Raw genomic sequence first — 72089 nt, 5'->3', positions numbered from 1 at the left:
CCCATGTACTAAAAACACTTTATTGGTTAAGAAGACTTTAATGATGTTTTAGAAGCACTTTAATAATCATATCTTTGTCTATATATATATAGATGTCTAACAAATCATGGTAAATTCTATGTAATTTTGGATAGTGATATAAAAATATTTATTAAAAATTATTTTATTCTTTGACATGTATCAAAGTGTTTATTTTCTGGTCTCTACCACACTTAGAATACAGTAAGTGATGTGATAAACTATATTAGAAAAGTTTATTCAATATTTTTTGTTCTTCTAATAGTAAGCTCAATAGATTTATTTTAACCATAAGGGGCTTTTTTTCTTTTTCTTTTCTTTTTTTTCCTTTTTGGATACTGGGTCTCCCAGTTTTATACAGGCTAAAAGAACAGAGACCACACACGATTCTGACTCCACTGCTAATAAATATCAAAGCTTTCATTTACTCCATTTCCAACCCGAGCTTTAGGCAGCCTAGTGGCCCCTTGCTCCTAGGGACTAACCATATCAGCACCAGATTTAGTGAGGATATCTGATTGATTTTAATCCTACTGTGGTTCAGAACTCCTGAACTCAAGCAATCCACCAATCTCAGCCTACCCATTAGCAAGAACTATAAGTATGCTACACCAGGTCTGAATGTAAGGGACTTTTAAAAGATGTGGACTATACAGACTGTAAGGAACTTTACAGTACAGAAAATACTATACCCACATAATTTACATGTGAAAATGTAATTCAATAACCATATAGTTGTATACATATTTGATCTTCATATCCTAATAAAAGAGGATCCTAGAGCTAAGATAATATCATATGGAACTGAAAAAGAACTTTGAAAACCTTTGATCCAACTCTTTCATTTTATAGAGGAAATACCTGAGATGATAGAGCACAAGTGACTTGTTAACATCGGTAGCATGAACATACTGGGATTTGAAACTGGGTCCTTTGACTGAAAATCGAGAACACATTTTGCCAGAGCACACTGTTTCTCAAGTTGAACATCAGCATCTTATATGACTATAATGTAATGAGACAAAAAACAAAAACATTCAGAACTAAATGCACCAAAACATATTCATCTTAGTGAGTTTTTTCAATATAGCTACTTTGAAAGGCTATGCAAAAATTGCAATCCTCGTTGGTCATTGCTCTAAATAGTTTTGGAACTCCAGAGACTTGTCTTCAGAGCAAGTTATTAAGCCACACAAGGAAATAATCTTCATTAATTTGCGGTCACACTTGTTTTATTTTTTTTAATTCGAGTCATTATTGTGAGCAAGAATCACCCACTTTATTTATGAGATGTAACTTTAAATGACTTTTGACTCTTTCTCAGAATCAAGTCTACCTTCAAAGAATGAAAAATTGCCTCCTATTGAGGACTGAAAACCAAAGAATCTGAAGGTAATTCTAAAAGAATAGTCTCAAAATGATAGGAGAAAAGGGCACTAGCAGGCAAATTTAGGACAGAATTCACTTGAGTGACTTACGGCAACATTAGTTAGAATGATTTATATATATATAGATATATATACATATATATATATCTTTATATCTATCTATCTATCTATATCTATCTATCTATCTATCTATCTATATATATATCTATATATATATATCTATTTATATATATATATCTATATATATAGTTAAGCATAGTATAGGAGAGTATGGACAGATGGATAGCAAATAAGTTAGGAATGAGCAGAAAGTTTCATGGTGATCCAGAGGAACAATAGAATATGCACTGGTGGCCTGAATTTACATAGGATTTTGTGACAAAGAGTCCACCTTAGTAGTTATCATGTTGCTAGTGATATGGTCAAAGAACAAGGACCAGAAGCAAAAAGGAGGATCTCTAAAATTAACCAGGATGGCCCACTGAAGATGAGGAAAATGAATTTTTAACTGTCTCATCAGAAAGCTTCCCAGAGAGTTTTAGCAATCAGTTCTAACTAGAACTGGGTGAAATCTAAACCTCAAATGCACCACACTTGTGCAATGGGGACAAGTTTAGAAGAGGGGGTTCATAACTCCTCAAGCCATTCAGAAAAAGTTGCTTTATCATGAAATGTTGCTTGTTTGTATACTTTAAAAAAATAAGTGTTAATAACCTTTTTAAAAACATTACCTATCTTTTCTTCTATCTTTTCTAGAGAGCTATTCCTCATAATAAAGAATATAATAATAATAATAATAATAAAAGAAAAAGAAAAAAATTCAGTGAAACACACCAAAGTATCAAAAAAAAAAAAAAAGTCCAATGTTACATGCAGTGTAATGTCAGGTACCATACCTGTTTTTCTTCATCTCTGCAAGATTGTGCCATCTTAGCTTTACAGATCCATCTGATGGATCCAAATGAAGATAAGAGAGGTCAAATACATTTTACAAGGTAATATAACTGGTCAGTGCTGGAGATAGAATTCTGCTAACTCCAAGGTTTTTTTTATGCCATGATATTAGTCACTATGACTCAAACCAATAAAGGCGAAGTTGAAATTTAAGAAATGGATTTTACAGAAGGTTTTTACAAAAAGTGGGCTGTTAATATTGTCTTTAGTTTCTTTTCTCCTTTTATACAAACAATATAATTAGGATACACATGAGTCATTGATGTCACTATGTAAGCAGATAAAGGTACAATGACTAACTAGGTTGGTATTAATGACATGGGCCGTCAAATAGGTCAAGCAGTCTTTGGTACCAGATACTGTGGCTTTCAGAATCTTTCCTATCCTTCTCATCTAGAAATTCTGTATGCTCATGCTATTCCTGTCTTTCCAACAGGAAAAAAATAGGTTTGGCCAATTAAAGGAGAGTATTAGTAAATAAATGTGTCATTGTTCCTCTTTGAAAATTCCCAAGAGTTCTTGCATTTAAAACAAATTTTTATTTATAAATTTAATAGCCATTAATAACAATCAACAATTATTTATCAAGTACTTTCTTTGTTCCAGATATTGTAAATACAATCAAATAGGCAAAAAAAGGATTATAATGCTGTAGAAAATCATGCATTCTAAACTATTTACAATTTATGAAAATGTATGTATATGTATTTATATTTCTTTGTAGTCTTCATATTTGTAATTTGTGATACAGTAATATTCCATTGAATTGATTTGTATTTGCAGGAAAATTCTCATTATAGAATGTCAGTTATCAAATATTTTGATGGGACTTATGGATCATCCTAAAGAGCTCCCAGAGTAGGGCAAGATAGAGACAAGAAAAGTGGCCAAAACTACTAAAATAAAGACATCTTCTGTAAACTTTTAACATCTCTAGTAGATCTTGCTCATTCTTGAGTTTGACATCTTTTTCTTAAGTACCAAAAAATCTAGAATAATATCTTATTTAAGAATATATTATTTGGGGCAACTAGGTGGCAAGTGAATAGAGCCCCAACCGTGAAGTCAGGAGGACCTGAGTTCAAATCTGAACTCAGATACTTAACACTTCCTAGCTGTGTGACCATGGGAAAATCACTTAACCACAATTGCCTCAGCAAAAAGAAGAACAAGAAGAACAAGAAGAACAAGAAGAAGAAAAAGAAGAAAAAGAAGAAGAAGAAGAAGAAGAAGAAGAAGAAGAAGAAGAAGAAGAAGAAAAAGAAGAAGAAGAAGAAGAAGAAGAAGAAGAAGAAGAAGAAGAAGAAGAAGAAGAAGAAGAAGAAGAAGAAGAAGAAGAAGAAGAAGAAGAAGAAAAAGAATATATTATTTACCAAAATGGCTACTAGAAGTGGCACTTGTTACAGGTTAGAATACTCTGACCCTGGAGAGATAGAACTGTGTATCTGCGTATCTAAGGCTATGAGACACACAGTTGCCACTTTTTCACCATATAGAAGGGCATCAAAAAGTAGTCTTGCAATAGTTTCCATCACTAGTTGGTAGACAGTTCTTGGGGTATAGTCAAGAAAGAAGTAGGAATGGAAGACAGTGTTTCTGGGAAGGGAGTCTGTAAGCATTTGTTTGAAGTAATTCAAATTGATTGAACTGCTATTGTGTTCAGAATGTGAAGAGAAAAACTGAATGAGGAAAAGTTTTGTGAGAAGCAAGGAAGGAAGAGTAAACTGGTTTATCTTTCCAAGCCTAATCTCACTACAAAGAGTATGACAAGAAGATTGGTATTCACATCTGATCTCGTTTCCTTTATCTAAATTGGGCATTTTGGAATTCTATTTTGGGAAGAGATGTTCAGGGGGGATAGAGAGGGAGAATGGAGTTCATGACTTGGGATGTGTTTGAATGACTCGGTCTTATCATAAACCTTGAGATACACAAACATGTCCTCTTCACAGTTTCTTAATTCGCTGGGCAGCTATCAAATATCAGTCCATTCTTACATAGCCTACATACATATCTTGTTACTGATTTATATGTTAAAACCACAGTGTCAGGTGGGAAGCTCCTGGTATTACATAATTTCATGGCAATAGACCCAAGCTTCTATTTAAGAGGAATAATCTTGACACTTTAAAGACTAGCCTCCTTATTTTATTCAGTATCATCTCTCTATTAAGTATTTTCCTTATTGGAATATTTTAGGATTATAGCACAGCTATAACTCAAATTTATTTGGTACTGTAAGATTTATAAAACACTCCCAATTGCCCTATGAGCTATATAGTATAAAAATTATCATTTCAATTTTATAGATGAGGAAAGTGAAACTCAGAAAAGTTATACCAATGTGCCCAGAATTTGTTGTTAGTATGAGATCTTCCTTCACCAATGCAGAGAGAAACCTATTTGTATATTAGTAAATAAGTCTTAGAGAGTATAAGTGATTTGCCTAGAATGACACAGTTAGTAAACAATAGAGCTGAGATTTGAACCCAACTATTTCTGATTTAAGATCCAATGTTCTTTCAATTACACCACGATTTCTTTTAAACAACATTCACTTTACCCACAATTCAATAAAACAAAATACAAATCACTAAACCAAAAAAAAAAAAAAAAACCCACTTTCAATTATTCGATTAATATACATTTATTAAGCACCTACTATTTGCCAGGCACTGTGGTGAACAGTCATGTATGGTGAAATGTATGATTTCTTGCATGCAAAAAGTTGCTTAAGAGATTTTATAAAAGACATATATGATGAGGAAAAGAAGTAGTGGAATAGGGTAATGAGCAGAATGGCTCAATCACTCTTGTTCAGTCCTGCCCTACTCTTGACTCTGCTTAGATAGGTTTTCCACTAAGACTTTCTCTTCTCTGCTCCAGGAAGATATAACAAAAAGAATTCTGTCTTTTTGCTCTGAGTTCCCAGTTAGAGACATTCCTTTGGCAAAACACCTCAGAATAAATCTACTTCTGCTCTTCTCCTGGGATCTCCCCCTCTTTTGTGTACTTCCAACTACAGTACATTTTCAGTTGTGTTTGTCTTAATGACCCCATTTGGGATTTTCATGGCAAAGATACTGAAGTGATTTTCCATTCTCTTTTCAAGTTGAAGTAAACAGGGTTAAGTGACTTGGTTAGGATCAAACAACTACTAAGTGTCTGAGGCCAGATTTAAATAAAGGAATATGAGGGTTTGTTTGTTTGTTTGTTTTGGAGTATATGGACAAAATGAGTGGTGGTCTGCAAAGATAGAGGGTTACCTGTACCAGTGAAAACATAACTCCATCTAAATATGGATGCCTATTTTAGGCATAGTGGAAAATGAAAGATAAGAATTCCAGTATTCTAAGAGTTTACAATCCAATTAGAAAGACAAAGCACAAAGATGTAAAAGCAGCTAGATGGCACAGTAGCTAGAGTAGTGGACCTAGAGTGAGGAAGACCTGAATTTAAATCTGGTCTCAAATACCATCTCTGGGACTCCAAACAAGCTACTTAACTTTAGCTTCCTCATTTGTAAATGGGGGTAACAATAGCATCCTAGTTCCCAGGGCTGTTTGTGAGGATAAAATAAGATAATATTAGTAAAGTGCTTTACAAACATTAAAACTAATAATAATGCTAGCTCTTATTATTATATGAATAGATAAGCAACATGAAAGTCAAATATCACAAGTACATGGTTAATTGCCAAGTGAATATAAGTAAATGGTCTATGTTCAGAAGAAGTACAGAATCCTGTAATCCGGATCTAAAGTGGGCTGGGAAGACTTCATTTAGTAGATGACACTTATATTAGGTCTTGAAAGATAGGTACAATTAATATTTCTCTTTTATCCATAAAGGGCAAACTTAACAAATAATAAAATTTCCCCAAAAAATTACTGGCCCATTCAGGACCTCCACAGATTTTTGAGGAAATGATAATTCTCATCCTCTTTTTTAGGCCACAAACAAAGACTAAATCTAAAGTCCAAAGATATAAAAATCATGGTAATAGAATGTTGAGCTGGAAAAATTCAACATCCTTAATTTAAAAAAAAAAGGAAATGTAACTAGAGAAGCTAGGAACTTGCCTAAGGTCACAGAACTAGTAATTTGCAGAGACAGAGTCCTGTTCACATTACAGGACAGATTGGTTGGCTTTGAAATATTTCAGAAATTGAAGGGAATTCACTATTAGAATTTAACTTTTACTCAAAATGGACCTGAATGGAGTTGAATGGAGTTTTGTTTTGCAGTTCATTTTGTATTTTCCTCTTAAGATGACTAGCAATTCAACTGCTTTTGCTTCTCTTTTTTTTTTTTAACCTCTTCTACTTCTCTCGCTTTCCTCCTCCCAGTCCCTAAATATGGGTACCCCGCAAGGGTCTGTCTTCAGCATTATCTTCTTTTTTCCATACTACATATCTGAGGATCACATATGATCTCTTATTTGGATTTGGAAGGGGTCATAGAAATCTACATATCTAAGCCTTCATTTTACAGATGAGGAAACTGAGGCCCAGAGAGATAAAGTTATTTACCCAAAGTCATAAGGCAATATGTAAAAGAATCAGAGCTTATTAATGTAGATCTGATTCCATATCTTTGTGAAAACAAGTTACTAATCCAGCATTTTATATTTTATTTCATTCTGTAATTGATTCTATTCTGTAAGCATGTTCTATATTTTATATAAGAAACCTAAGCCTCTTCTCTGTGTCTGAGTATAGAAGTTCATGAGTTCAAAAGCTTAGTCTCAAGTTAGATGGAAAAGCTTAAACTTTTCCCCAATTAATGTTGGTTAAAGAAAAATTCAGAGCTCATATGAATAATAAGAGAGGTTAGATATCATCTGGGATGCAACACTCTCATAAAACATTTTATCTCTAAGAGAGCTGTTATCCTAGTACCATCTGCCAATCACTTTGTGCCAAGGAAGCTTGTTATCCCTCATAACTCTAGCTTCTGAGAACTCTATGACATCTGTGTGTTATCCCTGAGAGGGAACAAGCTGACCTTATTCCATCCTAGCTTCATCCTTACCAATTGGCTTTATCTCAATCCCAGGTGTCTGTCAATCTGCTGCTTCTATTCATTATCAATGTGATATAGGGGGATGTAGGTGGGTCCCTTAAAAGCATTCCTTCAAGACAGAGAAGAGTGACCCTGAACTCATGTTTCCACTTTCCTTATTGATCCTTGATCAAGATCAAGGGATCTTGATCCCTCACTCCCATGATCTGCTAATCTCATAGCTTATTGTATGATTTCCTTACCTATCCTGTTCTGTTCTTTGTTCTATACTTATAACAAGAGAGTGGGCTCTTTGCTCTTCAATTCTTTGTTTTTTGGCATAAAAAAAAAGGCAGTCCTTAGACCTGCTTTATTGGCAGGTACTACCCCCTGCAATAAACTATTACCTGCTCAAAGAAATATGCCTCATTTTACCTTTTTGTTAGATTTTACTCTTGACATCTAGAAATTTTTCTGCCATAACATGAATTCCCTTGACAACTTTATTCCTTCACATATTCTCAATTATCAAATATCACATGTATGTAGATAACTCCCAAACTATAGCTCTAATGCTGAACCTTCTTCAGAGTTTCACTTTTATATTTCTAATTGCCTCTTGGATACTTCTGTTTGGATAAGGTGCTGTCACCTCAGATTTGACATAGTTAGATTAGATGACCTCTAAAGTCCCTGACAGCTCAAAAATCCCATGCCACTTATCTTATTTAAATCTAGAAAGGATTTCCATGTCAACTTCCCTAGCTACACATATCAAGAAAAAGCAAATTAGGTCATTCAAGCATGACTTACCCTCTCAAATGCTCACAAACTTTTCCTGTAATATTGTTTTGTAGAGTATTACCAGGTATTGAAATCAAGTTAATGAATCAGAAAGGCAGCATTGCCTTCAGTATACATATGATTTTCTTGTAATAAATATTAGTTCAATGATGGCAATTGATCAAGAATGTCTTTTCCTAGACTTGTACAAACTGACCTTAACTGAAACAAGCAGAACCAGAAAAACATTGTAAACAGTATCAGCAACATTGTATGATACTCAACTATGATCAACTCAGTTCTTCTCAATGATTTAAGACAAATACAAATACAAATACAAAAAAAAAGTAAAGTATTGACCCATAAGGGAATGAAAGGCCATTAAGGGCTCTATGAATTTAAAAAAAAAAGGGGGGGGCGGGTAACAATCTGCATGATTAGAGGGAATGCCCACATTGATGAGATCTTAGATGTATTGAAGGAAAATTCTATCTGTTTACTAAATAAAGAACTGATGGACTCGGAAAGTAAATCGAAGTTTTTTTTTTTTTTTCACTTACCTTATTTTTTCTCATAGGTCTTTTTTTCCTTTTTGATATGTTTCTTCTTTCACAACTATGATTAATATGGAGAGATGTTTTTATGTGATAGCACATGTATATATTATATCAAATTAACTACCAGTATCAGAAAAGAGGAGAGAAAGAAGGGAAGGAGAAAAATTTAGAACTCAGGATCTTGTCAAAATGAATGCTAAAAATCTTCTTGAAAGGACAGCTAGTTGGTGTAGTGGATAGAGTACCAGCCCTGAAGTTAGGAGGACCTGAGTTCAAGTCTGGCCTCAGACACTTAACACTTCCTAGCTGTGTGACCCTGGCCAAGTCACTTAACCCCAATTGTCTCAGCGGGGGAAAGAAAAATCTTCTTGATAGATAATTGAGAAAAAACAAAATACTACTTTTAACAATAGGAGAAAAAAAAATAGTGTTTTCTTGTAATCCTATATCATAAACTCTATTTCCAAAGCTTTTTCCCATAATCCTATAGCTATCACAAACTCTTCAGTGAGAAGATAGGATTACTTGTTATCTATCAATGAGTGTTTTGCATTCAGAACAATTTTAGACTCAAATTTACCTTATACAGAACTTGTGAGATGATTTTCATTTCCCCTGTTCTCACATAGACCAGTGGGGGAGGGGGTTGCTTCAATTCGCTACAGATTACCCTTAAATTTCTAGATTTAGGAAGTTTTATTTGGGCTTTCTCAGATCAGCTGAGTTAAAAAGCCTTTCAAGAAATTTGTTTGTCTTGAGAGCATTGAAAGGAAGTCAGTAATTTCATAGAAGATTGCTGTGGGAACAGACAGATGACAGTTCTGATGAAAGATGTTTAATACTTTTTATATTTCTCCAGGAAGTAGAATGAATAATAATGCCTGTCATGGGTGATTATTTTTTTTTTTAAGATTTTTTTTACCTCAATACATCTAAGATCTCATCAATGTGGGCATTCCTTCTAGTCATACAGATTGTAACTCTTCCTTTTTTTAAAAAAAGTTATAGAGCCCTTAATAGCCTTTTTTCCCCTCATAGGTTAATAACTTTTACTTTTATTTTTTTTTAAGAATCCCTTTCTTATTCTGAGATTTAATGGATATTTTGGACTCTGGTGAAAATATTATTTTATTCTGGTATTCCAATCATTATGAATTGTGGCTTTAAAATATATTACACACATTTCAGCTTGCCTGGGTAAAAATATTGGACATATAATATGTAAGTGAGATAGACCTGATGATTAATATTGGTGCTTTCCATTCTTTATATCTCAATCATTTCCTGATGTATAGCCTCTTCCAGAATTTATTATGACAGAATCTGCTGTTCTGATAAAAGATAGCTCAGTAAAGTCACTGAAGCAATAACCATATCCAGCATAGGCTACGTTTAGCTTCCACTGCTGCCTCCACTCCAGGAGGGAAGTTTTTGGGTTTTTTGTTCTTATCACCAGTTGGTCTTTTGCCTTTAAAGTTCAATTGCCCTTTAGTGTTGCCTTCATTGACATTATTATAAACCTCACAGCCATTATTCTCCTGGTTCTGCTTTTTTTTTTCCCCTTCTATGAATTGCATAGAAATCATCCCATATTTCTCTGAATTCCTAATATTCTTATGGCACAGTTATATTCCACTATATTCATATGCTATGTCATGATCAGTCATTCCCCAACTAGGGGGAGCCCATTTTGTTCCCATTTTTTTTGTTGTTGTTGCTGCAAGAAATGTTGCTATGAAAAGTCTTTTTAACTCATCTTTCATGCTGGTAGTAAGAGCCTTTTGAAGCAGTATTTAAATTTACAGTTTGCCTATTGTGCATAGGATGTTGAGGGGGAAACAACTGGTTGATTTATTCTTAGATACAGATTTGCCAGAAGCAGAGAGAGTGAAGGTCTTATTTATTTCCCTCTTTCTGTTATTGAGAACATAACAGTCATTCAGCCCTGAACTCTCCCCCATCACCCTCCCTCACTTTCTAGTTTCACTTTATGTGTTGTCTTTCCTTATTGCAGTGTAAGCTCCTGGAAAGTAGGGATTGTTTAACTTACTCCTCTATTCATAACCTTTGAATTTAACCAGTTCTGACAGCTAATAAGTGTTTAAATCTTCCTTCCTGCCTTCTCTTCCTTCCTCCTCCCTCCACCTCCTCCTCCTTCTCTTCTCCTCCTGCTCCTTTCTTCTTCCTTCTCATCCTTCTGCTCCTTTTCTGTATCCTTCTGTGTATATGTAATGATGCCCACTATACTGAGTAACTTCATTGTAAGGGCTCTAAGTAAATTACATGATGAAATATAGGTACAAATATAATTGACTATTAAAGCAAAAATTTATGATGCATGTATCCCCATAGCAAGGGATAGGTCAATTTACTAACCATAACCTCAGACAATTTCATTTCATTTGTCTGGTTCTTAATTTTCTGAACTATAAAAAATAACAGGCTTCGATATGATAACTTCTGAAATCCCTCATATTTTGAAATCTGATCTTCTGTTCTCATTGGGAAGTACTGATGCTTTACAGAATGACTGAAAGTGATAAGAAAACTATATGTTAGTTTCCTTATTGGCATGAGAAATAAGGAACCATATATAAGGAACAATATATGGGTAAACCATAGGTCCAAACCACAGTTGTGTTTTTACGTAATTTAGATTCAATATTGTGAATATCTTACAAACTATACTCTTTGGGTTGTGGCCCTGACTGGGATTTCTCATGAGAACATCAAGAAAAGAAAGAAAAGGATGAAGGGACCCTCAATATTTATGAAAACACTCAAACAAACAATACATGTAATTTAGGACAGGTTTCATTTACCTTGACAAAAAAACAAAACCAAAAACAAGACAAAGACAACTCATATCACAGATTATAAATCAAGTCAAGAATATTCTCCTAATAATTTTTTTACCTTTCCCAGTGACCTCTATAGTCCTCTGAACCCATAACACTTCCCTAAGGGTTGAGTGCCCCTATGAGAGATAATACTCAGAATCACTAGAGAGTTGACCATTTTCACTATAGTGATCGTCATCTTCCAAAAAACATATACAAGGAAAGGAATGGAATAAGCATTTATGTAGTGTCTACTATGTGCTAAACTCTGAACTAAACACTTACAAATATTTTCCCTTTTGATTCTCATAACAACTCTGAGAAATAAGTGTTGTTATGAACTCTATTTTACAGTTGAGAAAACTGAAGTTCCAAAGAAGTGAGCTCAAGTCTTTGTCCCAAATCCCTCTCCCATGGGCATTTCTCTTTATTAATTCACCTTTTGTCCCCATGTTTGTTTGCCTTTTAAAAGATCAAATCCAAGAGCTCAGGTGTTTAGGTAGTCATGACTCAATCAACCATCCCTAAGTAGGCATTAATGAGGGTGCTTTTATATAGCATAGAGAAACATTTTAAAAGGTTTATCAATTAGTGGCAATGAAGACTTATGACAATAACTGAGTGCATACTCTATAAGGTTAATTTCTTCCATTTCTTTTTTAAATCACTTAATTTTTTTCCAATTGCATGTGGTGATAGTTTTTAACATCCATTTTTATAAGATTTTGAGCTCCAAATTTTTTCTCTCTCCCTTACCTCCTCTTTCCCCAAGAAAACAAGTAATCTGTTATAAGTTAAACACATTTCCACATTAATCATGTCATGAAAGAAAAATAAGAATAAAAGGGAAAAACCACAAGAAAGAAAAAAACACCAAAGGGAAACTACTATGTTTCAATCTACAGTAAGACTCTATCATTCTTTCTCTGAATGTGGATAGCATTTTTCATCATGAGTCTTTTGGAATTGTCTTTGATCACCGTATTGATGTGAAAAGTTAAGTTTATCAAATATGATCATCACACAATGTTGCTGTTATTATGTACAATGTTCTTCTGTTTCTTCTCATTTCGCTTAGCATCAGTTTATATAAGTCTTTCCAGGTTTTTCTGAAATCTGCCTGCTCATCATCTTGTATAGCGTGATAGTATTCCATTATGTTCATATTCCACAACTTGTTCAACCATTCCCCAACTGAGGGGAATTCCCTAAATTTCTAATTCTTTGCTACTAAAATCTTATTTCTAACATGTTTGTTGGTTTTTAAAGGTTTATACAGTGATTTTCTTATAACAAAATTAGGAGATGGGTAGTGCCAATATTACTATGTCCCTTTTACAGAAGTGGAAACTGAGGCTCAGTAGGAACAAATTTTTTTTTTACAAAGTTTTTCATACTATGCTTATGGGAAGATGGAGAGATGATAGCAAAGTTAGGTAAATTTAGAACTGATTGAATGACTAGACCCAAAGAGTACCCATTAATAGGTTGATGTCACCAAAGAGGCAGATCTAGTGATCTGTCATTGACCCTGTACTACTCAACTTTTAAACCTAAGATTTGGATGATGGAATAGATGGCTTAATTGCTGAATTTGCAAATGACATGAATCTGGAAGGAATAGCCAGAATGTTTGATGACAGAGACAAATCCAAAAAGATCCAAACAGGTTGGAATGATAGGCCAAATTAAATAACAAAATGTAACTGACATAAATGTAAGGATGTGGGAGATATGAATAAATAATAGGTCATGTGAAAAAGATCTGTGGTCTTAATGAGCTGCAAGCTCAATCTTCTCCGAGAGGTCTCTTTTCTATCCTCCTTCTCATCTCACACTACTCATATTTCTTCCCAAGCTATTTCCTCCTTCACTTCTTACTTACCTGAGGAGGTAGTCCATTTTCCTCACCAACATCAATCTCCTATGTGCAATCTTGATCTAAATCCTTCCCATTTTCTCTAGCTATTTATCCCCACCACTCAGTAGTTAACATGATTTCGCCAAAAGTTAGGTCCACCCATATCTCTTCCCCTTCTCCTACATAAACACACACACACAAAGAAAACAAAATGCAAGGATTCTTACGTATGGTTTAGCATTTATCTTATTTCTCTTTGAGTTTGACATTAACTAGTCTAGAGAACTCCTGAAAATACAGATGAATTCTGAGAAGCCAGCAAATGCTGGGCTGCCTACTCTTTTTCCTTCCTTCTCCAGTTTGAATAACTCAGAAAACTTAAGTTTGTTGACTCAAATGATTATAAATTTTGGTGAGAAACCAGATAAGACAGGAAAAGCAGAAAGGTCCTCTGTAGCAGGACAATAGTGAAAAACAATGAGAAGAGAACTCTGGAACTGTTGATTCCTGTCCCCTTCCCCCAATACGGAATTTGAGGAGAGTACAGGATGATAGGAGTGTGTTAAAAGATTAATTTCCAACCTGGCTTGAGAAATGGATGGATTGGCCATACTTTGAAGCCATAGAAATTGGCAGGGCTGGGTAAGGGTGTCTATGTGTGTCTGTGTGCCATCAAATGGGCACATCAAATAGAGAAATGTTATCCAAAGGAGCACCAGGGTGTTGCCAAGTCTAAAAAAAGGACTTATTGAGAAAGAAATCTCCACTAAAAGCAGACTCAATTTTCTAGACTACTATAAACTCAGGGGATTCACTGCATCCTTGAACTCTTCCTTTTTGTTCTCCTTAGTCTATAACATTCCTTATGTGTACTTAAGAGTAGAAAAACGTGTACCAAGAGAGATGGGATGTATGGGATATTTATTGCACCTCTGGTGGGAGGGTTTACTGAGCACTTTTCAGGGTTGTTTATCCACCTGTGGTATTACCTATTTTCTAACTCTTATTCATAGCTCCAAGAAGCTAAAGCATGCTCAGCAGCGATATGCCAGTAAAAATGATTTTAGTAGATGGACTAAACAAGATTAAGAGTAACTGACTGGTCACAAACATATCAATGAATTAGGAACTTCCTCCAGCATAATGGATAGAAGAGAACAATTTGTTCTAAAGGCCATAAAGGCAACTGATGCAGGCACTGTGGAGGATTTAGAGGTTGGTTAAACATTGAAAATGTGGAGGTCATCCACAGTACCTTGAATCATCACCAGTTTGTCTTAACTTTTGTCTTATTACTGGACTTTGATGACTTTGGAAGAAAAAAATAAGGCTGATGATTTTGTGCAACTCTGTCTTATTTAAATACTATTCATGCACAACCCATTTCATGTCAATGATCTTCATTAATGAGGTCAAAAAACAATACCAAGAAAGATATTATACACAGAGTAATGACTCAGAATTTCTGGGTGGATGTTATGAGACAAGAGAGGAAGAAAAACTTCCAGAAATGTACCTCAATCGTGATATCATATCACAATTTACATACGAGAAAACTGTGGAGAGAAATGAAGTGACTTAGCTATTGTCACTCAGGTTATAAATAGCATATCAGAGAATCAAACACAGGTCTTCTCTCTGTATCTCTGTTTCTGTATACTGTGTTTCTGTTTGTCAATCTCTGTCTATGTCTGTCTCTATCTTTCTGTTTCTATCTCTGTTTGTTTCTCTTTCTCTGTCTTTGTCTCTGTCTCTCTACCTCTGTCTGTCTCTCTCTACATCTAGGCATCTTTCTGTCTTCAATGAATGCACCACTTCTCAGGAAGAGGAGGAGTGAGGTAAATACGGGAGCAGGATGAAAAAGCACAGAGGACTAGGGGCAGCTAGCTAAATGGTGCAGTGGAGAGAGCATCCATCCTGAAGTCAGGAGGACCCAAGTTTAAATTTGCCCTCATACACTTAGAAATTACTAGCTATGTGACCTTGGGCAAATCACTTAACCCCAATTGCCTCAGGGGAAAAAGAAAAAACAGAGGACTGAGAAAAGATAAAGGGATTAGGTACATAAATAAAAGTAGGGGAAGGGAGAATTTGCAAAGAAGAAACTGAAGAGCAGAGACAAGCATGAGTCCCAGAGACAAGGTCATAAAAGAGTAATATGTAAGATGAAAGGCAATGTCATGAAATGAAGCCTCCTATCTCTATATTATATCCCATCAAGGAGAGGAGTATATAATCTACAATATGAGAAACAATATGGTATATTGAAAAGGGTACTGGATTGGAAATCAGAAGATTTGAGTTCAAATTCTGAGTTCAATACTTACTGCTTGTATGGTCTGTAACTGATGCAAGAAGCTTTTTTTCAATTCCCCTTAATATCAATGCCTTCTCTCTGATGATTACTACAATTTATTTTGTATATATCTTATTTGTATTGTCTTTGTGTCATCTTCTGCATTTGACTGTGAGCTTCTTTTTTGTCTTAGTGGTATTTTATTTTTTCCAGTTACATGTAAATATAATTTTCAACATTCATTTTATAAGATTTTGAGATTCAATTTTTTCTCCTTCTTTCCCTTCCCTCCCTCATCCTCAAGATAGCAAGTAATCTGATATAGGTTATACATGTCTAAACATTTTAACATATTTCTATATTAGTCACATTATAAAAAAAAATCAGAATAAAAGGGAAAAACCATAAGAAACAAAAAACAAACAAAAAAAAAAGTGAAAGTAGTATGCTTTGGTCAGTATCCAGTCTCGGTAATTCTCTTTCTGGATGTGAATGGCACTTTCCATCAAAATGTATTGGAATTGCCTTGAATCACCTGAAAAGATCCAAGTCTATCATGGTTGATCATCACATAATCTTGTTGTTGCTATGTACAATGTTCTCTTGGTTCTGCTCACCTCCCTTAGCATCAATTCATACTTTCTTTTTCCAGGCTTTTCTGAAATCAGCCTGAAAAGTATGATAGAACAATAAAATTCCATTAAGTTCATATACCATAATTTATACAGCCATCTCTCAATTGAGTTTCTTGCTACTACAAAAAGGGCTGCTACAAACATTTTTGCACATATGGGTTCTTTTCCCTTTTTTTATGACCTCTTTGAAATACAGACCCAGTTAGAGACATTTCAGGAACAAAGGGTATAGATGGTTGTATAGCCTTTGGGCATAGTTACAAGTTGTTTTCCAGAATGGTTGTATCAGTTCACATCTCCACCAATAGAGCATTAGTGTCCCAGTTTTACTGCATCTCCTCCAACATTTATCATTATCTTTTCTTGTCATCTTAGCCAAAGATGTAAAGCTTTTGATAGGATGAACTTTTAACCTGCTACAAGGACCTTGAGTCATTTACTTTCTGCTGCTTTGGTTGATGTTAGATCTTCCTAGTGGTTAGTTTGTGATCTGGATAAAGAAATTCCCCCTCCAGGAGCTTCACTCACACCTAGTATCAAGAAGGGACCCCAAGAAATTTCCTACCATATTTGCATCTGATTAGTAATGTCCTCTCCTCATCTGGCACTGACTGACTACTTGTTCTTAAGCAAGTCCATTCTTAGGGTATATAATTTTACTACCTAACTACCCAACTTTGAATGTCTTCCCTCCCCAGCATATCTCTCCTATATAAGTAAATTTTCTTGGACAAACCTTGGTTTATATTGCTATAGAATATATATGCTTTTTTTCTGTATTCACTGTGTTGCGTAAAAATAAAGTTCACAGTTGTATCATTTTCCTGAGTACTAATTCTGTAGAAGTCTCAAACCCAGCTTTTTCTTTTACCCATGAGCTAAATAAAATAAAAACCATATTTTACCTTTCTTTGTATCCTCAGCACTTAACACAATGCCTGGCAAACAGTAGGTACTTGATAAGAGTTTATTAACCAACTAAAAATAAATAAACTCTCTGAGCTTCAATTTCTTCATCTGCTGACAGGTATCAGAGAAAAGTAAAAAGAATATTCATACAATCAGAGAACTTGAATTCAAATCCCAGCACTGTCACTTACTTCTTGACCTCAAGAAAACCAATTAGCCTTCCAGAGTCTCAGTTTCTTCAACTGTTAATTGAGAAGGTTGGGTCTAGATAACTTCTGAGGTTCCTCCCAGCTTGTAATCTATGATTCTATATGTCATTGGCAAGGAGGAAGATCACCTCTAAAGGGTCCGTTCATCTTTAAATCTCATGATCCACAGTCCTACTTTTCTTACCACCTGACTGCAGTCAGACATAGCCATCAAGGGAGAAACAGAGACCTCATTCCCACTCCCTAGAAATTGATAAGCACACACAGGGTCATTCTTGATCAAATTCCCCCAGCTGTTAGTTCTTCATATACTTTATATCCCTCCAGTGAAATATATGCTCCTTTGAGAGCAGGGATTGTTGATTTCTTCTTTCTCTGCTTCTTTGTTGTTTGTTTGTTTTTTCCTTCTTTCTTGCTAGTCTTTGCAGTCTTAGCACAATTGTTGTCAATATGAAAATGAAATTACAACAAAGTAGGTTGAGTCTGGTGGTAAAAGGGCAGTTTAATTTTTTTTGTGGTCATTTCTTATCTAAAACCTCCTGCTTGCTATGCTAGAGACCTTAAGCTTCAAACTTTCCCTTCTTTCCTTCTTCAGTTATGAGTCTTTGAAGAAACTGAATGGTAGCCAGAGAAGAATCTGATGAGTAGAACTGGGTGGTGCTTTTCTTTTCAGAGGGGGCTTGCTGGACTCTGATGTGAGTATTATGTTGCATGTAGAATTTGATCTTTGAAACCGCGCAAATAACAAGAAGTTGAGATTATGGAAAAGAGCATGCTCTGAAGTTGCATCCTAAGGGGAGCTCTTGGGAAATAAAATAAGTTTCAGTCATTTGGAATAATTTAAATGGAATTTGGGTGATAATACAAACTGTATAAGATAGTTTCTTCTTGCCTTGAGATTTTAGGATTTTTTTTTCTTAAGATCATTGTTTTCTTTGGGAGGTTATAAAGCAATTTAACTGCAACAAAAAATGTATTCAGGAAATATTTGTTCAGGAAACTTGAACCACTTACTAAAGTTCCTGTCAGAGACCTTTCTGAAGTCTAACAGACACATTTGTGTCCCAGCGGTACCTGCTTTGAATTACTTTCTCTTTGGCATGCAGTATTTATTGCTACTCTGGATTAACTCCTATTTTTAAAAAAAATTGTATCTTTTGATCTGGCGTTACCTGTCCCCCCTTTTTCACTTTCCCAGAAATTCTCTATAGCAAAGAAGTCAGAAAAACTAACCAACACATCAGTTAAGACCATCAGTATATACAGGGTTTCATATCCATAATCCCCTACCTCTACAAAGAAAGGGGGAGGTACATTTGACTATTTCTTCTTCAGGGTCAACTTTGATTTGTAATTAGATGGCAACTAGTTTCTAGATTTTGGGTTTTGCTTTTTCTTTCATTTATGTTGTTATTGTCATTATGTAGGTTGTTTATCTGGTTCTGGGATCAGCTCCTCTTTTTCTCTTCACAGAGTATTTGAACAGTTTTTAGTTTTAAGTATTTTTTTAGTTTTTTTGTTTAGATTAAAGTGTTATTTTACAGGAGTGTTCACAAGGTTATTAGATGATAATAGCATTAACTGAAAGGAGAAAGGAACCTTTTTCTTCTAGTTTAAATGTGCAAAGAAAAGTTACCAAGATTAAAAGAAAGCTAAAAAAGGAGTAATAAATGGACATTTGTTGAGCAATTGCTCTGGGCCCAGCAATTCCCTAGATACTATGATGGGAAAAGAATGGGACAATATACAATCTACTTAGAAAAGTATAAAATATACTTCACCTCCTCCCACCCTGCTTTATTTTAAAGATAATTACAAAGCAACATACTTCAGTGAGTAGTGTAGTATAGTGGATAGAAAGATGGCCTTGGAGTCAGAATGATTACTTTGAGCCTTATTGGCTGTATGACCTTGGGCAAGTCACTTAATCTCTTGTTGTTTCCAGGTACCCAAGATTCTAGGTCACAGAGGTGATATTGATCTGCATTGGTAGAGACAGCTCCTCACTAGAAATTTCCTACATCAATAAAATCACAAGTCTAGTTTGAGAAAGAAAAAAGGAAAGGAAGGAAATTAAAGGAAAGGGAATGAATGAATGAAAAAAGAGAAAGAAAGAAAAAGGAAGAAAGAGAAAAAAGGAAGAAAAGAAGGAAAGGGAAAAGAAAGAAAGAAAGAAAGAGAAAAAAAACAAACAAGAAAAGACTTTTAAAAATCTTTGACTTTGCCAGGTTAACCACTATACATTAGGGGACAGTTTCAGCAGTTTCCATAGTCAAAATATTTTATAACCTGGTAGGCTGGTTGATAATGAACTTCTGTCATCTTATCCAAGTTGACCTTCAAAAACTAGAAACAGTGTTATGCATTGGCCTAGACCCAAAGTCTTTCCAGCTTGTTAAAACCTTCCTTGGATAGAAGATTTGAAAAGCCAGTCACTTCCTCTCCATGCCAAGTTTTCCAAATACAAAATAATAGGATTAACAGTAAATAGGAACCAACATATTTTGCTGAAAAGAGCATTAGCTTTAGAATGCGAAGACCTGATCTCAGTTTGCCACTTCTGAGTAAGTCATTTCTCTCTGAGAGATCAGTATCTTCATTTTTAATCTTAAAGAAGTAAAATTCCCTTATTTTAAAGGAAAGAAAAATATTGGAAACTGGACTAAATGACTTCTAATTTTCCTTCTTGCTCTAAAGCCTGTTATCCATGAGAATTAAATGTAGAGTAGAGAAAAGGCCTGGGTTTAAATCCTGATTGCAATACTTACTAGCCAAATGATGTACAAAACTAGTCATTAACTCTTTAAAACTTAATTTCCTCATTTATAAAATGAGAACATTGTTTTTGTTCAATCATATTTGACTCTTTATGACCCCATTTGGAGTAGTTTTGCCATTTCTTCCTCCAGACTATTTTACAAATGAGGAAACCAAGGCAAACAAAATTAAAGAATTTGCCCTGAGCCACACAGCTAGTAAGAGTCTGAGGCCAGATTTAAATTCAGGAAGATGAGTCTTCCTGACTCCATATCCTCTAGCTGCCTTATGTATCAAATTAGATGATCTCTAAATTGTCTCCCCACTCTAAATTCCATGAATATATAAATGTTGAAATAATACAGAATAAAAGGGAGATCAATCAGAGCTCAGCAAGGTTAATTTGAAAACACTTCCTGGAGAAGAGGAATCTTGAGAAACTGATGGACATAGATTGTAAAAGAACATTTGAGGAATAAGGACAGAGGAATGAGGAATTAGAAAGGTACATATTGGGGGAAAACAGTGATTTTTCTAGTGTATTTTGATGAACTGATAGTGTCATATTAAAAATAAAATGTTTTGTATGGAGCTTCTATGTCGATTTTAGGAAAGAAGGGCATTGAAAGTATCTCAAGAATACCTTTAATATTAGTGGTCTGCAGTTCTAAAAATCTTGTGATGAAGAAAGCCAGAGAGAGGACTGTAGGACTGTGGGAACTGAGTATGATTCACAACACAGTATTTTCACTCTTTTTATTGTTGTTTGCTTGCATTTTATTTTCTTTCCCATTTTTTCTGGTTTGATTTGATTTTTTTTTTGGTACAACAAGATAATTATATAAATATGTATGCATATATTGGATTTAAAAGCTATTTCTACCATGTTTAACATATATTAGACTACTTGCCATCTAGGGGAAGGGTGGAAAAACTAACACAAGTTTTGCAAGGATTAATGTCAAAGAATTATCCATGAATATGTTTTGAAAATAAAAAACTTTAACCAAAAAATATATATATCTATATATGTCCTTCCAAAGGACCTAGAATGGGGCAAAGGATGGTATGTCTTACACTGGTCTTCCATTTAACAGAGAGCAAAATAAAGGATGCTAGATTTAGATACAGAAGACTGGGGTTTCAATGTCCCCTTGACTTTTTGTATGACAATGGGTTATCCCCTATGAAATTCAATTTCCTTATCTGCAAAATGGAAATAATTCTTGTACTGCCTTTTCCTCAGAATCAGTCAAGAAAAACTCTTTGCCAAACTTTACATAAAGGTGGACCATTATCAGCATTGTCATCATTGTTATTCTTGTTATTTCTCTTCTTATCATCACAAGTACCTGATGCCCCAACCTAGTTCAAGTGATTCTTAACTAGGTTGGTCATGCTTCTCAAACCATTTTTTATCCTCTCACTAGACTCATCTTTCTGAAATACCATTTTCATCCAAGGGGAAAGTTAATGCAGTGGAATGTGTCTTGGATCTAGGCCTCAGTTCCCTTATTTATAAAATTAGATAGTTTAACTAGATAATCTCAAAATTCTCCATTTCTAAATCTGTGATCATGTCACTATCCCACTAAAGAGTCTTCAATAGCTACATTTCCTATGGAATAAAATCTAAACTTTCTGTCATTCAAAAGAAACAATATGAAATTTTATAAAGGGTGTTGACATTAGAACCTAAATTCCAGTCTCAGTCTCAACACTTACTAGTTATATGAGTGGGCAAATCTCCTGAACTTAATTTTTCCACATCTAAAATGAGCATGAGAATACTTACATTACTGACTTTGCATTATTTCACAAAGCATCTTACAAATTTCAAAGTGCTAGATTAATATAAATAATAATAATAATTATTATTATTCAAAACCTCCATGAGTCCCAATTTAGTTTGATTTCTACTATTATCTGTGGATAATTCTCCATTCTAGCCAAACTGTGCTTGATCTCAACCAAACATTTCAGTACCTTTACTTATACTAGATCAACTGATCAATCATCACGGTGCTTTGTAAATATATACTGATTGATTGGTTGCTCCAAAAGACTTAGGGAAGATATACAAAAAGATGCAAGAGGCAAGGTTTGCCCTCAAGGAACAGAGCATTTTGTATTTGATCTTAGAGGCAATAAGGAAGCACTAAGCACTGGAGTTTATTGAGTGGTAGGGTTATTTAGGTATTACAAAGTAGTTTGGGCTGAATCAGCAGCAAGGGCTTCATATAGAAGGCAGTATATAAATTAAGTCTTAGCCCACCTGCATTTTTGATTTCCTTCACAAGCTAATTGTACAATAATTCAGAGTCTGATTCTTTTTGTACAGCAAAATAATGTTTTGGTCATGTATACTTATTGTGTATCTAAGTTATATTTTAATATATTTAACATCTACTGGTCATCCTGCCATTTAGGGGAGGGGGTGGGGGGTAAGAGGTGAAAAATTGGAACAAGAGGTTTGGCAATTGTTAATGCTGTAAAGTTACCCATGTATATATCCTGTAAATAAAAGGCTATTAAATTTAAAAAAAACAAAAAAAAATAATAATAAATTAAGTCTTAAAAGAAAAGAGAGATTATATGGGGGAGAGTCAGCTGAGAGCATATTTCAAGCTTGTGGTGTGGCCAATACAAAGCATGGAGATAAGATATAGAATGTTCTGTGGAAGGAACAAAAGAAAAGATAAATTTGAGAGTGGAGAGGGAAGTAATTTACAATGGAGCTGGAAAGATAAGTTGAAGTCAGGCTGTAAAACAGTTTCTACAAGCCAGAGCTTATCGCTTTGCTACATGATTCTGGGATCTCAACATCCTGCTGCTTCATTCCACACTCCTACACTAACTCAGCACCCTAGGCCTTTTTGGTCCTAATTAGTGAGAGTTCACCTAATCCAGGCTCCCTCCTACCCCATCTACAGTTGTACTCAGGCCATATTTATTTATTTATTTATTTAAGCTTTTTATTTACAAGTTATATGCGTGGGTAACTTTACAGCATTGACAATTGTCAAACCTTTTGTTCCAATTTTTCCCCTCCTTCCCCTCATCCCCTCCCCCAGATGGCAGGTTGACCAATACATGTTAAGTATGTTAAAGTATAAATTAAATACAATATAAGCACACATGTCCTAACAGTTATTTTGCTGTACAAAAAGAATTGGACTTTGAAATAGTGTACAATTAGCCTGTGAAGGAAATCAAAAATGCAGGCGGACAAAAATAGAGGGATTGGGAATTCTATGCAATGGTTCATAGTCATTTCCCAGAGTTCTTTTGCAGAGTTCTCTGCTTTCCAGAGTGTAGTTGGTTCAATTCATTATTGCTCTATTGGGGCTGCTTTGGTTCCTCTCATTATTGAAGATGGCCAGGTCCATCAGAATTGAACATCATATAGTCTTGTTGTTGAAGTATATAATGATCTCCTGGTCCTGCTCATTTCACTCAGCATCACTTCATGTAAGTCTCTCCAGGCCTTTCTGAAATCATCCTGCTGGTCATTTCTTACCGAACAATAAAATTCCATAATATTGATATACCACAATTTATTCAGTCAGGTCATATTTATAAACACAAACTCCTCCCTCTCCTTTTCACCTCTTATTCTGGGAACATTAAACAAATTAAAACTGTCATTCCTAGAGTTGCTTGTTATTCAATCATGACCAACTCTTCATGGCTCCATTTAAGAGTTTTCTTGGCAGATATTAGAGTGATTTGCTATTTTCTTCTCAAATTCATTTTACACATGAGGAAACTGAGACCCATGGGGTTAAGTGACCTGCCCAGGGCCACACAGCTAATAAGTGTCTGAGATCAGATTTGAACTCAGGAAGAAGAGTCTTCCTGACTCTAGGCCCAGCACTTTATCTACTGTGTCACCTAGTTGCTCCAGAAAGATTTGTCAATTCATTGCCTAGGAATTCATTCACCATCCTTGTGGTTACCCAGACATAGGTCTGTAAGGCATTATTCCCCTACATCTTGTCTTCCCCTTCATATTTATAAGGTAAATGCCTTTACAATAGGGATTTATCTTATTTTTGTGTGTGTTTTTATCCCCAAAGGCAAAGTATTTGCCACATAGTAAGTGCATAATGACCATTTAAAAAATTTATTCATTATTCATTCATGAGAACATTTTAAATGGAAAATTTTGCATTTGGGTTAAAAAATCAGCTATAGAAATGATGGACAAATTTCAGAAGAACAAGAAAAGACTTACATGAACTGATGCTGAGTGAAGTGATCAGAATCAAGAGAGCAATGTACACAGTAAAAGCATATATGATGATTAATTTTAATAGACTTAGCTCTTTTCAGTAGTACAATAATCCAAGATAATTCCAAAAGAATCATTATGAAAAATGCTATGCATATCCAGAAAAAGAACTATCTGAGTGCATATTGAAGTATACATTTTTTTTAATCTTTTGTTTTTATGACTCTTCTCTTTTGTCCTGTTTTTTCTTCCACAACATGAGTAATGTAGATATATGTTCACATGATTATACATGTGAAACCTACATCAAATTGCTTGACATCTTGAAGAGGAAGGAAAGGATAGAAGGTGAAAAAAATTTGAAGTGCAAAATTGTATAAAAAGTAAATGTTGATATATAAACAATAATTGCTTTTCTTCTCAATGCTGGGGGAGGGAAGAAGAAGGAAGGGAGAGAATTTAAAACTCAAAAATTTTAAAAAACAAATGTTAAAAATTGTTTTTGCGTATAACAAGGGGAAAATAAAATATTAATTTTTTAAAAGAGTGAAAAAAATAACCTTGAAAACTATTTTTACATATAATCAGGAAAAATACTATATAGCATGTATGTATGTATATATATATATGTGTATATATATATATATATATGTATGTATGTATGTATGTAACTTGGTAACAGTTCCTTTAACAGAAGAGACTAGAAGACAGGGGTGATCTTGGCAGAGAAGAAGAGAAATGGCAAAGGCAGTAGTGATTTGGAGCAGCTAGTTATTACAATGAATATAGTTGGGACCTGGAGTCAGGAAGACATCTTCCTGAGTTCAAATCTAGCCTCAGATACTTACTCACTGTGTCATCTTGGTCAAATCACTTAACCCAATTTGCCTCAGTTTCCTCAAGTAGAAGATGAGATAGAGGAGGAAATGGCAAACCACTCCAATGTCTTTGCCAAGAAAATTCCAAATGGGGTCACGGAGAGACAGATACTACAAATGACTAAATAACAACAAAAGTAGTGGCTTACTCAACCCAAACAGCCAGCTTATCTGGCTAAAATATTTGTCTCCCTTGGACTGAAAATGCTACACTGTATCACTAGCTGAGACAGGAGCCAATTTGAATTTCTAATAATGTTTTTTCTCTTGTTGGTCAGACCTTTTTGTATTTGTGTAATCTATTCATCAAAACAATTTATGGAGCAAAAATGCAGAATATATTCTCTATCAGGCAAAGTACTTTTTATTAAGGTGGAAGTAGTGTAGTATCAGAATTTGCTCTAATAGTTCAACTAATATAAAGGCCATTCTCTTATTATTGGGATAAGTAAAGTCCAAAAGGTAGAAATGAAAGCCAAATGGAATCAGTCAATAATATGTTATTGAGAACATAGTTGTTTTTACAGTGATGTAACGAAACTGATACGGGGAGAACATTTATTCTAGATATGAGTTGCCTTATTTTTGTAGTTTGAAAAATGTTTTGACCTACCAAAAACATTGTAAGTCAAACACAAGATGAAAGCTATTAATGGAAGTAATAAGACTTTTTGAATTTGAAAGAAAAATTCTACCTATTAAATAATTTTAATTTTATAATTGTAACAGCATCAGAATTTTAGAAAAGGAACAAAAGTTTTAGTAGTCTCTGACAGTATAAAAACTAGATGGTCCAGCGGATAGAACACAAGACCTAAAATCAAAAAGATTAGGGGTTCAAATCTGGCCTTAAACACTTATAAGTGTCCTGGGCAAGACACTTAACTCTGTTTTCCTCAGTTTTCTGATCTGTAAAATGAATAGGAAAAGAAATGTCAAACTGATCCACTATTTTTGCCAAGAAAACTCCAAATGAAGTCACGAAGAGTAGGATAAGACTGAAAAAATGGCTAAACAACAATAGGAACAAAAATAATCATGTTAGGTCAATGAATTAGCAGATTTTTGAGGTCCTTTGCAGTTCTAGATCTATGCACAATCCTGTGATTTTTCCCTATTAAGATTTATAATTCAAAGCATCTTTTAATTTGATACAGTTCAATCATTTCATTTTATAGATCAGGACTTGTGGGTGACTTGTCCAATATCACAGAGGCAGGATCAGAATGAATATTTAAAGATGGACCCAAGTTTCCTCTGATATGAGAGAAAGAGGTTGGATCTCTATGATTTCTTAGAGTTCTGGCAACTTACAAGTTGAAGAGTTATAACAAAATTCAAAAATGGCTATCTCTCAGTTAATCAGAGCCAGAGTGTCCAAACTATGGGTTGTGACCTCTCATCCTACCTCTTTTTTTATGTGGAAAAGGGATTAGACTTCTGTTGGGGAACAGAAATGGGACCAATAAGTGGAAGTTACAGGGAGACAAATTTTATTTCACCACTAGGGGGAAACTTCCAAGTAATTCAATCTGTCCTAAACTGATTGTGTCAAAAAGTAGTGAATTCATCAGTGGGAGGTCTCCAAGCAAAAGAGGTTTTATTTTGAGGGCAAGTGTGAAAAGAAGGTTGGGTTAGAAAACTTCTGAAATCTCTTCTGATTCTAAGATTTTGTATTCTCAATCCCATGGGCCAGATAACACTAAACCAAAAACAAAGCACAACAGTTAGAGAGCTACATTTAGCTAATTTGTAGGCTAGAGTCATGAAGTAAGCATGAAGGAAACAGACTCAGTATCACAGACTTTCCGAATCTCAGAGTTGGAATTAATAATAGAGATGAGCTATTCCTAATCACATCTGCCATAGCTGTGTCTAGTATGAATTCTGAAAGGAGGATTTATTGTTCATCATTCATCCTCAAAGAGGACCAATAATACCAGGAAGGTGATGTCTTTACTTGCAAGTCAATTGGATTTAAATGAAGTAGATTTAAGGGTTTGTAAGTCCCACCCACTGGGAAGAGAAAAGGATGATTACTATGATACTAAATGGTCAGGTATGTAACCCCTGAGTTTTTTCAGATGGAAGTAGAACAGAGAGGACCTTTTGGGAACTAAAAGATGTCTCTAGGACTTACACGAACTGATGTTAAGTGAAATGAGCAGAACCAAGAGATTATTATACATGGCAATAACAAGATTATGTGATGATCAATTCTGATGGACATGGCTTTCTTCAACAGTGAGATGATTCAAACCAGTTCTAATTGTTCAGTGATGAAAAGAACCATCTGCACCCAGAGAGAGGACTGTGGGAACTGAATGTGGTTCACAACTTAGCATTTTCACTCTTTTCATTGTTGCTTGCTTGCATTTTATTCTGCTTCTTCTTCTTTTTAAATTGGTTTGATTTGATTTTTCTTGTGCAACACAATAATTGTATAAATATGTATGCATATATTGGATTTAACATATATTTCTACCATGTTTAACATATATTGGACTCCTTGTCATCTAGGGAAAGGCATGGGAGAAGGGAGGTAAAATTGCAACACAAAGTTTAGCAACGGCTAATGTTAAAGAATTGTCCATGCATATGTTTTGAAAAATAAAAAGCTTTAAAAAAAAGATAATAAAATTTAGTTATCTTTTTCTAAAGAAAAAAAAAGATATCTCTAGGAGATGAACACTAGTAGCAGTTACATACACATGATGGCATATTTCTTTCCTATTCTTCTCTCATCCTCACCTATCAAAATCTTACACACTTTTTGCTAATGAATCTTCTACCTTCAAGAAAGGATTGGATGACCATTCATCAGGGATTTTGTAGAAACAACTATTTTGGTATGAGTTAAACTCAATAATGTGTTGGTAAATCTGGAGGGGAAAAAAGGGTGCCATGATATACTTATTAATATTTTCTCCATCACTTTCTTAAGTCTGGATAATCAACAAAACAAAACATCAAGCCTTATTTATATTACTTGTTGATGTCTGAGATATAATTGCTCACAATGAAAATTTAACAATCATTTCTTGGGTTCCAGTTCCAGCTGGATTTCACAACCCCTGGTTGGATTAGGCTTCTCAGGTCCCATCCAGTTCTAAAGCTTGAAAATTCTGCCTATTTCATGTTGTTTTCTTTGATGCCCTCAAACTAGATATGATCTTCTTTCACCAAATCCCATGTCACTATCTTTGGTACATTAATTAATGGACTGAGTGATTTGTCACACTCTTTGGAATTTGTAAATAAATATATTGTATTTATTGTGTATCTACTTATATATGTACATGTTGTATGTGTCCCTTCTCTCCTATAGAATGTAAGCTCCTTGAGGGTTGGAACTGTATAATTTTTATCTTTGTTTTCAATGTTTCCAATTGCAGAGAATAAGTGTTTCACAAATGCTTATTGTTTGATGACTCTATCCTACCAAAAAATGGAGTTTTTTGTCTATCTGACTCAATTTAATGCAGTATAAACTCATGGAATTATCTTTATGTCCCCAGAAGGGCCTACCACAGGGATTTGCTTATAAGTGTTCAACAATCATTAAAATGAAATTTGAGGTTAGAAAATTGCATATTTCCATAGAAATCAGAAAAATTTCTGAAATTTCTATAGATAGATTTCTGAGCAAAAAAACCCTTAAAATAATTTTTTTTAAAAAAAGAAAGGAAAACTTTTCCAGGACAGTGAGAAACCACAGGCTCTACAATGCTTCATATGTCATCAAAAATTAGAGAATTTCACTTCTTTGTCTTGGCTTTCTTATTTCTCTTCCTTTGAATTGTTATGTCTGTGATCAAATTATGTGAGAGAATCAGTGTCCTCAAATGCCTATTTCTTGCCATCTATATCATCTGTACCTTGCAATCTGGTAAATCCTCAGGCACACAATCTGCATGAAGGTCAACAAATAAAATAAATGCTGAGGTGAAGGTACAGAAGTGCTCACAATAACCAATACACAATTTCATGTAAGTCATGCATCAAAAAAGTCTGAAAGAAAAACAAACTGATAAGAATTGAACTCATTTGTGGCTTATGAAGGTTGACAAAGTAGTTTTCCTCCCAATAACCCCATGATATAAGCAGTGTGAATATTATCTCCATTTTACATATGGGGAAATTGAGGTTTAGAAAGATGAAGGGACTTGTATAGAGTTCATGCAGTGTTAAGGGCCAGAGTTTGAACTCAAGTTTCATTACTATGGGATTAGACCTCTTGGTAAGAAAGAAAATAGTAAGAACTTTCTATGAACTAACCACTGTGTTAAATACTGACACCACAAAGAAAGATAGTCTTTACCCTCAAGGAGTTCATACAACAGGAAAGACAGCATGTAAATATCTAGGTACATACAAGATTTGTAGAGTAGATGAAAGAAAATGGAACTGGGACACCCATGGGAGTCACTTTCTTTCTAAGATTATTGTTATTTTTATTAATCATTGTATTTATTAATAATTCTTCACATTATGTAATTTGATTGTTATTATAATCTCAGACTGTGTTTGGTTTGAGGAAAATTAGAGCCCCTTGGGGTCTCCAAATTTCTGAAATTTGTCATGTTTATCTTTTCAAGCTTGGATTTAAGGAAAGTAAAAAAATCAATAGTCTCTCTCTGACAGTGGCAGCAGGTTCACACACATTTATATATATATATATATATATATATATATATGTATATATATATATACACACACACACATATATATATATATACACACACACATATATGTATATGCTCACATATGCATATAGATAAATGTGTGTGTGTGTATACACACACACACACACACATCAGATTTGGAGCCAGGGAGTTCTGTGTTCAAATTCTATTTTGTACATTTACAGACTGCATGATTTTGGGAGAAATATGTACTTTCTCAGGACTTTGATTTCCTCATCTATAAAATGGGTATATGGTTATACCTATGCATATACATTGTTAAGAGGATTACATTTTTTAAAATATGTAAATCACTTTTAAACCCTAAAGGACCATAGATATATTAGCTATTATTATTCAGACTTACAAAGAGCAGTAGAAGTTATCTAGCCTGTTGTTAATTCTATCCAGCTCTTCATGACCCCATTTGGGATTTTCTTGGCAAAGATTCTGGAGCGGTTTGCCATTTCCTTCTCCAGCTCATTTTACAGATGAAGAAACTGAGACAAACTGGGTTAAGTGACTTGCTCAAGATCACAAAGTCTTTGAGGCCAGATTTGAACTCAGGAATATGTCAGGAAGACTAGGCTCTGTCCTCAATTCATTGTATTATCTTACTGCCCAGTAGCACAGTGGATAGAGCCAAGCCTAATGGACTTCAAATTCAAATAGAAATGGATTTTTTCAGTAGACATAATCACTTAGAAAACCACAAATTAACATTATCTCTGTTTTATGGTATTTTTAAAATTTCATTCAACATTTCCCAATTGCATTTTAATCTGGTTATGACAGTACTTATGAGGCTAATTAATTTAACATCACTGATTTAGCCCAACTTTATCATTTCAGAGAAAATTGATCTATTATATTGACATCTTACCAAGTAGTTTCATAGAGTCTCATAAGTATACTTGGAACCCTCATAAGTTTACTGAGGATGGTTTGCTTTTTTCTGAGCTTCATGTTCCAATGGCAGGGTAGCTCTCACTACCCCATAAAATAACTCATTTAACTTCCAAACAGCTCTAATTGTTAGAGTTTAAAAACAGTACTGAACCCAAATCTGATTTCAATTAATTTTTCTATTACACTTATGGGATCTACCAGCACCCTGTGCTACCCTTGATTTTCTAGGAAGGTTTTTAGATTCCAAGCCAGATTTCCTAGAATGGTCACTAAACACTGTAGAGCAGAAAGAAAAAAATGGGGAGAAAGTCTTCAACTTGGGCTAAAGATTTTAGGGAGACCACATCACTAGGTGAAATTCTAGGAAGAGCACTGAATTCAGGCTTCCCCTATTTAAACCTTATTTTCCTCACATGTAAAATGATACAGTTGTGTTAAATGATCTCTAAGAGCTCAAAATATGTCTAAGTATGTGCTGACAGATGTCCAAGTATAGCATATCTCTTATATAATAATAACAATAACCAGAATTTATGTAAGACTTCAAAGTTTGTAGAGTATTTTACATATTTTATTTCATTTAACTTCACAACAATCTTAGGAGATAGTATTATCATCTCCTGTTTTACAGATGAGGAAACTAAATTAAACAAAGGTTTATGTGCTCAGGATCATATGGCTAGAAAGTGTCTGAGACTACTGATGGAGGAAGAGATGAAAAGTTTACACCAGAAGGCACATCTCCCTTGTACTCACTGAGCTTACAGTTTAGTTGGGCGCTAAAACATGAACCTAGACAACAATGATGGACAATATTATGTGCTGCAGTCTAAAGTTACAAACAAAGCATTGTGGGTAGTTTACTGATGACGATAGCTCAGAAGCAGGAAGGAGTTTCACCAATAGCTAAATTGGTTCCTATCTTTGTCTTTGGTTCTGGAGACAGTGAAGCTTTAGGCATCAATAATGGGGCATGGGAGTGGAGGAGGGACGCTAGAGTGCTCAAGAAATCAGGCTCAGCAAAAATTAGGAAGAGGATAGCAGTAGCAGCAAATAATTCAGGTGGAAATCCCCTGCTTGGCCAGCTGATGAAGAAGAAAGGGAAGTCTCAGGAGGTAGTGAGATGAGCTACCAGACTTGCGTCTACATCCAGGGTAGCTGCAGCTTTGCAGCTGTAGTCTGCAAAGGGAAGGCTACCAAACCTTGGAAAGGTAAGGCTGGCGTGGTCTGCAACAGACCCTGTTTTGAGTAAGCCCCTTAAGGACTGGCTGCCTGCCTGCCTGCTTGCTTATCTTTGCTTTTTAGCGCTGGTCCTAGGCAATTTGCCAAGTACATTACAATGAAGTCTGTTATTTTGTTCCTTTTACTCTTCCCCTTCTTTTTATTTCTTTCCCCACCCATTCTATCAAAAGTTCTTTGATAAAACTATAAAATAAAGAGGTTGGACTAGAATTTGGGAGGTTTAATCTGGGTTCCACAAACTTTTTTTTTTTTTTTGGTTCTTTGGGGTTCTTTGGAGGCAATTTTTAAGTGATTTGCTTAGGGTTGTATAGCTGGTAAGTGTCTGTAGTCAGATTTGAATTTAGGTGCACTTGACTCCAGAGTCAATGTTCTATCCACTGAACCATCCAATTGCTCTGGTTCTATAAACTTTAAAAAAAATATTTTGATTACTATATTTCAGTATAAAAAAACAAAACAAAAAAAAGGTTAAAAACCACTAGATAACTAAATGATCTTTCCTGTTCCAATTCTTCTCATCATCCTATGACTTAATCTCCCTTCAAGTACTCCAATACCCCCTTACTCTTTTCCTTCCCTAGGATTAATGTTATTGTGAAATCTTTTGTAAACCTTAAAGTGCTGTATAAATGTCAACTCTTATTATGATGATTACTAAAATCTGCTCATTGAAATAGATCTGACATATTGATTCAAATTCAGCTGAAAAGAACCAGTTTTGTTTTTATGGGACAAAATTCCCATTGCTTTTGAGTCAAAGAATGATACTTTAGTTGCATAATTGATAGTAACTATAAACAGGTTGTGGAAACTATTTTCAAGGGGCCAGGATGCCTTTCATGGACCCTGAAATCACCAAATGCAGAGGCTAGCTCATATCTTTTATTTTTATTTTTCCTAATTTACTCAAAACAATTATATTTTTAAAATTAAGAAAGTCAGGGAAAGGAGAAGAAAATATAATAATTCTTGTAAAGAAGAGGAATAATTAATTTCCTTTTTCATAATTGGAAAAGACTTTAAAGTAATTTAGATCCTCTGTGACCCTGGGCAAGTCTCTTAACCCCAATTGCCTCAGCAAAAAAAAAAAAAAAAAAAAAAAAAAAAAAGGTAATTTAGATCAATGCCTTTATTTGACTAATAAAGAAAATTGAGATTCAGAGGGCTTTATTGACTTGCCCTAGTTCATGTAAATTATCAGTAGCAAAATTGGAATTCTAATCTACATTCTCCAAATTTTGACTTTGTTCCAGGGCCTTGCCCAGGATAATAATTAGAATTTATTGCACAAAATATACCCCACAATAAGCAATATGATAGGTACTTTCCATTCCATTCCCCTGTATTTATTTTCTTGGTTATATTTTGAGTTTCAAAAGTTGTCTCTCTCTCCCTCCCAACCCCACATTAAAGAAAGTCAATAATTTATACACACACACACACACACATACATACATATGTATAAAAAGAGACAGACAGACAGAGAGGACAAGAATCATACAATAGATAATTCTATCACTGCTTACTCTGGGGATGTTCTCTATATATGATGTTCTCTTGGTTCTACCATTTTAGCATTTCATGCAAGTCTTTTTATGTTTTTCTAAAATGAACCTATTTGTAACTTTCTTACAGCACAGTCATTACCACAACTTATTCAGTCATTCTCCAATAGATACACATCCTTTCAATTTCCAATTCTTTGCTTCTACAAAGACAATTGCTATAATATTGTAGAAAATATACACAATCACCATGAAAAACAGACTTAATAGTGGTACTGCTAAGTAAAAAACTGTGCACAGTTCTACAACTGGGCATAATTCCAGATTGCTCTCCAAAATGGTTGGATCTGTTCATAATTCTATCAATAGTATATTAGTGTCTCAACTTTTCCACATTCTCTCCAGCATTTGTCATTTTGCCCCTTCTATCATTTTAGCCAGTCAGATAAGTATAAGGTGGTGCTTCAATTTATTATTTTTTTTTACTGGATTTACCGGTTTCTTCAATAGAAATGATTGGAAGTCTCTTACTTCATTGAAGATCCATTGCCTCTCCTGAAAGATGATGTGGTAAGAGACTTTCAATTATTTCTGTTGAAAAAAACTAGAATTAAATGGAAAATTTAATGTGTAAACACAGGACTGAAGAGAAGCATAGAGAAGCATAGAGAAGCATACAGGGGGGAAAGATATATATTATTTAAAGGCTAAACTATTTACCTCCCTAGATGAGAAAATCATATCTATAATTCTTGAGAACAGTATCTGTTACTGGGGCAAACAAAGGGGGGCATCACATGGACTGAGGATATGGTTGTAAATGGAATCTGATGTAATAACATCAAAGAAAAAGACTTTAAGAGGTGGGAAATGATCTATACTGCAAAAAAAAGAAAGGGGAGGTGTAATGGGATAATTAGTTCACATGAAGAGGCACAAAAGGCCTGTTACAATAGAGGGAAAGAAGGGAGGGGAATGAGCATTGTCTGAAGTTTGATCCCATCAGTTTTGGCTCTAATAGGGAAAAACTTAATCATTCATTTGGGTATAGAAATTTATCTAACTCCATAAACAATTAAGAGGAGAAAGAGGAAAAGAAAAGGGAGGGGTAAAAGGGAGGGTAGAAACACTAGGGGAAAAGGTAAGAGAAGAGGAGAAGGAATAATAGAAGATAAGTAGTGGAGTGGGTTAAAAAAAATACTAAGAGAAGGGGGTTGACAGGAGATAAGGTAATGGGCAGGGTGGGTAAAAAAAAAAAAAGACTACCAAGGACAGGTGAAAAGAGAGAACAAAAGTATATGCAGGGTAGAAAATAGGATGGAGGGAAATACTGAGCTGGTAATGATAACAGTGAATGTGAATAGGATGAACTCTCCCATAAAATGGAAGTGAATAGCAGAGCAGATTAAAAAACAGAATCCTAACCAAAAAAAAAAAAAAAAAAAAATGTTGTTTTACTTTGCATTTCTCTACTTGGTCATGATTTTGAACATTTTTTCATGTGTCTATATTTAGCTTTGACTTTTTCTTCTAAAAACTACCTATTTATATTCTTTGATAAAAATGGGTGAAAAACATATTTTTATAAACTAAATCTCAATATCTTTGAATATAAAGCTTTTATCCAAGAAACTGGCTATAAATTTTTTCCTTCAATTTTCCTTTTTTCTAATCTTGCCTACATTAGTTTTATAATTTGTATAAAGCTTTTTTAATTTAATGTAATAAAAATTATCCATTTTATATCCCATAATTCTATCTTTTCTTTAGTCTTAAATTCTTATCTTATTCATTAATCTAATAAGTAATATGTTTCATGCTCTTTTAATTTAGTTATAATATCTCCCTTTATGCCTAGGTCATGTCTATACTATGGCCTTATCTCGGTAAATGTAAAATATTGATCTACATCTAGTTTTTGCCAGACTGCTTTCCAGTTTTTCCAACAATTTTTATCAAATAAAGAGTTCTCCCAAAAGTTTAGATTTTTGCATTAATCAAATTCAAGATTATTTTACTCCTTTATTACTGTATATAATGTTATACCTACACTATTTCACTGATGCATAATTCAATTTTTAGCTAGCACCAGATAATTTTTTGATAATTACTACTTCATAATACTGTTTTAGATCTGTTACTACTAGACCTCCTTTGAAATTTTTATCATTAATTCCTTTGATATTTTTAAACTTTGTTCTGCAAGTAACTTTTGTTAATTTTTTTTAGTTCAATAAAATTTTTGGTTGTTCAATTGGGATGAATAAATAATTAGTTTAAGTAGAATTATCATTTTTATTATATTAGATCAGCCTACCTATGAACAATTAGTGTTTCACCAATTATTTAAATCTGATTTTATTTGTATAAATAATTCCTGCTTTTGTCTTGATAGGTATACTTCCAGGTATTTTATATTGTCTATGATTACTTTTAAATGAAATTATTTCTCACTATCTCTTCTTGCAAGACTTTGTTGATGACATATAGACATATTTATGATTTATATAGGTTTATTTTATATCACACAACTTTGCTTAAATTGTTGTTTCTATTAGGGTGTTTCAAGTATACCATTATATTGACCACAAAAAGAGAGAGAGCTTTATTTTCTCATTGTCCATTCTGGCTCCTTCAATTTCTTTTTTTTTCTCTTTTTGCTGTTGCTAGAATTTCTAGGACAATATTTAATACTATTAATGATATGGGGCATTCTTGCTTCCACTCCTGATTTTATTATCCTTACTACAGATATTACTTGCTAATAGTTTTAGGCAGATGCTTTTTTAAGGAAAAATTCACTTATACCTGGAGTATACTTATACCTATACCTATACTGTCAAGTGTCTTTAATAGAATGGGTATATATTTTATTAAATGACTTTTCTATTTAAAAAATTAAAAGAAAAACACTAATCATGTGATTTTGGCTACTTTTATTTTTGATGTAATCAATTATGTTAATAGTTTTCCTTATATTAAACCATCCCTACATTCCTGGCATAAATTGCACTTGGTCACAATGTATAATCTTTGTGATATATTGCTAGAGTTTCTTAGATGATATTTTATTTAGGATTTTTGCATCAATACTTTTTAATAAAACTGGTCTATAATTTTCTTTCTTTCTTTCTTTCTTTCTTTTTTTTTTTTTTTTTTTGCTCTTTCTGGTTTAAGTATCAAGCCCATATTTGTTTCATAAAAGGAGTTTGATAGGACTTCCTTGCCTATTATTCCAAATAATTTATTTAATATTAGAACTAGTTGATTTTTAAGTTTTGTTGCTCTTTTAAGTTAGTTGATCTTTAAAGTTGGATAGAATTCCTTTGTAAATCCATCAAATCCTGATGCTTTTTTCTTAGAAACTCATTTCTGGCCTATTCAATTTCTTTTCCTAAAATAGATTTATTTAGTTATTCCATTTCCTCTTCAGTTAATGTGGGCATTTTATATTTTTGTAAGTATTCTTAAATTTTACTTAAGTTATATAATTGGGCAAACTAATTTTTAATTACTATCATCTTCATTAATGGTATATTCACCTTTTCCATTTTTGATGCTTGTGATTAGGTTTTCTTCTCTCTTTTTAAAAATCATATTAACCAATGGTTTACTATCTTATTGTTTTTAAGAACAGCTCCTAGTTTTACTTATTAACGTGACAATTTTCTTACATTGAGTTTCATTAACCTTACCTTTAATTTTTAGGATTTTCAATTCGGTATTTAATTGGAATTTTCTAATTTGTTCTTTTTCTAGTTTTTCCTCTACCTCTATTACTTGATATTCAAAATTCTTTCTGAGCTCTTCCATGGCCTAAGACCACTTCATATTATTCTTGGAGGATTTGGATTTGATCTTCCTTGGCACCATAGTAACTTTCCATGGTCAAAAGACTTTTCTGTTGTTTGCTCATTTTCCCAGGTTATTATTTGAGTTTTAACTCTTTGTTAAAATAGGGCTCTGCTTTCAGGATGGAGGGCTCCCTGTCCCAAGATTCAGAGCTTTTGTATAGCTGTTTTCAGAGATACTTCCAGGGAACTGTAAGTTTTCAGTTCTTCCAAGGTGGTATGATCTAAGGAGAAGTGTATTTACTACTCTCCTAATTTGTGCTTTGGTCTGGAAGTAACCACAAACACTTTTTTCTGCCATGGAACTGTGAGGAGGATCCATGCTTCCCTGTAGCTGAAGTTCTGGTGTGCTAGTGCTCCTCCCTGCCCTGGGGCTGCCACCCAGGACTTTGAAGTGGATTTGAATATGGCAAAGCAACAGAGTTCTACATCAATCCTAGCAAAGATAACCCTATAATCTCTTTTTAATCAGTTATTTCACTGTGGCTGAGAGCTCCAAAAGCAGCTGCTTCTGTTGGTGATTGAGTGAATTCCCAAGGCTTGTTTTTGGTTGACTGGGATTGTTCTTCACTCCCAGGTGTGACAAACCTTTGCTGTTGACCAAAGTTGTCTTTGGCATCTGTGGGCTGAGAAGTCTGGAAACCACCACTGCTGCTACTGATTCAGTTGCTCTGAAGCCTATCCCTGATTTGCTGGGGTTTGGACTATGTTGACCTGACTTGTACCAGACTGCACTCCACTTTTACTCTGGTGAGAAAGACCCTTCCTGATGAACTTCCAAGTTGTCCTGGGCTGGAAAATTGTTTCACTCCATCTTTTTGTAGGAGTGATGCTCTCAATTTGTTTAGAATCATTATTCAAAGGTATTTGGAGGGGCTTGGGGGAAGAGCTTGGTTGAGTCTTTAGCTTTACCTTGCCATTTTGGCTCTTCTTCTGGGAAGCCTATTGTTAAGTTTTGATGGTGAGTTTTAGCAGATATGTGAAATAGGTCAGAGAGAGAATGGATTAGAGAGAAATTTCTAGCTGTTTTCCCAATTATCAAAAACATGTATTCATTTCTTCATTTGCATATGTGTGTATGTACATGTATGTGTGTATATTTATTATCTATCTATCCATCTGTCTATCTGTCTACCTGTCTATCTGGTTTTGCTTTCGTTATTTAAAGTCCTATCTTCTTCTAGGGCAATAGCCAGTCATAGCCAAGGGGAATGATCCTTACAAGCTTTTATGTTCATTTTTTTACCCCCTTTACTAACACAGAATCTTAGTTTTAGAGCTGAAAAGGACCTTAGAATGCATCAAATCCAACATCCTCATTTTATAGAGTGGGAAACTGAGGTCCCAAGAGTTTAAATGATTTCCCCAGGATCATACAAATAGAAAGTATCTCAGTAAGGATTTAAACTTTATTATGTCAAATGCACCATCTCTTATGTCATATGCTGTTATGTGTCCTACGTTCTTGAAGAGGACCATGACGTCAGAGAGGAGATGCTGTGATATGCAAGTGAATTGGATTTAAGTGAGGGAGGGCTGGACAAGGTCACCTGCATCACTTTCCCTTCCAGAGCCACATAATGAGAAGACAGGAATCACAGGAAAAAACCCTGAGGTAGGAAAAACTTGAAGGCAAAAGAAAAGGGGAAATGAGATGGAAAGATAGTATCATGGAAATAATGAACATTTAATTTAGATAGACTTGAGAGATAGTGGAGGTTAGGAGGGCCTGGTGTACTATGATTCATGAGATCACAAAGATTCAGACAAGACTAAACAATTCAACAGCAACAACAACAGAGCAAAACTAAGCCTTTAAAGGGTTTCCTTCCAAAGATATATCTCTCATACATATACTAAGATCATATAAGATTCTTTGGTGGGCACAACCCCAGAGATAATTTTGTTCATTGCTTCTCTAAGCACCACATCAATAAACAGGGGAAAATCATTGTCAAAAGTGCCCATCACCAATGTCATAAAGGATATCATGGTTAAAGTCCAAACGGAAGCCAAAAAAAAAAATCTTTACACACAGAGACATCTTCCAAATGCTCCTGTTTGCCAATAATATTGTATTGATACCTTTGAACTTAAGAACCCTCTAGGCTTTAATAAAACATTGATTTTGAAAGGTAGAAGAGAACTCAGTAACTATAAGGTCCGTCCTATGAATGAAAAGAGCCTCCAACCTAACATATCTCACAAGTAGTCATCCAGCATCTACTGAAAGACTTTGAATCTCTGAGTTCATTTTACTTTTGGACAGTTTTAATTTAGTAACTTTTTCCTGACATAAAGCCTGAATTACTTCTTTGTAACTTTCTCTCACTGCTTGAGGTTCTGCCCAAATAGAACAGTTTCTCCTCTAAATGACAACCCTTCAAACCCTTAAAGATAGCTAGCATTCTCCTTAAGCTTTCTTTTCCCTAGGCTGAACAGTTCTTTCAACCGCTCTATAGGACTAGACTCAAAGCCTTTTACCATCCTGGTTGTATTCCTCAGAACATTTTCCATTTTATTATCAGTGACTTTCTTAAACTATGGTACCCAGGACTAAATATGAAATTTAGAACAGATCTTTTTTCAGAATAATTGATCTCTAACCGTGCTTCCCTAGTCTTGTACTTGTGAAGCTGATTTTTTTGTACCCAAGGGCAAAATTTTACTTTTATCCTGATTGAATTTCATTTGATTAAACTTAGATCAATGCTCTAATCTATTAAAAAAAAAAACTTTTTTAGATCCCAACTGTGCCTCCCCCATATCAGTTTGATCATTCATGACAGAAAAAATGAATGGATAAAGATAATGATATGCAGTTGGGTTTATTTCTGTTAGTTTTGTTTTGACAGAACCTTGTATGTCTCCATTCTTTTATCAGAAAAGTTTTTTTTTTCACACCTTTGCCCAATTTTGTAAAATGTATATTATACCCTCCTACATCACTTATTACTCAGAACAGTCTTTTCCCATGAATAGAAGATATAGAGAAAGTTTGCTTACTCATCTTTGTCAGTTTCACTATTGGGGGCAGAGGAATCTTTAAGCAAAAGCAGGAATTAATACTACTTCTTTCCAACCTCAATCTTCTCTGGTCCTTTAGAACAACAGTGTCTAAACTTTTCTGATAATGTATCCTATCAGAAAAAATGTTTAAATATATACCCTTGATTTTTATTTATAAATTATATATGTAAACTGCTATACAAATGTACTGTGCACATTACAAAATGCATACAAAAAGAAATTTTAAAAGGATGAAATTAGTGTTTTTGCTTTATTAATGACACAAAACTTTTATCCTGTCATTAATATTTGTAATATTTTTCAGTGAGAGCAATTTGATTGAATGATGTTTCATTCTTTAAAATCATTATTTAATATTTTGTGACACAAATTAACTTCCCATTTCCCCAGACAAGTTTTTTAAATTTATAAATTGATAGATGGAGTTCCCTATAACTCTGATTTGGTTTCCCTCCAGAATCTCCTTGCATGCTCCTGTCACCCATTCGTTTTAGACACTTTAAGGGTAGGGACTGATTTGTTTTAGTCTTTCTATCTTAAGCACCCAATATGAGGCCTTGTGAATATTGTATGTTTGATTTTATCAGCATAAGGAATTACCCCTGATAATGCAAATTGGCAGACTCCCTGTAATTTGGCAATTGTCTTAGAGGTTTATTAAATTAGCATATTTGTATTTATGGGTCTTGACCAAGGTCCCACAACCAGTATGTTTCAGGTAGAATTTCCACCTCCAAGATTGACACTCAATTTATTATATCATACTGCCTCTGGCTTTATCCATAGTGGGTTCTTAATAAAGCTTCCTAAATGGAATTGAATTACTCTAGTTAAGAAATAATGACTTCCATTTGGATTGGAAAACCTTTAGATTGGAAAAAAAATTCTTCAGAATCATCTCCCTTTCTTTCTTCCCACAATGAATCAAATAACTCTTGTCTGTCACTTCTTTATGTTCCACAAATGATTTGTTTAAGAGTCATCCTCTTCTGAAATCATTGAATCACAAGGCACACTGATTCATAGTCAGAATGAGCACTGCAGAAAAAGTCTAGATACTGATGGTAATTTTTCTGTCTTTGTCTCTCAGACCCAGGAAGCAAAATGTTCTTCCTTCTCTCCTTTCTGATTGTGGAAATGAAGCTCCACCTGACAACAGGTAACGATAATAATAATAACAACAACAACTTTATGAAGCAGGTAGAGCAAGTGTTACGTCCAGTTTGTCAAAAGTCCCAAACCAGCTTCTTTGCTTGAAGAAGGTGAGCTAAAGAACATCATCTCTTGTGGAATACTTCCATTGTCCAGGCCATGGAGGAGGTCACAGTAGACCATCAGGGAATATGTGAATGAATAAGGGATTCTTCCATTCAACAGAGGTCCTGAAAGCTTCCATAGAGAATTGTTCTTCCTGCTCCTTTACCAAGGGCCTCACATTTAGGACTAGATACTGCAATTCAAATGAAATTTTTCATGAAAGGAATTTTTTTTTTCATTTCTAGTTGCTAATGTTTCTCAGTAACATTTGCATTTAAAGAAAAACATTTTATTTTAATGCCATAATAGGTTTATTAGCTAGGCAGCTCAATGATATAGTACAAGTACAGAACCTACAATCAAAAAGATTCAAATCTAGCCTCAGGCATTTACTAGCTTTAAGTCACTTGGCACTGCCTGACTCAGTTTCCCCTTCTATAAAATGGAGATAATTATAGCTCATACTTCCAATGATTGTTATGATGTTCAAATGTGATAATGTACTTTGTAAACCTTAAAGTTATGGTAGCTATTATTATTAGTGTTCCCTCCCAATCTTTCTTCAAAAAACTCATAGAATGTTAGAGGTGCAAAGTACTTGGAGATCTAGTACAATCACTTCATTTTATAGATGATAAACTGAGGCACAAAAAAAGGAAAGTGGTTGCTGAAGGAATTGCTGTCTCTTCTGTCTCTGCAAGGGAAGCTTGGATTTCTAGACATGTACTGAGCTAGGTGACCTGAGCATTTAGGAACTCATGTTGGCTTTGGGATGCCCACTTTAAATCAACTTGCTTGGTATGAAGGTTTCAACCCTTTTCTCCAAAACCCTTACCCTCTTCTTTCTTCAAAGTAGATTTGATTGTGTATGGATTCAGTTGACATGCTTTTCAAGGGTCCACGGCAAATCAAGGAATTTATTGCCACATTGCTATTAAGGATCACTTCAGAGTTTTGGGCAATGAATAGATAATAATAATAACAATCACATCCAGCTAATATTATGCAAAATACTATTAATACAGCATTGTATAAACATCTCAGTTTATCCTCACAACAACTCTGGAAAGTTGGTGCTATTATTAATCTTGCCCCATTTTTATAGATGAGAAAACTAAGGTAGGCAGAGGTTACTTTCAGTCATACAGTAGTTGTCAAAGATTAGATTCAAATTCAAGTCTTCTTGGCTCCAGGTTCAGTATTATATTTTCTGTAGCTCCCAGTTATCTCTCTATAAAAGACCATATGTTTTATCTACCAAATCCCAGGACTCCTGAATCCTGGGTTACACCTAGTTCATTAAAATTTTCATTATTTTTGAAGCCCTAGGCTGAGATGACCCAAGTGATTATTTTTACTTTTTATTTAATAAGCTGCATAATTTAGTGATTTTAGCTTCCTGAAGTTGTCATAGCTACTAACTCAGAACTTTGTCACACTAAAATGCAAAACTTCACACTTCTCAGAAAGCCTTTGGTGCTTCTCAAGCTGTTGGCTCTGCTAGCTAACAGAAGAACACATAAGGATAAGCTTTCTTTGCACAAAATCAAAGGCAAGGGTCTGAGGTAAGAGGAAAATTCACATTAAATCACAGTAAAGAGATTCTGGAGTTTTTGTTTCTAATTTGTAACAGAGCATTGTGGCTTTAATAGGTACTTAGTCTGAGTCTGAGCATTTACTACTATTTGAATGGAATATTTAGATAAAACTTCCTTCCAAAACCACCTAGCACTAGAATCGATGCCAAAATAGCTAGCTTCTCGTCAAGCAAAGCAGAAGACAGTCAGTCAACAATAGCATTTATTTAGTGTCTATTATATGCCAGAAACTATGTTAAGTGCTGATTAGAAAGGCTATATACAGACACACATATATCTACATATACAAATATACATACATATTTTTATTATTGTGTGTGTATACACATAACATAGCACAGTCTGCAGAGAGTGCTTGGCACAAAGCAAGCACTTAATTAATACTTGCTGATTCATTAATAGATATGCACAACAGAATCCCAGTATTTACATTTAACTAATACTGGGGTGTATGCAAAATGCTTTCCACACATCAGTCCTATGAGATTGCTGTTACAAGTATCATCATTTTCATAATAGAGAGAAAGAAACCAAGTCTTAGGAAATTGAAATGACAGATCTATGCTAGACAATAAGTATCAGCATTTGAACCTAGGACGTTTCCTACCTGAATTCTGATGCTCATTCATATGCACAAGTCTCTCTGTGTGTATATAAAAGTGTATATTTATACCTATAATTGTGTATGCTTTTCATACCAATAGGAGCAGGTAGATGGCACACAAAAAATAGGTATTTGTGGTTATATATATATATATATATGTTTACATATAATTATTGTTTATGTTTATATGGTTTATAATTATGTTTATGGTTAATAAATTCACAAACCTGCTATTTTTTACTCTTTCTTATCTTTTATTTGGTTCATATACAAAATGACAAATATGGAAATGTTATACACAATTGCATATGTATAACCTATATTTGATTGCTTACCATCTCAGGGAGAGGGGAAGGGACAGAGGAAGGGAAAGAAAGAATTTTGAATTCAAAATTTTAAATAAAGGTATTTTTAAAATAAATAAATTAAATATTTTATTTCTACTTAGCCTTCTATTAGCCAGGTTAAATGTTTGTATAAGACTTTTTGCTTTAATGCATTATGAGGAGGAAATTTAACTGTGTTTGGAGTTCCCCCGGTGTATTTTTGGTTTACGTTAGAAAGCTAAGTTCACAAATCACTTTCATTTGCTAACAACTTTTGCTGCTATATATAACAACAAATATTTATTTTAAAAAAGAACCAAAATTGTCAATAATGTTTAGATGCTATAGTATATTTCTTTGTTAAAAAGATATAAATATTGGCAGTCACTGGCCTCAATGAGGTCAAATTTTGCTGGAATATAAGGGCACTCATTTAAATAAATACAGGGAAATTTGGGAAGGAAGAAAGCACTAACAAATGGAAAAAATTAGGAAAGGTTTCATTAAAGAGATAGTACCTGAGCTGAGCCTAAGGAAGAGGATTCTGAGAATCAGGTCTTAGGAAGAAGTATGTTCCACATAAAAAGGATATTTTGTGAAAATGCAGTGCCAACAGAGATGAAAGATCAAGTCTGAGACTAGTAGTCTAGTTAATTACATAGTGGGGAATAGAGAAAGAGAATAGTGAAGGGACATAATGTGAAATAAGGCTGGAAAGGGAAGACAGCCAGATTTTAGTGATTTTTTTTATGCCAGACTGAGGAATTTGCATTTTATCTTAAAAGTAATAGTTACCCAATGAAGGTTTTGGAGAAGGGGAATTAATAACAGAACCCTAATCAGTCCAGAAATCTTTAACCTTCATCCATTTATCTAATCACTTTGCATTCAATCAAAAGTACTTAATGAACAGTTACTAAGGACATCCTCCCAGCCACCTAGGTTAGCAAGGTAGGTGTCATTCTGGACTCCTCATTCTCTCTCAAGCATTCATTTTGGGAAGTGGAATGGTATCTTAGAAAAATTATTTTGATAGTTGTGTGGAAGATGGTTGGGAAAGGGATGAATCTGGAAGCAGAGAGATTGGTTGAGGAGTTCTTGCTATTGTCCAAGAAAGATGAAAATTTGAAAAATTGTTGGTTCTGTGAATGGAGAAAAGGAGACAATAGTGAGAAATGTTATGTTTAATGGGAATTTGTACTGCACTGGATAAGAGAAGTAAAAAAAAAAAAAAGAAAGGAAAATCAAGGATAAGACTGAGATTATGAAATGGGGTAACTGGGAGTTTTGTAGTACCTTAAACAGAAATAGTGAAGATTAGAGAAAGTTCAGATTTATAAGAGAGGATCATGAAAAACATTTTGGATATATAGAGTTTTAGATGATAATGAGACATATAGATATTCACCAACCAGTTGATGATGAAAGATTGGAGAGATCAGAACTGAATATATTAGGATTTGGGAGTCATCTGCACTGAAATAATAATTGAATCCAGGACCAGGATGAGATCAGTAATACAAGGAACAAGTATAGATAGGAAGAGAAGAGAGCCTAGGACAAAGCTTTGGAAAATACACATACTTAAAAAGGGGAGGGATTTAGTTTAAAAAACATCCTTTTTTTCCCCTAGACTTGGAGCTCAACATCTAGTAAAGTCAGTTTATCAGTTATTATTTATTAAGTACTTACTATTTGTCAGGGGCTGTGCCAAGTGATGGGGATACAAGGAAAGGCAAAAGAAAGTCCTTTCTTATCATCTAATGAGGGAATATTTACAAAATAGAATTAAGGAGTAGTCAAGAAGGGCTAATTGAAGAATGTGAGAATTTATCTAAGACTCAAAAGAAACGAGAAAAGCTAGGAACTGGAGATGAAATGGAAGAGTCCCAAGCATGGGAGACAAAGTGACACGTTTGAGGAGCAGCAAAGAAACCAATGACACTGGATTGCAGCTTACCTGCTGGGATGTAAGATGTAAGATTGGAAAGATAGGAAGGGGGCAGGTTAGAGAGAACTTTATAAACTATTTGATAAGGCATATAAGCCACTGGAATTAATTTAATTGGATGAATTGGGATGATGTGGGGATTGTGACATAGTCCAACTTGAACTTTTGGAAGTTCTATTTGACAGCTGAGTGAAGATGAATTAGAATGAGGGGAAACTTGAGGCAAGGAAATCAACCAACAAGCTATTGCAATGATTTAGGAGATGAGAACTTGCACTGGGATTAGCATTGTCCTGGTGCCAATGTCAGAGAGGAGAGAAGGCAGTATATATGTGAAGTATGAACAAGGAAATGAGAGGACCTAGCAACTGATTGGATATGGAGTGGGAGGAATAGTAAGGGGAGTAGCCAGATGAGAGAGTGAGAAGTTTAGAAAGACACAATATTACTAACCAGGATGACTGAGAGGATGGTGGTACCTTGTCCTTAGTAGGTGTTCCCAGAGTGTTTTTTAATTGAATGAATAAATGACTGAAGAAATGGAGGAAGACTAGGGATTGGTGAAGTGATTAGGGCTCGGTTATTAAAGCAAGATGAAAAGGTTCCCAATAAAGATCGTGGGTATACACATCTAGAGTTGTAAGGGATATTAGAAGGCATGTAGTCCAAACTCTTCATTTTATAGAAGAGAAAAGGAGGTTAAATATTTTGCCCAAGATCTCACAGGTAGAAAGTATCAGAGATAAGATTTGAAACCCAGTTCTCATTTCAGAGTCAGTATTTCTCTCCCCTCATACTATAGGAAATTTAATTTGACATGAGACCTATTTAGGAAGGAACCCCGCTTTGGGATCTTAAAAAAGAGGTAGCTTGATAAACAGTGTTTGAGGAAGAGGATTTTTTATTGTTTTGAAAAGGAAGTAGAGATAAGGATGATTAGGTTAGTCGTGTGACCTGGTTTAAGCTGTGATATTGGGCAAGTCATCCAACTTCTCTGAATATCAGTTCCTCACCCATAAAATGAGATTGAACCAGATTCCTTCCAGTTCTAAATCTAAATTTATGGTCCAGGGTAGGATGTTTAGGGACATAAGAAAGTGCTGTGGCAGTGTATCCAAGAAATAATGCAAAACAAAGAGTTGCTGCTGCACTGAATAAGAGGAAGCAAAAGAAAGGAGTCTCAGATGAAGTTATGGGGCCAGAGATGATAGCTTCAAAGATTGTCATATTTAGAAGGGTCTTCAGAGACCATCAAGTGCAAACCTTTCATTTTATGGAAAAACCTGAGTTCTAGATTAGGGAAAGTAACTCACATTAAAGATACATCAATAGAGGCAGTCTCTTGATTTCTATCAAGTCATCAATTTGTAATACCAGGCAATCAATTCATAGGGATAATATGAAGCTGACCTTTTTTGTTTCAACTAAATCAAAATTGGGGTCTGTGGTCAAATAATACCATGGTATTTTTGTTTTCCTCCATAGGTTTATTTATAGTGACTGTTCCCAAGGAGTTTTATATGGCAGACTATGGTAGTAATATCACAATGGAGTGTAACTTTGACACTGGCGGAGAAGTGGACATTGAAGCATTAAGAGTCACTTGGGCAAAGGATGAAAGAAAAATTGTGAATTTTCCTAGTAAGCAGGAAGACCTGGAAATTCACAGTGAACCCACTGGAAGAAGAATGACGTTGTTAGAGGACCAGCTGTCCCTCAGGAAGGCCTTGCTTCATATCAGGGATGTCCAAATAATGGATGCCGGCCAGTACCACTGCCTTCTTTTCTATAGGGATGCTGCTGACTACAAGTATGTTACTCTACAAGTAAAAGGTTGGTTATCTTGCAAGGATGTGCAGAAGCACATGGTCATATGGGAATGTGGGTAAGGGTATATGGGGATAAAAAGGTATATTCCAGAACATATGAGATCCCTTGAATCTTGGACATAAAAGACTCCAGTTCTGGACTTGAACAGACTTGGTTCCATTCCTGAAGAGGCCAGACCCCAAACAAGGAAAGTAGACATTTTCTTGTATTTTTTTGGTTCATTTGCCCCTTACTGAAGTCCAGGAGTTGGCATGGTATGATGGAAAGAATGATAAATTTAGAACTGGATGGCTGGTTTAAGCTGGGTGATTTGGGGTAAGCCACCCAGTTTCTTTGGATCTCAGTTCCTCACCCATAAAATGAGGGGATTGGACCAGATTCCTTTCAGCTCTAAATGTATGGTCCTATAATCTCTGTAAGAAAGCTTAGATATAGTTCATGTGGAGGATTTCCCTTGAAAGGAATTCGTAGAGTTCTTTCTAGAAAATGTATAAAATATCATATACAGATTTAGGACAATTACTTTACAACAAAAGAAATGCTTAAAATGCAAAAAAAAAAAAAAAAACCTCATTACACACTTAAGAAATAAACTATAATCTCAAATACATTCCAAGGAGACAAAGACCTATGAGATATTTATGGGATTATTGAACGTTCATCTAGATATGTACTGTTCAAAAAGTGATTCAAAGTCCATATCTTTTAGACTGTCATTTTTTGAATGTCTCATCTTTCTCTCCTTGAAGGTAATAGTTATAAGGAACATATTCTCCTGTGGGGCAAGTAATGTCCAAATCAATGATTGAGCTCATGAAGTAGCCACCAAATATGAAAGCAATAATCTCTTGGGATCATTGTTTGATCACATCCAAAAAAAGAAACACAAAGCAAAAGAGGCAGCCAAGAATTTGAGGTCCCATCTTACTTAGAGGAAGCATTTGCTCTCACAGCTTATGTGTGTGCTGCTATAAATACTGTGGGGGTAAAGGGGCAAGGGAGAGAGGAGAAAAATATACTCTCCCACATCCTCTATGAGTCTTTTCCTGATTCTCCCAATTATTAGTGCTCTCATCCTCAAATGACATTGAGTTTACCTTATATGTTTTGCATTGATATATCTGTGTATATTTTGCTTCCCCCAGGAGACCTTAAAGTTCTTAATGAAAGGAACTGTTGTCTTTATGTCTTCAGTGCCTAAGACAATGACTGGCACCTATTAAGGAAAATATTCCAGATTCACTTAAACTGTCCTACCCCCAAAGATAGTGGCCTCTCATTCTTTCAGAACCCCATGTTACTAAAGGCTAAGTGATCATCTGTGACAACTGATAGAGAAAGGATCTCTTCCTGAGCACAAAGCTAGATCCAATGATTCCTAACATCCCACTTCTAAGATTCTATGAAAATTGCTCAACTTTTCTTAAGAAAATTGCCCTCAGCCCAACTTCCACATTTTCTGGAAGGTGGATGAGTAACACTTCCATCTCACTTCTCAAAGAATTGATGTGATTTTTTACATGGCTATATATACTTAGATGTGTATGTGCTGTTTCCCTGGGTAAAATGCAAGCTTCTTGAGATCAGGAATTACTTCATTTTTGTTTTTGTAACTCCAACATCGAGTATAACACTTGGCTCATAGTAGATCTTTAATAAATGCTAGTTAGTTATTTTCCAAATTCTGATGATTTTTTTCCTACCAAATTTTACATTCTTTCTCTCAGCCTCCAATTCAAATGTCTAATCCACCCACTAGTTATTTTCTAAGTTTATTGTTTAGTCATTTCTGCCATGTCCAACACTTCATGATTTCAATTGGAATTTTTTAGGCAAAGCTACTAGAGTGATTTGCCATTTTCTTTTCCAGCTCATTTTACAGATGAGGAAACTGAGGCAAATAGGGTTAAGTGACTCTGGTCAAGAGTCACAAACTTAGCAATTGTCTGAGGCCAGAATTAAATTCAAGTCTTATTGAGTCCAGGCCCAGGTTTTATCTACTTCTCTACCTAATCGCCCTTCTGACTAGATTATTATTTTTAATTTAAAAAGATCTTTATTGCCACTTTCTATTGCAACTTCCTGAAAGTGGTACCAAAGCTGGCATTTTATATAGTGCTATGTACATAGTGAACAGTTCTTGTTGATGAAGGTGATGATGCTGGTGGTGGCAATGTTTGCTTATTGCTGCATTCGTGTTTCTTATTAGTATGTAGTATCTCTCTGTGTATCAGGATCAATGATTTCACCCTTAATTAAGTGAGTAGTCTAAGAATTAAATAAACTACTGACCCATCATCATTACTGTTTATTGCTTCCATTCCCAGCTTTCTACTTTCTCTATTCATTCCGATATCTGAATAGGCTTCTACAAAAATTATTCATTTAATAATTCATTAATGCATTCAACAAACAAGGCATATCTATGGTGTGCAGAGCACTGTTGTAGGAGCTAGAGACAATCAAGTTTAGACAAGATAGGCCTCCCAATGTCAACAAATAGCTCACATTTTCTACAGCTTACTGATGTCCACAAATTTGATATTTACTGAATTATTAGTCCCTTGCTATATCATTTTCTCATGTTATACTATTTATCTTTATATAAAATAGTTAACATTTGTGGTATTTTAGTAAGATTTGCATAGCACTATATAAAGAAATATTCTCCAATTTTATTTTCACAATAATCCTGGAAGGTAAGTGCTATTATTATTTCCATTTACACATTAGGCAACCCAAAATGGCTTGCCCAGGATCACACAGCTAAGAAGTGTCTGAGGCAAGATTTATACACAAATTTTCCTGACTCTATCCACTGAGCAAACAACATTACCAATGACTCTTTTAGGTCTTCAGTGTCTAACTTTTTTGTAATAATACAGAGAACAATTAACCATGCAAATGCTAAGTAAATACCATCAGTTTATGATTATTTGAAAATGTCTAGTCCCTGTTTCTTGCTTTTTCTCCTGGAGAAGAAATAAAAGAATCCTTGTTCTCGTAGAGCTCACATTTTCTTGCCAGTAGTCCCCAGAAAAAGCTTAGTTGAAACAGCTGAAAAAGTATTCTGCCAGTTTTTTGGGGTTTTTGTTGTTGTTGTTGTTGTCATTTTTTTTGCCTGAGGTAATTGGGGTTAAGTGACTTGCCCAGGGTCACACAACTAGGAAGTGTTAAGTGTCTAAGAACAGATTTAAACTCAGGTCCTCCCAACTTCAGGCCTGGTGCTCTATTCACTGCACTACCTACCTGCCCCTATTCTAAGAGTTTTAATTAATATTTCAATTCAATTCAATAAAGATTTATTGATCACTAACTTTGTATAGAATAACATTGGGCATAAATATTATGTGTATATGTATATATATATATATATATATCTGGTCTTAAAAACAGAAGGAGAGAGAACGTTAGAATCATTTTTTCTTTTTCTTTCTTTTCTTGTTTTGTTGAAGCAATTGGGGTTAAGTGACTTGCCCAAGGTCACACAGATAGGAAGTGCTAAGTGTCTCAGATCAAATTTGAACTCGGATCCTCCTGACTTCAGGGCTGGTGCTCTACTCACTGAACCACCTAACTGCCCCATCTGTACATATTCTTTAATTCAGCAGCACCACCTAACTGCCCCTATTCTAAGAGTTTTAATTAATATTTAAATTCAATAAAGATGTATTAATCTCCTACTTTGTATAGGACTCTGCTAGACAAAAAAACCTATTATATAGATATATGAAATATAAATATGAAAAGTGACTCACTTCCGGTTTTCAATGAGCTTATAGACTAAGAGGAGGGAAGAAGGAAAGTCCATCATATATGACTCAGTATTAAAATGGGATATTTTATGATAAGAGCAAAAATGCAGCTAAAATGTTCTAGGAACCTTAATGTAATTATATTTCTTTTCCTGGCCATGATGTCATTTAGATCTATTATAATGACTACAGTTTCCTTTATTTTTAATAGCAAGGAGAGGAAACTTCTTGCCTTCTAGTAGACTGTAAGTTACATGAAGGCAGAAATTGTCTGACTTTTCATATTTTTATATCACACACACACACACACACACACACACACACACACATATTTTTACCTAGCAGAGCCCTGCACACAGTAGGTGACTAAAAAGTATTTATTGAATTGAACATAAAAATTAATTAAAACCCTCAGAATACTTTTTCAATTGTTTCAACTAAAATTTTTCCTAGAGGCAACTAACAAGAAATTGTAAGCTCTATGAAGGAAAGGAAGCAAGGAATAAATGAAGTAGAAAAGGAAAACTTAATTCCACTTTCATTTTTTTCATTGCCTAGCTTCCTACAAGACAATAAATACTCAAGTCATCAGAGTCCCAGGAAACAATGAAATGGAGCTTACCTGTCAGTCTCAGGGCTATCCTCTGGCAGTGGTAACCTGGCTAAATATCAGTGAATCTGTGAATACCACCTACTCGAAGACCCCTGAAGGTCTCTATAACATCACCAGTGTCCTAAGGCTAAAAGCAAACACTCATAGCAATGTCAGCTGTGAGTTCTGGAATGAAGCTATTCAAGAAAGTACATCTGCTGTCGTGAACACTTCAGGTAACCATTGTTCAGGTAACCATTGACGCCCTTCTCAAGCATCAGTAGCTACTAGGGGAGGTGGAGTTTATCAATGCTTTTTGGCAATCACATGTAATCCAGACAAGTTCAGTAACTCATTTCCAAAGATTGAAGTCTCATCATCAATTTCTTGCCTTTTCCTTGGGAAATCTAGACCTTAAAATGGTAATAATCCACATTTCGATGTCTCTTAGGAGTTCCAGAGCTCTGTTCTCACATTAACCCTATGAGTATCTTTATTCCTTTTTTATAAATGAGGGAACAGATTAACTCATAATTGCACAGCAAATAAATATCAAAATTGACATATTCAAACTCATCTCCTAAGTATGAGACCAGAGCTCTTTCCATAACATCTCTCAGACTCTTAAAAAAGGGCTTCATGGTGGACTTGACTGGTTTTCCTTATAAGAGCTTTGGCTCCAGGCAAAATGGCTTATTGTTCACAAACTTTACTTTTCCTTATCCTCTCCTCTCTATTAGTCTAAGTCTTATACACCCTTCAAGAACCAGCTGATGAGCCTCCTTCATAAAAGTTTTCTAGATGACTCAATCTTCCCTCTTCTACTGACAAAGCTGGCACATACTGCCTTTTGTCTCTTCCTCTTGCTTCTGGTATCTTCCCGCAATAATTTCAGCTGTATGGTTTTGGAAAAATGACAATCTTCTGAGTTCAGTTTGCTGATCTGCAAATTAAGAATGTAGGTCAGATGATCTCTGAAGTCCTTTCTAGCTTTAAATGCTTTTTTCTTCCTTGGTACATTTTCAGTAGTGTGACTACAGGAATCAGTCTTTCTAAGCCTCTGTTTTCTTATCTATAAATGGAGGTTGTTAAATGGTGCAGTGGATAGAGTACTGGGCCTGGAGTCATGACTAGAATCCAAATCCAGAATCACACATTTACTACCTGTGTGACCCTAGGCAAGTCACTTATATGTTTTGTTAGTTTCCTCAAGTGCAAAATGGGTACCATGGAGAAGGAAATGGCAAAACACTCCAGTATATTTGCCAAGAAAACATCACTGGGGTCATAAAGAGTTGGATCTGACTAAAAATTAATTTAACAGCAACAAAAATGGGGATAGTAATGTACATAGACTCCTATAGAAATGAGAGTAATAACAATTTTTATCATTATCCTTATTTCTATCCATTGGGTTTACTCCAGACACCTAAAGCCATGCAAAAAAAAAAAAAAAAAAGCTAAATATTTTTTCCAGATATCATCCCTCAAAGATGTGAAGACAGTAGCTTTGTCTTTTTTTTAAGTCTTCTCTTCTCCTGGATAAATCCAATTCCTTCAACCATTCTCATATATGACAATAGGAATGGGTATGTCTTTTCCCAGAATGCCCCTGATTATTTTTCTCTTCTTCTCTCTCTTTATACCTTTAAGGTTACATCAGTGACTTTGATAGTTTTTTTTAATAAGTTTTTTTTTAAACCTTATCTTGTAACAAATAAGCATAGTCAATAAAAACAAATCCACAAATATTGGCTATGTATAAAAATATATGTCTCATTCTATATCTTTAGACTATCATTCCTCTCTTTGGAGATAGGAAACATGTTTCAACATTGATCTTCTGAAGTTTTGGCTGGTCATTGCACAGATCAGAATTCTTAAATCTTTCAAAGTTGTTTTTCTTTATAATATAGTGGCCAGTATATAAACTAATCCCCTAAATCTATTCATTTTGCTTAGCATCAGTTCATATAAATTTTCCTGGGCTTCTTTTATTTCATCCCTTTCACTATTTCTCACACACAATGATGTGATTACATTCTTAGTCTTGATTTGTTTAGAGAAATTTATGTGTATATTCTTTTTGGAAAGATAGTATTTTTTTCCCTCCATTTATTCCCACACAGATGCTCTGTTTTGTGTATCCATTCTCAGGTTCATGGATTTTCATATCTTTTATAATATAATGCTAATGTTCTACCTCTTCTATCTGATCTTTTTTCTTTTGAATTAGGCATAAGCTTCAACAATTCAATTAAACCCAGAAAGCAGTTATTAAATATCTGCCCCACTCCTGGCATTGTGTTATGTGCTGGTATACAAAGACAAAAATTAAATATCCTTGCCCTCAAGGAGTTTACCTTCTGTGAACATCATAGATGCTCAATTAATATTTATTAGTTGAATGCCACGAGTGCTGGAACATTCCAACCCAACATCCTCCCCTAATGAATTATATTGACATCTGTGCAAGGGTAGGAAAATTCTATGGTAGCTGATAGTGTCCCTGTGGTTCTATGGTTTCCTGATGTTGATAACATTAATGACTTTCCTGTTATCACATCTACAAGCCCCTTAATTTCTGTTTCCGAAAATTCCTCATGTGTTTCCACTCCGCTGCACTTCGGCTTGTTTGCCTCTTCTCTACCATCCATATCCTCATCAGACATCTGCTCCTGGCTTTATAGGGTGACCACACTCTTCTTAAAATTGGACGGTCCTTCGCAGTGCATCATCAAGGCAAACAGAAGCGAAAATTATGAATGTGTACTTGTTTTTCAAATTATTATTTATTTATATACCTTCAAAACTTTATTTATATTTTATTCATTCATTTATTTTTATATTTTATTTATTTATATTTTATTCATTTATCTATTTAAGTATACCCAAGTTAACTTATCATTAAGCCCCAGAGTTAACTTATCATCATCCATTTAGTGATGTTTGGTTTTTTGGATCATTTTTTGTTTGTTTAAAACAAAATTTCTTCCTTGCAAATTCATTTCTTTTAAAGTATTTCTTTTTTATTTTTTGGAAATTCTAAAAATTTATTTTAAACAAATATAAAACAAGAAAAGAAAAAAATTCCCATGTACATAGCAGAACATGAGAGGATTTAATATGAAACAATAAATTTCGATGTCCAAAAAAAAACCTTATTTCATTCTATAATAAATGCTACACATTGTTTTTGATGCTGTCTAGCTTTTCTTTGCTTCCTTGTAATTTTTTTTTGGTTCTCTGTTGTGCACTTTTTACTTTATTCCCCTCCCAGACTACAATTAAGCACAAAATACACACACATATATATGTATTTATAAACATACACATATTTATAAGACTGTACTATGCTTATTTCCAATTATCATCAGTTTCTCTGAAGGTAGATAGCATCTTCCTTCAAATCTTTCTCTACATCAAGGTCATCATTTCCTACATCACAGAAGTATTTCAACACAATCATAACTTATCTGAAAGACAGTCTATGAAAGTTTTCACCCAATTTTCAGTATTGGTTCTATTTTTGGCTGCATAAGTTTATTTAAAATAAATGAAATTATTCATCTTACACTTTAACAATGCTCTTATAATGTAGTTTAAAATCTGATACTGTTGAATCTATTTCCTTTACATCTTTTCCCCCAGGTTTCTTTGAAATCCCTGACCTTTTGTTCTTCCAAATGTACTTTGTAACTATTGTTTCTAATTCAGTAAAATAATTTTTTAGTAATTTAATTAAGATGACATTGAATAAACAGGTTAATTAGGTAAAATTGTCCTTTTTTAAAAATTATATTGGCTTTACCTATTCATGAATAGTAAAAATTGCTTCGATTATTTAGATCTGACTTTATTTGTATAAAAAGTGTTTTATATTTATGTTCATATAGTTCCCATGTCTGGCTTGGTGTACAGTATATAAAAGTATATTTTGTACTGTCTAAAATAATTATTTTAAGCAATTTCCCAAAATAATATTGAAAAATATTGCTGACACATAGTATAGTTTCCCTAATTTTTTTCTCTTTTGATTAAATCTATTTTAGCTTTAACTTTGAGATTTTGATTGCTGCTACCCTTGGTGGTTTTTTCCTTTAGCCTAATAAATTCTACTCCAGATTTTTATTTTATCTTTCTTTATATCTCATTTTTATAGCATTTCCTGAAAAAATATATTGCTGAATTCATATTTTTAATCTATTAATTTTCATTTATGAGTAAATTTATCCCTCCCATTTTAATCTCAAATTACATGTGTATTTTCCTCCCATCTATTTTTCTTCACTATCCTTTTCACCCTGTTCCTACCCTTCCTCAATCCTCTGCTTTACTTCTACTCAATACCTTGCCCTTCTGTATGTTAACTTATCCAAGATTCCTTCCCTTATCCTCTCCCCCAGTCCTATTTCCTTGACTTCTTATTTCTTTCTGAGTTTAGAAGACTTTTATATTGTTCTAGAGGTATATGTAGCACTACTCATCTTCCCCACTACTAACCTCTTCTGTTTCAATTTTTCCTTTTACACCTCATTAGTATGAGATAATTACTCTTTTTAAATCTCTCCCTACTGTTTTATTTTTTTTGAATCATCCCATAATACTCAACTAAGCCTCAGTATTTCTTTCACACTACCCAAATAGTAATAATAGCCATAAGAGTACTTATAATATTTTCACAAATAAGAAGTAAACAATTTGATCTTTTGAGCCCCTTGTGTTTGGTTTTTAAAGTTTACTTTATATTTTTCCTAGATGTTATATGTTGATTTTTTTCCTGTGCTTTATTATTATTACTATTATTATAGCTTTTTATTTATAAAACATATGCATGGGTAATTTTTTTCAACATTGACCCTGGCAAAACCTCTGTTCCAAATTTTCCCCTCCTCCCCTAGATGGCAGGCAGTCCAATACATGTTAAATATGTTAAAATATATGTTAAATCCAATATATGTATACATATTCATACAGTTATCTTGCTGCACAAGAAAAATTGGATCTAGAAAGAAAAAGAAAAAAAAATAACAAAGCTGAGAAGGAAGACAAAAATGCAAGCAAACAATAACAGAAAGAGTGAAAATGCTATGTTGTGGTCCACACTCAGTTCCCATGGTCCTCTCCCACGTGTAGATGGCTCTCTTTATCACTGAACTATTGGAACTGGTTTGAATCAACTCATTGTTGAAGAGGGTCACGTCCATCAGAATTGATCATTGTATGGTCTTGTAGCAATGTATAATGATCTCCTGGTTCTGCTCCTTAAATTCTGTTTTTATCATAAACACCTGAAAAGTCTTTCAATTCATTAAATATCTTTTTTTATTAGTTAGAATTATACTTAACTTTGTTGGATAAGTTACCTTTGATTTAAACCCACTCTTTGCTCTATGAAATATAGCATTCCAAATCCTACAATCCTTCAATGTAGTAGTTGATGTAATCTTCATTGCAGCTTCATGATATGTTCTCCCTGATAGATCTTTGGCATTTGACTATGATATTCCTATGAATCTTCCTCCTGGGATCTCTTTCAGGTGGTGACAGGGGGATTTGCCTTTTTGTTCTAGAATTTCAGGGAAATTTTCCTTGATAATTTCTTATAATATTGTATCAAGATTCTTTTTTTTAATTGTAATCTTAATATAGTCTATTATATTATTTCTCCTCAATCTGTTCTCCAGATTGGTTTTTCTCATGAGAAGTTTTACATTATCTATTTTTTTCATTCTTTTGATTTAAAAAAAAAATATATATATATATATATATATATATATATATATATATATATCTTGGTGTCTTAGAATATCATTGAATTTCCCTTTGCCCAATTCTAGTTTTCAAGGAAGTATTTTCTTCCTTAAGTTTTTGATTCTCTATGTCAAATTGACTTTCTTTTCATAATTTTATTAGATTGCTCTTCATTTTTCCTCTAATTTTTCCTGAATCTCTCTTATTTGGTTTTTAAAATCCTTTTTAAGTTCTTCCAAAAACTCTTTTGGGGTTTGGGACGATTTGACATTTCTCATTGAAAAAAGAGTGGCTTTTTTTTTTTTTTTAGCTCTATTTTATCTTATAAATATGAACCCAAATTTTTTATCTCCATAGTATCTATGGTTGAGTTCTTTCTCCTTTGCTTATTCATTTTAGTTTAGTTTTGTTTTTTTTAGCAGCTATTAGTATAATCAAGTTCTATTCCTGAGATAAGTGGAATGGATTTTTCTTACTGTTAATTTGTAAGATCTGTGCTCTCACCTTGGGCACTCCTCTCCATTTCTAAGCCACTGGTATGGCCCCCAGGCATGATACCTGCAAATAATCTTGCTCCCTGTAGTCCCTCTGGTGGCTGCAAACTACAGCTGTGCTCTCTGTCCTGGAACTGATACCAATTTGCTCTCCTACAAATTCCCAGAGCCAGCCAGTCTCAGCCACTCTGCTACTGCACTCAATAGGTGTGTGCTAGCTCCATCCTTCAGTCTTCCCCTACTCACCAGCCAAATCCCATACACTTTCTATAAAATCAAAGTTTCTGAGGCTGAAGCTGTTTCCTAACCCCAACTATCCCCAGGGCATGGAGGTGTTCCTACTTCCCTCAGGCCAACCTCAGGCTCTGAAAGCCAGAGCTTTCCCAGGCTGCTCTATATTCTCCTTGAGGCAATATTCTATCTTTTTTTTTTTCTTTTCTTGTGGAGGAAATTTGGATAACCCAAAGTTTTCTGACCTACTCTGTTAACTTCCCAGAATCCTCTCTCAAAAGTACATTTTACTTGAGCATCTCAAAAATCTCTGCAGATGTTAAGTTCCTAGAGGGCAAGAACCAACTTCATTTAACCCAATTCAATTCAACTGGAAATTCCCAAGTATCTGATAATTTAGCAGCTTGGTTAAGTGGCACAGAGCAAACAGTCCAAAGTAATATTGATGATGTGTATCAGAATCCCTGTTGAAATTGGCCATCTTTTAACAGTGTTCTGGGTAACTTATTTCTGCAGATCAAGAGAAAATTCCATATAGAGAATTACCCTTGGTTTATATTTTCATTTCCACCTGCATCATCATTTTTGTGGCGGTATTCCTGATTTTCCTTAAACTACGACATAACTCAAAGGTTTCTCGCAGAACTGGTAAGCTCCATTGCTTCTATGGGAAGAGGGTTGGACTGTGCAGAAGTCAGGAAATCAAAAAATCTTAGGTCTGATCTTAATAATTGAGCAAGTCATTTTATTTCCTTGGGCTCAACATCTTCATCGAGCTCATTAAATGAGTTTGAACTATATAGTAGGGACCTTTCTAGTTCTCTGTTCTATGTTTCGATGGTAATATAAACTCCACTCTGACTTGCTGGGTTTGATTTGATGTTGTCACAGTATTTCCCCCAACCTAGTTGATGCTGATTTTTGGTAAGCAGGTACTGTTTTGTTTTCCCCCCTTTTTAAATTAAAAAAAAAAAAAATTAGGGTGGGGAGAAGAAGGGGAGGAATGCTTTGTTCCTCCAGGAACTGCCTTATTCTGTTCACTTTCTGATCCAAGAATATGTTAATATTTATGAGATCCAGATGTTAACAGAATAATTCTGCTGGCTCTGAGGACCAAATTGGTCAAGGTTAGACTTTCAGAATGCATAGAGACAGTCTCAGCTAGGAAGGAATCATTTCTTATAACCCTTACTAGCCTCTTTCCAGTAACAAAGAATTCACTATTATTTCCTGTGGCAATCCATTTATATTATGTACAATTCTGATTCTTAGGAAATGTTTTCTTATTCTGAGTCAAAATCTACTAATGTGCAAAGACCACACATTATTTCCACTTCTGCTGCTCTGAGGCCAAACAAAAGAGTCAAATCCCTTTTCCAAGGGTCAGAATTTAGTTTGTCTAACTCCCAGTTCTTATAACAGAAAAAAGATCAAGCACCCTATGGAACCTTCAGAATAACTCAGTAGTTTTGATTTGAATTTCCCTGCAGAATTCATCTTTGACTCTTACCACAATTTGATTTCCTAGAAAATCCTTATAGGGATATCTCCCCACCATAATTTGGGTCAGGTGTTTGGACATGGACAAAAATTAAAATGAAGGAGCATTCTGTATGGTTTTTCTCCTGTCCCTCTCACTTAACCCTGTCCTGAAATGTTGGACCAGGAAGAAAAAACAAGTTCTTTTGACAAAAATCTGAAAACCAGTCATGATGTCAATAGTGTTCAATGTTGGAATCAGAGCAAGAGAACCTAATTTCCAATTCCAGCTCTGACTGGTATCACCTTTGTGATGCTGGGCAAAGTCATTTCCCTTCCCTAGAATTCATTACTCTCATCTCTAAGACTAAGTGGTTAGCCTAGAATTTCCTTCTAACTCTAGATCTTGGAATCTTTTTTATTTCCTGGCCAGAAGATTTGAGTCCTGCATATTTACTACTGACTTTCATGGGAGGTCCCTATCTGCAAACCAATAGGAGAATTGGTAGGGTATGTCTGGTACTTTCCCAAACAATCTGTTTATCAGAATCAAGCTGGTCCCTCAAAAGGGCCAAAGTTCTGGTTCCTCATTCCAATCTAATGAGGAAAAACATGTTTTATCATGTGATACTCCATTTGGGGAATTGTTTTTGTTTTGGTTTCTTTTTGTTATAATGTTTTCTTGTTTATCATAAGATAAAACCCAACTTTGTTCATTAGTTTCCTAATGTCTGTATCATGAGCCTTTGGGGCAATACATTACAGATCCAGAATTGAGGGCTATGAAGTAGAAAGAAGTGGAGGGTTTGGGGAGGAAGCCAAAAAAAAAAAAAAAAAAAAAAAGGCAAGGGAAATCTTTGCCTTTGGCAAGAATTACAGGACAGTCCTGTAGAAACCATATAGAACTTGTTTTCCAATTGTCACAGTTACTGCCATTATTACTTGTTCTCCTCATCCCCCAAATTCTACCTCCCACCAACAAAAAAGTCTTTCTAAGGATATCTCCCCACCATCTCTGGTCATAAGAGTTCCTCTTCAACTTGGGAAGGAGCAGCACAGCAGTCTTTGAGAAATATAATAATAATGATGATAACCATGATAATTACTATAGCAGCTAACATATATATAGCACTGTAAGTTTTGCAAAGTGCTTTCTAAGTACACAGAATGGCCATGCAGTATTTCTCTTCCCTTTCCTCTTACTTATCCTCCAATTATCCATAATATGTATGATATTTATATCCTTGTGAGGTATTTATGTCTTCATAAATTGTCTAAATATAGAGATACAGTTCATGCAAGGTGTGAATGGATATCTAGAATCTGGCCCATCCTTCTTCAAGGGAGACTGTGATTTCAGCCTTGAGAGAATAAAGAGACAGAACATGACTGCATGCATGTTCCTTCCCTTACTTATCTTCTAGGGTAGAATCAAGTTAGAATTATACCTCTCCCTGACCACCTAAATATCTCTAGTGGTACAATGTTTAGAGGTTCAGGGGAAAAAAATCTCAATTCTTATGCAGAAAGAATAGATATGTTTATATTTATCAGCTTAGTTCCTTCCCACCAAAATCTGGTTACCCAAAAACTATTAGAAATAGCAAATAGCAAGTAAATTCATTTATTTAAAAAAAAAAAAAAGCAAGCAAAAAATTGGAGAAATTTTACAGATTATAATATGCCTCAAAATACACAAATGAATGAGGTCTTCTGCTCATTCTCGGCTCAACCATGAGAGAGATCCCAAACTCATTTCTCACAGATAGAGCTATCTACAATAAAAAAGGCTGCCTTCAGAAGCAGCAAGTCCTCCCTGTCTAGAGGTCTTCAAGCAAAAGTTTTATGAACACTTGTTGAGTAACTTGCAGCGGGGATTTTTCTTCAGGCATGGGTTGGATTAGACATCTTCTGAGATCCCTTCCGTGATTCTGCTGATTTATCTTTGAATTCTCAGTGCCTGATACTGTCAGTGCTTGTAGGAAAGTGATCAATTAATAAATGCTTATTGGATTCAATTGGCAGAGTGGGCCTTTAGCTTTTCAAAAGAGTCAGAATAGATTGGTACCTTCAAGTATGATTTCAGAAAGGCTAGAAATATCTCCCTTTATACTATCTGTCATATTGAACACCAGAATCTGGGGAAGTATTGGACTAGAAAATCTCCAAAATACTTTCCATTTCTGATATTATTCTATCATAATCATTATTATTATTGTGTTTCTTTTCTATATTTTTTAAAATTCAGGTTTAGTAAATCTCTCCATAGGGTTAGAAATAATTCTTTTTACAAATGCAAATTATTGGGTACAGCTGGGTGGCACAGTCTTCAGGAGAACTTGAGTTCAAATCTGGTCTCAGACACTTACTAGTTGTGTGACCCTGAGTAAGTCATTTAACCCCAGTTGTCTCTCCAAAACAACAACAATTCTGCATAGAACTAGTTTTGAGAGTTAGGCCCAATCTGTGATCCCAAATCTATGTGGTTATTTTTTATTTTATTTTAAGTACCCCTTTTTGGGTAATAATACAAAGTCACAAGAAATAGAACTGGAGGGACCTTAAAAATACTTACTCTAGCTCCATAATTTTTAGACAAGGAAACTGATACCCAAATAGTTCTTGCTCCATGTTCTATAGATAATCAGTAACAAAGTTGGCAATGGACCCTGAAACTTTAAATCCAATAATCTTTCCACTATACCCTACTATCCAACTATAAATCTTCTGTTTGGCTTTTATAATGTAGCCCATCTTTACCTTTCCAGTTATCTTTACTCTCCTCCAAGAAATTTACAATATAATGACACTGATTTCCTAATTGTTCCTTTGCAAGACACTCTATCCTCACTCCATTTTCCAACAGTACTCTATGCCTGGAATTTTCTCCCTCCTTGCCTCCCACTCCTGGCTTCCTGACTTTAAGATTTAGTTCAAGTTCCATCTTCTTCAGGAGGCTTTCTGGTCTCCTGGAATGCTAGCACTTTTCCCTTTGGGATCAACTCCCACTTAGATTGTATATACCTTGTGTTTACTTATTTATACATATTATCTTTCCCTTTAGTCTGTGAGCTCCTTGAGTACAGGATATATTTTTACCTTCCTTTACATTTTCAGCACTTAACATGGTACCTGATACATAGTAACGCTTAACAGATGCTTGATGGTTGACAATGTGGAAGTTAAGCTTGCCCAGAGGCACACAGATAGTAAGAGAGGCAGGATTTGAACCCAGGTCCTTTGAATCTTGAGCCAGTGTTCTTTCCACTGTCTTTTGGTACTGGAGAGTCTGGCCAAAGGCCAGAATCATCAAAGAGGATGTGAATGTAACTCTTCAGATGCTCTTCCTCCTTATAAAACTAGTATATGTCCTTTACCACTCATTTCTGAACTAGTCAATGGGTATTATACATGAGTTTAGAATTTAATCAAAATTCATTTTAAAAATGATTCATAATTTCCATATAACTTGAGACCACATTAGAATTAGGACTGGAAAGGACCTAGTCTAACTATGTCCAGAATCCCTATGCATGCCTCCATTGTATAGATGAAGAAACTAATTCAGGAATTGGCAAGAGTTTCACAGGACCAGTATTTCAGTCTAAAGCCCCTGACTCAAAATCCCATATGTTCTAAGTCAACAAGGCTTTATTAAGCACCTTCTTCTGTGTAAGGCCTATGTTAGCTGCTGGGAACATAAAGGCAAAATGAAAACTAATATTCTGTCCCTTCAAGGATCCAAGAAGCAAAAAATGGCATCTTGGGTGGTTCAGTGCTCAGAGTTGTGGATTTAGAATCTGGAAGATCTAAATTTCAATCCTGCTTCAGATATTTAATTATGTGATCATGGACAAATTCTGTAACCTGCCTCAGTTTCCTAATCTGTAAAATGGGGATGATAATAGCACTTACTTCACCAAGTTGTTGTGAAGATCAAATGACATGTTGTAATGTAAATTTCTTCATAAACATTAAAGTTCTATCTAAATGCTAGCTATTATTATTATTAAATATATAGAGAAATATAATTGAGGTGGGAAAGAACACCAAGAAGAATGGGGTGAGGTGCAGTCAGGGGATTCAGAACCCTTTCACCTAAACAACTTGGCTCTGAATTTGGTGACTCCAGGTTTGCACGCAAGGCTGATTTGGGGCTTTTTGCTTATTTCTGCAGATTTCTTTCTCACCTCACTGCCTCCTCCCATTTCAAGCTATATGTAAAGTATCTGCTCCCCTGAAGAAAATGTAGGTGCCTGAAACCAAAGATCATGTATAACCTGATAAACATTTTGTTAGACATAGACTGAAATCATGAACTTTAAGTTCATGCTGGAAAGAACCAACAAACAGAATGACTAGAAACTTGAAATGATCAAAAATTTTTATCCAAATACTGAACTGGAAATGACTTCTCAAGAGTATTATGATAAGTATCATAAGATTAGTTCCCAGCCTGGTGAACCCTGATATAATACACTGTTCTCTTGGCCATCACTGACTAATGAGGAATTGAAATATTTTAATCGGTGATTTTGACCTTCAAATTTAGATAGATGTGGAAATGCCCCAAAATATTATGTCATTAACTCTGCAGCTCACTGGAAATAAATGATTGAATTAATACATTTACCTAATCCTGGTTGCAGATTTAATTGTCTTTATACAGTCATTAGATGAGACCCTGATGTGTTTGACAGAATATATGGAACTTGTATGTAATGAATAAACATGAAAACAGTACTGACTTATCATTGCTATCCCCAGCCCTCCCCTGACAAATCCTCCAAGTTTATAGCTTTGGAGTAATCTTTAAGATCTCTAAAATTCTCTGATCCTTCCCAGTTCTATGGCTCTTATCATGAATTGCCTCAGGGTTTATGAATAATACCTGGAGCTCACTCTTAAGCAAGGTTCCCACAGCATAGGTCAGCTATACACCATTCTTTGGATGCTTCTCTGTACATATTTTATCTCCGCCAGTAAGGTGCCTGCTCCCCCAAATACTCTTCCTCTGCTCAAAAAACTGCAGTACCTCTATATTGCCTATAGAATAAAATACAAATTCCTTTAACTATCATTTTAAAGCCCTTCACAAGCAGCTCAAACCTATCTTTCCAGCTTTATTTTATGAACTTTCTTCCAAGCAGTCTATGTTTAACAAACATGCAATAATTATTGTTGTGCCAAATATTGTATTAGACACTGGAGATATAATGATAGCTATGGCACAAGTCTTCCCTTTGGGGCCCGTTCTCTCTGTAGAAGTCCTTCTTTAAAGAACAAATATTCCTGGGAATGATCATACTTTTGTTATCAATCAAAGCCAACCAGCAAGCTAATAGAATGGGATGATTTTCATAAGGGAGGTGGGAAATAAGATGGGAAAACAGGGTATGGAAAAACTGGTATAATCAGAGTATTCAGCACTTATCCAGTTCCTCATTCTCCATCTCAACAGTGATGTATCTAATATTGTCAGAAAGCTAAATTATTCATTCTGTATCTTAACATGTTCTAGGAAAGACACCACCACAATTTTTTTTTCAAGGCACATTCCAGATTCTGAAGAGCATTTTCATTTGAAAAGATTTTTCTTGTATCTAACCTCATTCCTTTGAGCATTGCCATTGTTTCTTGTGTATCTGTAGACAGATTTGAACTCAGCAGTTAAGGAGTATCTATTAAGTGTTTACTAAATGTTAAGCACTGGGGATACAAAATAAAGGTAAAACCTATCCCAGCCCTCAAGTAGCTTATATTCAAGTAGGTGAAACAACATATTTCATAATTGGGAAGATGTAATGGAGTACCTGAGAGTAGATGAGAGAACTGCACTAGCAACTGGGAAGTTCGAGGAAGTCCTCTTGCTAAAGGTAGAATTTGAGCTGAATCTAAAAGGAAACCAGGAAAAACTAACAGACATAGAAAAAGAATAGCATAGCATTTTAGTCATAGAGGACAATCAGTGAAAAGGCAGGGAGAGTGGAAGAATATTTTGCACAAAGAACAACAAATAGGCAAGTGTAGTAAAATATAAGGCATCAGACTATGAAGATCTTGAAATGACAGACAACTTTATCTTTTATTCTGGAGGTAATAAGAAACCACTGGAATTTATTAAGTTGATGGGAATGTTTTATATTATCAGACTTTCTCTTTAGAAAAAATCATTTTGACATATAAGTGGAAAACTGGTTGGAGTGAGGAGAGATTTGAAGTAGGGAAATATATTACTGAGAGCCTGGGTCTGTGAGAGTATAGAAAAATGTATGTATACAAGAGACATTGTAAAGATAGAAATAACAAGATTTAGTTGAGTGGGAATGAAAAATCAAAGATGATTTCGAAGTTGCCATCTTGGATGACTGAATGGATGGTAGTACTTTCAACAGTAATGAAGGCGTTTATAAAAGGAAAGTGTTTGGAGGAAAAGAAAATAAATTCTGTTTTAGACATTAGAGTTTGAGATGCCTCCAGGACATCTAGTTTACAATAATTAAAAGTTGGTAATGTGAGACCATAGGTGAAGCTGGATAAACAGATAGATCTGGGAATCATTTGAACCTATGGGAGCTATCAAGATCACCAAATGAGAATGGAAAGAGGAAAAAAAAAAAGTGATCCAGATTAAAGTTGGGGTGGGGGGGAGGGAGATTACCCACCATTAATATATATGGCATGGATGGAGAAGTCACATATATAAACAATGAATGTTCCACCAAAGTATTATTCTGGCTCTTCTTTTCTTTTTCCACTAACCTACCTCAGAAGGGAGATTGAAGAGAGATCAGACATGTAGGAGGAGAACCAGAAAAGAGTAGTGTCATGAAAACCTAGAAAGGGCAAAGAGTATCCAGGAGGAGGTGTAAAATGCTGCAGAGATATCAGGAAGTATGAGAATGAAGAAGAATTGACAATTATTAAATCACTGACAACTTAGGAAAGTCTAAATTTTGGAATCATTTTTATTTTTCATCTTTCATTATTTCCATTAAAAGGAAAACAAAACTTTTGAGAGCAGCTATTTTTCTAGAATCACAGAATGTCAGAGATGAAGGGCAACTTAGAGATAATTTTCCCAGTGAGGAAACTGAGGTCTAGAGATATACAGTGACTTGAGCAAGGTCACAAAGCAAATTAGAAATTAAATTAACCACCAGATATTCAAAATGCTGGACTAATTGTTAACAGAAAAAGAGGGAAGGACAGATGAGCTGCAGATGGATGTAGAAAGGGAGCAGCAATGGCTCCAAAAACCCCAACTTCTTTTACATTCTGAGGCTACCTTTAGGTAGAGAATAAAAGCAATGAAAGTTCAAACTTTGGATATTCTTCCTAAAGTGACTCTGGAACTGATTGTGTTGATAGGACAAAGAACAAAAGAAAGATGATACTTTATTGTGGCAGGACAGTTTAGCTTTAAAGGAATCTAATTCATATAGCTGCCTGGATGGCTTCCCTGGTCTCTGTGTTGCATATCATTCTGGAAAAGGCGAACTTCTTAAGCCATATGATGAGCTGTTTTTCATCAAAACAGAAAACTACCCAATTGTGCAATAGTGTCTCTGTTTCAGACTGGCAATTGCTGTGACCTCATCTGTTCGCTCAGGAGTGTCTTTGTCACAGAGCACAGGACTTTTGAAGTCAGAAATCAAAGGATCCCTAATACTAGTGTACTTTCACTACATCATGCTGCTCCCAAATACTAAAATGAATGGAATTTATTTTTATTTGCCAAAGTTTATGGTTTTCATTCAAATAAATGAATAAATAAATCTCATGATCTTTTAAAAAAAATTATCTTTATTTTTTATTTCTCAGGTGTGAACTTGTGACCTCAAGAGCTAGAAATTTTCTCACCTGACAGATTCAAGAGAAGTGAATTAAGGATCAAGGACTCCAGTTTTCTACACCTGCAGCTTGCACTTTTAAAAAATATTTTGAATAGCACAGCACTTTAAATTTAAACTCACAAAAAGTATACCACTAAACCTCTCCAAATTCTTGCAATGTAGCCCTGTCACAATGTTTCTTAAGTTTATCAGTACCAACTATCAACAAATCAAGGTGCTAAATACTGCTGGACAGTTAATTATCAATGATATTCCCTGTATTGCCCTTTTTATTCAATTAATGTTTTTTGAGATTTCTGTACTTTTAGTGAAAATCCCACTGGAAGCACTTCTTGACTTCTCTTCTGAAAAGAGTTAAGAGCTTGTGGCTGCTAGTCCTAGTTTAGTATTCCACAGCTCTTTTACATCACTACTGGATTAAAATAAAAGAACTATTTTCCCCAAATTTAACTGAAAAGGAGAAATTTCAAGAACAAAGAAGAATTGGCATTTGCTTTTATATAGAAATGGACAGACTACCAAAGAGACTCCCTCTGCTGGAGAAAAAATAATATTTGGTTTCTTCCCCCATAATCTAACAATTTTGAATTGTGTAATTCAGATTATGAGCTCTAGGGCAGAGAACCAACAAATACAAAGACACTGTGTATATTTAGAGACTGCAGACCTTCTGGGAGCTTTCTATGGTTATTTTACTAAAGAAAACATATATATAAATATGCAATAGTTCTCTAAACTGTATAATAAAATTATGTTAAATTAAAAAATATAGAGCAACTTGGGTCTATCATTACTTAGTGTTGAAATCATGTATTTATGATTTTAATTTCTCCAAGGATAATTCTCATTTTCCACCCAATGCTGAATATTAACTGAAAATATGGAAGTGTTGATGTGGCAGATATGTGTAATTTGTCATACGAATGGGTTTGGGTGGATTCTATTATAGTCATTTTGAGTTTGAAATGTCTATACTCATTTGAACTCATTTGAAATATTTAACAGGCAGTTTTAAATTTCTGACCTAGAATTCAAGAGAGAGACTATAACATGATATGTAGATCTGGGAATCATCTTCATAAAGTTGATAATTGAACCCATGACTGCTGATTCTCCAGGTGGGAAATGTTAAGATAGAACAGAAAGACCCTGAAGTACAGTCTTGATATTTATCTAGATGGGTGAGAGGTGAATTTGGATAATGACCCAGCCAAGAAAACAGAAAAAGTAGACAAATCAGAAGTGAATTAGGAAAGAACAGTGTCACAAAAGCTACAAGAGGAGAAAGCAGCAAGCCAGGAGTAGATGGCTAGCAGCAAGAAGGATGAGGATTGAGAAAAGACTACTGGATTTGGCCGTTAAAAAAAAATCACTGACAACTTTGGACAAAGCTGTGATAAGGTTGAAGACCAGATTGTAAAGGATTGAGAAGAGGAAATTAGACAATGATTGTGAAACAGATTTCTAGGTGTTTGATTAAGAAAAGGAGGACAGGTATGAGATATCTTGAAGGGATGAGAGGATTTAGGAAGAATTTGTTGTTTGTTGTTTTGAGACTGTACATAGATACAAATGGTTGTTTTGGGGGGCATTTTTATAGGTAGTGAGTAAGGAACCAATTAGGAAGGAGACATTGAAGATTACTGAGAGAAAGGATCATTGTGGGGACAATCTGCTAAAGAAGTCATAAAAAGATGAAATCAAGAGAACATTTAGAGGGGTCAGCATTGGTGAGAAGAGGGGTCACTTTACCATCAAAGGCTGGATTAAAGGAGTAGAAAGTTAAGTCACAGGGTTGTGGAATATAGCAAACTAGAGAACAGGAAACTTATTGTAAGAGTAGCTAGAGAGGCTGTCCTTTCACGAAATTGCTACAAGCCCACCTGGGACAACAGTGCTATACAAACACATTTACACAGATGAGCAAAGTGAAACCCACAGTGTTTAAATGACTTGCTTTCTGTTACATAGCTAGTAAGTATTAAGAGGTCACATATGAGTCCTCCAGTTGAGGGGTAGGGTGTGAATGGACCCATGGGAGAGAAAAATTAAAAACAGTCCCCCATTATGTGTATGTGGATCCCCAGATTCACCCTCGGTGTATCAATGTGTTCATCTTCCCATAACTTCTTCAACCTTAACTATTTCCATCTTATATTATATTTTCAAATTGATAGAAATTAGTTGAAACTTCAGAATTGATTTAATTTACATTTCTATTCACAGCCTGTTAAATTATATAGTCTATTTGCATTAATGATTTGCTGTACTTTTCATGTTGATAAATTGAATTTCTTTTGAAAAAAATATTTGTATGGTGTCAGGAATAGAAGCACCAACTCACTAGAACACTCTCAATCCCTTCTAGGAATTTTAAAATAAGACCTCAAATTGGATTCTGGAATGGCAAAGCCAACTAAAAGTCAGGCTGAGATTTTTTTTTTTCAGCCCAAGATAACTTAAGGGGTAGAGGTAGAGGTCTATGACACTGGGACAAGGGATGGCCTGGAATGCACAAAGAAGCAACAGTAGTGGTGAGCACTGGGGGAGGTTGCAGTAGTAGCAGCAACATTTTTCAGGACCTCTTAGCCCAGAAACAGTAAGTTGGACAACCAATCAGAAAGAGATTATAGGGAACATTGAGCTGGCAGTTGGTGTTTATATAGTGCCCATATACAGTTCTGGGTTACAATTCCAGACCAGAGAATAGTACTTGTGGTCATTCAACAAAGGATCAGGGGCCATGGTCACAGGAAAGTGAATTAAGGGATGCAGTGGCCAAAAACAAAACAGTGAGGAGAGTAAGAAAGGATAAAAACTCCCTCTTCTCAGCTGACTGGTTGAGACAGGGATGTCAGAATATTCCTTGCTTCCAATTGCCAGTTCCAAGTTCTTTCTCCACATCCATCATTCAGTAACCTCTCTACCTTTGAGTTTGTCTTATTCATATCTAAGACCCAATCAAAATCCTGGTAGCTGTTGTCTAAAGACTACTTTTTTGATAGTGTTTTCTTTGCATTATTATTTGCTGTCTTGATTGATTGTTTCTTATTTCATAGCTATTCATTGGCTAACTATATTCATATGAAGAATTATTGAATACCAAACCCACGGTGTTACTCTCCTTCTTTATTCAATGAGTTTGTTACCTGACCCGCAACTTTTCTTTCCTCTCCAACTCCTAACTTCATACTAGGGAACTTTAACACACATCTTGATTCTCTTTCAAACACCCTAACCACTCATTCCTCAACCTACATCTTTTCACCTGCTACTCCTCTATCCCACTTCATTTCACACAAAAAATAGCCATATCTTTGATCTTGTCATCACCCGCAAATATACTATCTCTATATTCAAGAAATCCCCAAATCCCTTGATCCAACTATCTATTGACTTTTCACCTCACCTTCTGCCTTCCCTTACAAAACCTACTCTTCATTTGTTCCATGATCTCCAATCTCTTGGATCCTTGATTTTCTCCAAGGTCATTTCCTCTGCACTAACCACTCTTTCTACTTTTCCTTATCTTGATCCCTTGGTGAATAAATTCAACTTTAATAAGTTACATATCTTGACTTTGTCTTCTGCTAAGTAAAGAATGGAATTTTTGCTTGTTGACATAGGTTTAGGTATTCAAAGTCTTCCAAAAGACTCAGAGCTCTTCCACATGGATACTCATATCTTAATGATCTGGGGATGCTCCAAAGCATGGTTACACATATATGAACAGATACAGAGTGAAGTGACAAGAACCAGAACAATATATACAGCATCAACAATTTTGTAACAATTTTTGAAGCCTTAATAATTCTGA

At 34.7% G+C, this 72089-nt stretch overlaps 1 protein-coding gene across 4 annotated transcripts; it reads left to right on the top strand.

The window, feature by feature from the left end:
* The first annotated feature begins 31821 nt into the window (after window positions 1-31821).
* PDCD1LG2 (programmed cell death 1 ligand 2) lies at window positions 31822-71462 on the top strand. Of its 4 annotated transcripts, none has more exons than XM_023498593.2 (7): window positions 31822-32128; window positions 38093-38265; window positions 41636-41704; window positions 47767-48114; window positions 52425-52709; window positions 59454-59585; window positions 68241-70525. In XM_023498593.2, exons 3-7 carry the CDS (start codon window positions 41650-41652, stop codon window positions 68252-68254), a joined length of 834 nt encoding a protein of 277 aa, XP_023354361.1. In that variant the 5' UTR covers window positions 31822-32128; window positions 38093-38265; window positions 41636-41649; the 3' UTR covers window positions 68255-70525. The 4 variants fall into 4 exon arrangements, with proteins under 4 accessions (XP_023354361.1, XP_012399522.1, XP_012399521.1 ...); XM_012544067.3 differs by having other exon boundaries at window positions 31823-32128; window positions 52425-52694; window positions 68241-70524; XM_012544068.3 differs by lacking the exon at window positions 59454-59585 and having other exon boundaries at window positions 52425-52694; window positions 68241-71462.
* Window positions 71463-72089: the final 627 nt, after the last annotated feature.

The sequence above is a fragment of the Sarcophilus harrisii genome, chromosome 1 (assembly GCF_902635505.1).
Source record: "Sarcophilus harrisii chromosome 1, mSarHar1.11, whole genome shotgun sequence".
NCBI lineage: Eukaryota > Metazoa > Chordata > Mammalia > Dasyuromorphia > Dasyuridae > Sarcophilus > Sarcophilus harrisii.
Note: the sequence above shows the minus strand (reverse complement) of the source record. Positions and strands in the feature narration are given on the sequence as shown.

Excerpts from the sequence above, each read along its gene's own strand:
- PDCD1LG2 (XM_031962054.1), top strand. The coding sequence starts at position 41,650 with ATGTTCTTCCTTCTCTCCTTTCTGATTGTGGAAATGAAGCTCCACCTG. Across the intron at positions 48,115-52,424 it reads TGTTACTCTACAAGTAAAAG|CTTCCTACAAGACAATAAAT; the intron begins GTTGGTTATCTT and ends TTCATTGCCTAG. Across the intron at positions 52,710-59,453 it reads TTCAGGTAACCATTGTTCAG|ATCAAGAGAAAATTCCATAT; the intron begins GTAACCATTGAC and ends TTATTTCTGCAG.